At 43.3% G+C, this 72,089-nt stretch overlaps 3 protein-coding genes across 3 annotated transcripts; all 3 read left to right on the top strand.

The window, feature by feature from the left end:
- Positions 1-12,575: 12,575 nt before the first annotated feature.
- Positions 12,576-26,809, top strand: LOC121541719 (general transcription factor 3C polypeptide 5). The gene is made up of 11 exons (XM_041850969.2): positions 12,576-12,962; positions 13,355-13,553; positions 14,242-14,440; positions 15,048-15,243; positions 15,846-15,950; positions 16,453-16,567; positions 16,702-16,782; positions 20,136-20,221; positions 20,347-20,429; positions 24,291-24,433; positions 26,520-26,809. Exons 1-11 carry the CDS (start codon positions 12,726-12,728, stop codon positions 26,672-26,674), a joined length of 1,599 nt encoding a protein of 532 aa, XP_041706903.1. The 5' UTR covers positions 12,576-12,725; the 3' UTR covers positions 26,675-26,809.
- A 2,836-nt stretch (positions 26,810-29,645) lies between these two features.
- On the top strand, positions 29,646-48,987 carry LOC121542213 (general transcription factor 3C polypeptide 5-like). Its single transcript, XM_045208282.1, has 11 exons — positions 29,646-29,752; positions 30,258-30,378; positions 39,013-39,110; positions 39,397-39,592; positions 40,329-40,451; positions 41,859-41,875; positions 44,554-44,633; positions 44,768-44,848; positions 44,994-45,079; positions 45,204-45,274; positions 48,737-48,987. The coding sequence occupies exons 1-11, from the start codon at positions 29,646-29,648 to the stop codon at positions 48,894-48,896; spliced, it is 1,140 nt and encodes a 379-aa protein (XP_045064217.1). The 3' UTR covers positions 48,897-48,987.
- Positions 48,988-58,708: 9,721 nt separating this feature from the next.
- On the top strand, positions 58,709-68,719 carry LOC121541180 (bile salt-activated lipase-like). The gene is made up of 11 exons (XM_041850158.2): positions 58,709-58,992; positions 59,504-59,654; positions 59,855-59,974; positions 60,399-60,596; positions 61,693-61,823; positions 62,423-62,530; positions 62,628-62,742; positions 64,567-64,753; positions 66,171-66,371; positions 66,484-66,693; positions 68,444-68,719. Exons 1-11 carry the CDS (start codon positions 58,921-58,923, stop codon positions 68,616-68,618), a joined length of 1,668 nt encoding a protein of 555 aa, XP_041706092.2. The 5' UTR covers positions 58,709-58,920; the 3' UTR covers positions 68,619-68,719.
- The last annotated feature ends 3,370 nt before the right edge of the window (positions 68,720-72,089 follow it).

The raw sequence follows: 72,089 nt of genomic DNA, 5'->3' as shown, positions 1-72,089 counted from the left end.
AACATCTACATTTACATTACATTTTAGTCATTTAGCAGACGCTCTTATCCAGAGCGACTTACAGTTAGTGAATACATATATTTTTTAATACTGGCCCCCCGTGGGAATCAAACCCACAACCCTGGCGTTGCAAACGCCATGCTCTATAAACTGAGCTACATCCCTGCCGGCCATTCCCTCCCCTACCCTGGACGACGCTGGGCCAATTGTGCGCCGCCCCATGAGTCTCCCGGTCGCGGCCGGCTGCGACAGAGCCTGGATTTGAACCAGGATCTCTAGTGGCACAGTTAGCACTGCGATGCAGTGCCTTAGACCACTGCGCCACTCAGGAGTATAGAGAGCATCTCTAGAGAGACCTGAAAATAGTTGTGCAGCGACGCTCCCCATCCAACCTGACAGCGCTTGAGAGGATCTGCAGAGAAAAATGGGAGAAACTCCCCAAATACAAGTGTGCCAAGCTTGTAGCGTAATACCCAAAAAGACTCAAGGCTTTAATCGCTGACAAAGGTGATTCAACAAAGTACGGAGTAAGGGGTCTGAATACTTATGTAAATGTGATATTTACATCTATTATTTTTAATAAATTAGCAAACATTTCTAAAAACCTGTTCTTGCTTTGTGATTATGGGGTAATGTGTGTAGATTGATGAGAACCCCCCCCTCCCCCCATTTAATTGATTTTAGAGTAAGGCTGTAACCCAACAAAATGTGGAAAAAGTAATGGGGTCTGAATACATTCCGAAGGAATACACTTTTTGAAGTGACCAGGATCACACAATAAAGTCAGGGACTTATTTCCATTGTGGTCCCTATTTTTACATAAATACATATAATTACATAGATACAGACACATTACAGAGATAGAGACAAAAAAATGCTCAACCTCCAGATGAACATGAGCGGGGGAGGTTAAGTACAATTCTTATAAACTTACAAGCTGGTAGCTTATTCTTTAGGTTGTTTGGAGCTGCTGGTGAACCATTATGTGCAGGCATTATCAAAGTGACACTGGACTAGCGCACTTGCCAGAGTCTTTAGGGTGTTTATAGCTAGGTTTCCATCCAATTGGTGACAGACCTTCATGTGAATATTCTAAAATCTTCATAAAAACAATATGCCATTTTAGAGATTCCTTTAGGAAAATTGGGCACCGGACAATATGACAGGGAAGATTTTAATTATAGGCAACTTTTCTAAAACAATAATTGTCCACTTCACAGTTCAGCTTTCAGAGATTTGAGCACTAAATGTATCAGGGCATTGCATGCAATTCTACAGTAACCGAGTATTCCAGCCACTCTCTTTTAATGAACCAGTTGCTATTCAATTAACGTTCTTGGACAGAAAACCTGCGGCTACGGTAGGATTCTAGGCTAACCTGGGCTGGCTCCTCTGTTCCAAGATCATCAGGAACAGTCGGAGCTGAACCAATAGCCCCCGTAACATGGTGGCCTCCTCTCCTAACCTGCAGATCCGCCCTTTAACGGCCTCCTGCTGCCTCGTCGTCCACACCGTGTGCCCCCCCCCCCCAATTTTTTTTTATTGGGGTTGCCTCTCGGGTCTCCGTCGTCGGCACTGTTGGGGCCGTTTCTCCTCTCCTACCTGGGCATCCTCCTTCATCGCCCTCCGATAACGGACAGCCTCCTCCTCCGTAATTCTCCCCCACCCGAGGAGGACTTCTACTAACGTAACCTCCTGTTGAGTCCCAGGCGTTTGCTCCTTCTCGGCACGCTGCTTGGTCCTTGTTTGGTGGGATCTTCTGTCACGTTCGTTGAATGACGGGTCAGACCAAGGCGCAGCGTGATATGCGTACATGTTTATTAATGTAATAAACAACATGACAAAACAACAAAGGAAACGAAACGTGAAGTCCAAGGTAGTACAGAACAACAAACCTTACATGGAACAAGATCCCACCACAAGACAGTGCCAATAGGCTGCCTAAGTATGGTCCCCAATCAGAGACAACGAGCAACAGCTGCCTCTGATTGGGAACCACACCGGCCAACATAGAACTAGACATACCAGATCCTATACATAGAAAAGGCACAACAAGAAATATACACACCCTGACTCAACATATAAGCGTCCCCTGAGTCAGGGCGTGACATTTTTTAGTCTATCTGTTATTAGTGCATAAGCCTAAACTTTAGGGCTTAACTGTAAGTGCGCCAAATTGCCTGCACAGCCAATCACCAAATAATGCTTTTGGGAACGGGCAGAAAAAGTTAACATCAGTCCAGAGAGGCAAAAAGGACATTGTCGAAGTTTAATTCAGTAAGATAAAAGCTGCGAAAGGAGAGTTGAAAATAAAGAGAAGGGAGGGCCAGAAAAGTCATGTTTTGGGAAAGATTTGGTGAAGTGGTAAAAGAGGATGATTGCAGTGCAGGCGATGTTATGTGTGATGATTGTGAGGCTCTATACAAATTCGACATTCACAAGACGGGACTTCAAATAGGCCTATGGCATGTCAAGGGAACTGTAGCCTACTGTTTAGATGGGTTAAACAGAAATTGAAATCTGGACATTGACTAACCAGAATAACCTACTGTTTCTGGCAGTCTCCGAAGTATAATGACAAAAGAGAAGCTACACGTATCTAATTATAGACAAGTTGACTAACAAATAGCCTACCAAAATGTCGGAAATTATAAGTAGAAACATATCTAAATCAGGCAAAACATAATCCTGCACCCCATGTCAAAAAATCTTTCTGCAGTCTTTGACTGTAGCCTATAGTGCTTTTTCTATATTTGCGGGTTAGGGTTGGGTGCCTGCCTCAGATTTTCACTTTATCACACATAGTTGGGCGGTTGCGGATAGGTTATTAGCAATTGTGGGCGGGTGCAGGTGAACAAACAGCTGACCCGCGCACCATTAGTACTTACTGTGATATATGGTGTATATTCCTATCTTAAGATGAATGCAGTAACTGTAAGTCGCTTTGGATAACAGTGTCTGCTAAACGACTAAAATGTTAATATAATCATTCAAACTTTTTTGCTATTTTTATATAGGGAAATAAACTAACTGAGGGGGCACAAGTTTAAACTGAGGGGGCTAAGCCCCCTTTTGCCCCCTTGTGGATCGGGCAATGTTCTGTACAAAAACATTTTGGGAGATTGCAGATAGAAATGCCTTGAATAGAGCTGACATGATTCTTTAGAATCCAAGGCATGTTTGTTCTGCATAATACATTTCTAGCTGTCCTCCTGCTGGACGCGGCCCTGGTATCCGCTTGTCCCTACCTACAGTACCTGGGGCGGCATGTAGCCTCAAGGTAAGAGCATTGGGCCAGCAACTGAAAGGTTGCTGGTTCGAATACTGGAGCTGACAAGGTAAATCTGTTGCTGTACCCTTGAGCAAGGCACTTAACCCTACTTGCTCCAGGTGCTGTACAATGGTGACTCTGGCTGTGTCCCCACTCCCTGCAGGTTTCTCAGGGGGAGTTGGGATATGGAACACCTTTCCTTTCACACCGCCTGATATAGAGGTTTGGATGGCAGGGAACTTGGCCCCAGTGATGTACTGGGCTGTCTGCACCATGCGATTGAGGGTGGTGCTATTGCCATACCAAGCATTGATGCAGCCAGTCAAGATGCTCTCAATTGTACAGCTGTATAATTCTTAAGGATTTGAGGGCCCATGCCTAACCTTTTCAACCTCCTGAGGGGGAAGAGGCGCTGTCGTCCCTTCTTCACAACTGTGCGCTTGTGTGTGGACCATTTTAAGTTCTTATTGATTTGGACACTGAGGAACTTGAAGCTGTCGACCCGCTCTACTGCAGCCCTGTCGATGTGGATGGGGGAGTGCTCGCCCTCCCCCCTTTCCTGTAGTCCACAATCAGCTCCTTGGTCTTACTGACGTTGAGGGAGAGGTTGTTGTTCCGGCCCCACACTGCCAGGTCACTGCCCTCCTCCCTGTAGGCCGTCTCATCATCGCAGGTGATCAGGCCTACCACTGTTGTGTCTGCAGCAAACTTGATGATGGTGTTGGAGTCGTGCATGGCCACGCAGTCGTGGGTGAACAGGGAGTACAGGAGGGGAATAAGCACACACCCCTGTTGAGGTTCAGTGTAGCAGAGGTGATGTTGCCTACCCAGGAAGTCCACGATCCAGATGCAGAGGGAGGTGTCCCTCTGGAGTGCAATAAAGATTGCGTCGTATATGTTGGGGCGGTATGCAAATTGGATGTCTGGGATGATGGAGTTCATGTATGCCATAACCAGCCTCTCAAAGCACTTCATGATTTCAGATGTGAGTGCTACTTAAGTGATAATGCCAGAGAAGCCGGTGTTTGGAGGATATATTGGCATTCGTCGAGGGCCGGCAAACCGTGCCAATATACAGTATCCTCCAAACACCGGCTTCAAGGGCATCATCACTTTTATACAACGGGTTACCAACATATTCAAACAATGGTTGACATATTTTCATTAAAAACGTTATTTTGATTAATTACTGTTTCATCCTTCCACAAGATATAGTCCCGACACAAATCTAGAGTTGCTACCATTCTATCGGTTCGGTTGCCAGAGACGCGACCCAATCGTTCAGTCTTTTTGTTCTGTATTTATGTCGTTCGTTCTAAGTCGTTCGTTCTAAATGTTCCATTGCCATACTGGCTGGCAACGTTCTTATCCCTTGCTTGCTAGCTAACCATCTACGGCTAACTTACAGTCACGTTAAACAGTGCAGCCAGAATAACAACAAAGTAGCATCATTTGCATTTGTTTAAGCTGTTTTCTAGTGACATTTATTTGGATACATCCATAACAATGTGCTAATGAGGCGCGATTTCGCATGGCATGAAAAATGTGCTCTCTCGTCAGGACACTGTTGTTCTGAGGAGCTAGCCAACAACACAGCTAACACAATCACTTAAAACTGAAGCTGGAAAGACTGCAAACTAGCTGCACTTGACCTTTTTTAAATGGACATTTCTTTGTATATATCCATAAAAATGATGCCAGCTGATTCATGATTTCGACTGGCTGAGAAACGCTGCCTGCCTGTCTGTCTGTCTCGTTCCGACACGTTCATTACTATGGGACAGCTGGAGATCGAATTTGAATATTGAAACAATGTTGCAAATGTCAGAGACAGACAGCAAGATTTATACAAATCTCTGCTGTTGAAAACTAAATGTTAGTCTAAAAGAGATAATGTCTAGATGCTTTTTATAGTGGAGGTCAAGTTTATAAATTGCTTGGCTGGGCTGATGAGACAGTGGATTGCGCAGTCAGATGGAACAGAGTAAATAGACATTTTAACGTCATAGATTTAGCCGGTGGATTATCAACTGGGTTATTCTAGCCCTGAATGCTGATTGGCTGACAGCTGTGGTATATCAGACCGTATACCACGGGTATGACAAAACATTTATTTTTACTGCTCTAATTACGTTGGTAACCAGTTTATAATAGCAATAAGGCACCTCGGGGGTTTGTGGTATATTGCCAATATACCACGGCTAAGGGCTGTGTCCAGGCACTTCGCGTTGTGTCTTGCCTAAGAACAGCCCTTAGCCGTGGTACATTGGCCATATACCACACCCCCTCGGGCCTTATTGCTTAAATAGACACCAGCTGGAATGCGGTTTTAACCAATCAGCATTCAGGATTAGACCCACCAGTTGTATGAAGGGTGGTAGACATTGTGGCATGAAGCCTTAGAGTTCTTGGGAACAGGAATGATGGTGGTCATCTTAAAACGTGGGGATTACAAACTGCGACTAGGAGAGTTTGAAAATTACTGTGAATATACCTGCCAGCTGTTCTGCGCATGCTCTGAGTCCACTCCCTGGAATACCATTGGGCTCCGCGGCCTTGCGGATTTTGACCTGATTAATGACTTTACTCACATCGGCCTCTGAGAGCAAGATAACCCAATCTTCTGGGTTGGTGGCGGCCCTCACACCCGGCACAATGTTGTTATTGTCAAAGCGTTTGTCTGGTAGAGAGGCATCGTTGAGCAGATCACAGCTAGGTCTTCCTTTGTAATCCGTAATGGACTATAGCCCCTGCCACATGTGGCGGGCGTCGGAGCCTGTGTAATATGATTCCACCTTATTCTTATATTGTCCTTTTGCTCGTTTGATGACTCTGCAGAGGTCATAGCGGGACTTCTTGTACTTGTTTCTGTCCTCAGCCATAGCCTCAGGGTTGTCTGCGATAGCCCTGTGTGCGGTAGCCCTGTCCTTTAGTTTAGCACCAACCTCAGCGTTACTCCAGGGCTTTTGTTGGGGAAGCAGCGAACCTTCACTGTGTGGAAACGTTGCCGATGCATTTCCTAATGAAGCCAGTGACGGAGGTGGTTAGCTCGTCAATGTTATCAGCGGAGTCCCAAAACATATTCCAATCAGCATTGGCAAAGCAGTCCTGTAGCATAATCTCTGATTCTGGAGACCATTTCTCAACGGAGTGAATCACGGGTAATTCCTGTTTGAGTTTCTGCGTGTAAACAGGAAGCAGGAGAATGGAGTCACGGTCAGATTTGCCGAATGGAGGATAAGGGAGTGCCTTGTATGCGTTTCTGTGGGTAAATAAACTAGTTTTAGCACCCCTAGTGGCGCAGGAGAAGTGTTGTTAGAAGTGAGGTAGAACGGTTTTAAGTCTCCCCACGTTAAAGTCTCCGCCCACCAGAAACGCTGCCTCTGGGTGAGCGATTTCTTGTTTGCTTGTGGAGGAAGGTAGACAGCTGTGATAATTACGGATGAGAACTTTCTTTGTAGTTAAAAGGATCTGCAGCTGGGTCTCCCGAGTACCGCAGTGGTCTAAGGCACTGCATCACAGTGCTAGAGGCTTCATTACAGATTCGGGTTCGATCCCAGGCTGTGTCGCAGCCGCCCACGACCTGGAGACCCAGCTGCAGATCCTTTTAACTACAAAGAAAGTTCTCATCCGGGGAGGGTTTGGCCGGCCGGGATGTCCTTTTCCCATTGCACTCTAGTGACTCCTTGTGGCGGACCGGGTGCATGCATGCTGACTTCGGTCGCCAGCTGTACAGTGTTTCCTCTGACACGTTGGTGCGGCTGGCTTTCGGGTTAAGCGAGCAGTGTGTCAAGAAGCATTGTGGCTTGGCGGGGTCGTGTTTCGGAGGACGCATGGCTCTCGACCTTCCCCTCTCCCGAGTCCGTATGGGAGTTGCAGCGATGGGACAAGATTGTAACTACCAATTGGATATCACGAAATTGGGGAGAAAAAGGGGTAGAAAGTACCCCAAAAAAAGGGTCTGCAGCTTACCATGAGGTATTCTACATCAGGTGAGCAAAAGCTCGAGATTTCCTTCACATTGGAAGCAGCACATGAGTTCTTGTTTATGAAGAGACACACCCCTCCTCCTTTAGACTTGCCAGAGGCTGCTGTCCGATTGTGCTGCTGCATGGAGAATCCACTGAGTACTACGTACATAGCATCATCCAGCCACGTCTCTGTAAGACATATAATATTTAAGCTTTTCAAGTCTCTCTGGTAGGAGACTCTCAAACGAAGCTCATCCATTTTATTCTCGAGTGACTGGACATTTGCCAACGGAGAGGAGCGCCGGTCAGTTTTCTTTTCGCCTCAATTGCACCAGGACTCCAGCTCATCTATCGCGTCTATGCCTGCAGCGTTTTGGTAGCCCATGGAACAAAGGAATAGGGTACGGTATGAACAGGGGAACAGCTGAGTCGGAGTTGAAGTAATATTTGAAGTCGAAATCAAGGTTAGTAACTGTTGATCTGATGTCCAGAGGTGCTTGGCGGTCATGTGTGATAATAGGATAAACTTTCAGTACCAAAAAAGTTACGATAAACATGAAAAAAAGTCACTTAATAGCAAAGTTGGGTTGGAACTCGTAAGATATTGCCCTTCTCTGTCGGCACCATCTTCTGTCCAAGAAATCGTGCAGTATGACTAACAAAAACAATAAAACATCTAAATGTGTATCAAGTCTGTAGTGCATATATATTAAAAACATAATAAATCAAATCAAATCAAAATGTTAATTGTCACATACACGTGTTTAGCAGATGTTGTGGCGGGTGTAGCGAAATGCTTGTGCTTCTAGCTCCGACAGTGCAGTAATATCTAACAATTAATATCTAACAATTTCACAACATATACCCAATACACACAAATCTAAGCAAGGAATGGAATTAAGAATATATACATATATGGATGAGCAATGACAGAGCGGCATGGACTAAGATACAATCTTGTCCCTGATATCCTTGGAGAGTTTGGAATCTGATTGATTGATTGCTTCTGTGGACAGGTGTCTTTTATACAGGTAACAAACTGAGATTAGGAGCACTCCCTTTAAGAGTGTGCTCCTAATCTCAGCTCGTTACCTGTATAAAAGACACCTGGGAGCCAGAAATCTTTCTGATTGAGAGGGGGTCAAATACTTATTTCCCTCATTAAAATGCAAATCAATTTATAACATTTTTGACATGCGTTTTTCTGGATTTTGGTGTTGTTATTCTGTCTCTCACGGTTCAAATAAACCTACCATTAAAATTATAGACTGATCATGTCTTTGTCAGTGGGCAAAGGTACAAAATCAGCAGGGGATCAAATACTTTTTTCCCTCACTCAATGAGGGTGAGTAATGCAAGATATGTAAACATTATTAAAGTGACTAGTGTTCCATTTCTTAAAGTGGCCAGTGATTTCAATAGGCAGCAGCAGCCTTTAATGTGCTAGTGATGGCTATTTAACAGTCTGATGGCCTTGAGATAGAAGCTGTAATTCAGTCTCTCGGTCCCAGCTTTGATGCACCTGTATTGACCTCGCCTTCTGGATGATCGCGGGGTGAACAGGCGGTGGTTCGGGTGGTTGATGTCCTTGATGATCTTTTTTTGGTCTTCCTGTGACATCGGGTGCTTTAGGTGTCCTGGATGGCGGGTAGTTTGCCCCCGGTAATGCGTTCGGCAGACCGCACCACCCTCTGGAATGCCCTGTGGTTGCGGGCGGTGCAGTTGCCGTACAAGCCGGTGATACAGCCCAACAGGATGCTCTAAATTGTGCATCTGTAAAAGTTTTTTAGGGTTTTAGGTGCCAAGCCAAATTTCTTCAGCCTCCTGAGGTTGAAAAGGCTCTGTTGCGCCTTCTTCACCACACTGTCTGCATGGGGGGACCATTTTAGTTTGTCAGTGATGTTTACGCCAAGGAACTTGAAGCTTTCTACCTTCTCCACTGCAGTCCCGTCAATGTGGATAGGGGGGTGCACCCTCTGCTGTTTCCTGAAGTCCACGATCATCTCCTTTGTTTTGTTGACATTAAGTGAGAGGTTATTTTCCTGGCACCACACTCTCAGAGCCCTCACCTCCTCCCTGTATGTTGTCTCGTCATTGTTGGTAATCAAGCCTATCACTGTTGTGTCGTCTGCAAACTTGATGATTGAGTTGGAGGCATGCCTGGCCACGCAGTCATGGGCGAACAGGGAGTACAGGAGGGGGCTGAGCCCGCACCCTTGAGGGGCCCCAGTGTTGAGGATCAGCGATGTTGAGATGTTGTTTCCTACCTTCACTACCTGGGGGTGGTCCGTCAGGAAGTCCAGGACCCAGTTGCACAGGGCGGGGTTCAGACCCAGGGCCTCAAGCTTAATGATGAGCTTAGAGGGTACTATGGTGTTGAATGCTGAGCTATAGTCAATGAACAGCATTCTTACACAGGTATTTCTCTTGTCCAGATGGGATAGGGCAGTGTGCAGTGAGATGGCGATTGCTTCGTCTGTGGATCTATTGGGGCAGTAAGCAAATTGAAGTGTGTCTAGGGTGACAGGTAAGGTAGAGGTGATATGATCCTTGACTAGTCTCTCAAAGCACTTCATGATGACAGAGGTGAGTGCTACGGGGCGATAGTCATTTAGTTCAGTTACCATTGCTTTCTTGGGTACAGGAACAATGGTGGCTATCTTGACGTATGTGGGGACAGCAGACTGGGATAGGGAGAGATTGAATATGTCCGTAAACACACCAGCCAGCTGGTCTGCGCATGCTCTGAGGACGCGGCTAGGGATGTCGTCTGGGCCGGCAGCCTTGCGGGGGTTAACATGCTTAAACGTCTTACTCACATCGGCCACGGAGAAGGAGAGCCCACAGTCCTTGGTAGTGGGCCACGTCGTTGGCACTGTGTTATCCTCAAAGCGGGCGAAGAAGGTGTTTAGCTTGTCCGGAAGCAAGACGTCAGTGTCGGCGACGTGGCTGGTTTTCCTTTTGTAGTCCGTGATTGTTTGTAGACCCTGCCACATACATCTTGTGTCTGAGCCGTTGAATTGCGACTCAACTTTGTCTCTATACTGATGTTTTGCCTGTTTAATTGCCTTGCCGATTGAGTAGCTACACTGTTTGTATTCTGCTAAATTCCCAGTCACCTTGCCATGGTTAAATGTGGTGGTTTCGTGTGAATGCTGCCATCTATCCATGGTTTCTGGTTAGGGCAGGTTTTAATAGTCACAACTTTTTTTATTTTTTATTTAACCTTTATATAACTAGGCAAGTCAGTTAAGAACAAATTCTTATTTACAATGACGGCCTACATCTCCTATACACTTCCTGATAAACTCGCCTAAATTATTTTCTCAAGCTACCCGGAACATATCCCAGTCCGCGTGATCAAAACAATCTTGAAGCGTGGATTCTGATTGGTCAGACCAGCTTTGAATAGTCCTTAGCACGGGTACTTCCTGTTTGAGTTTCTGCCTATAGGAAGGGAGGAGCAAAATGGAGTCGTGGTCAGATTTGCCGAAAGGATGGTGGGGGAGGGCCTTATAACCATCCCGGAAGTTCAAATAGCAATGGTAGAGAATTTTTGCAGCCCGTGTACAACAGTCAATATGTTGATAGAACTTCAGTAGCCTAGTCCTCAAATTTGCCTTGTTAAAAATCCCTGGCTACAATAAATGCAGCCTCAGGATATGTGGTTTCCAGTTTGCATAAAGTCTAGTGAAGTTCTTTGAGGGCCGTCGTGGTATCGGCTTGAGGGGGGATATACACGGCCGTGACTATAACTGAATAAAATTATTATTATTATTTTCCCAGCTGTATGTAATGATACAAAACACTTTCTGTGCTAATAATGTAAAAAATAATAAATAAAAAAACAAAATACTGCAAAGTTTCCTAAGAGCTAGTCGCGAGCCCGCCATCTTCGTCGGCGCCAGGTTCAGGTTTAAAAGCATAATAACTCTTTATTAAGTGGAGGAATTGTCCTTTTGACTTGTAGCTAGTGTAACGCAATTAAGAACGTGCCATAAATTCACTCCACAGCTAGCTTGAAATGTCCAGGATGGAGCCATCCAGTCGGTAGCTATCAGGTGGTTCAACCGGTTGGAATATTGTCAAGTAGAGGCTCACTGGTTTGAGCCCAGTATGGGGCAGTCGGTTGGTGAAGGAAGCTAAGCTGTTAGCAGCACGAGAAAGACTACAAGGACACAGCCAACACTTAAACCAAAACCTAACCTTAACCTAATTTAAAAAATGGTGTGTCCTTTATAGCCTTTCCATTACAGCACACACTGACCCTCGTTATACTAGTCTGGCTCTCTACTACCCCCGTGTGGCTTGAAATTGCTTTAGACTTCAGATCTAGTTTGAGGGTCCATGTCATGCGGCATCCTTGCGACGTCCCTACCCCTGTTGAAATTTACAATTGTCAAGGGTCAAGATTAGGGTTAGGTTAGGTTATGGTTATGATTTAGGGTAGGGCTGTCCCAAGGATCACGGATAGCACTGAACGTAGTGAGAATTACTAGACCTGGATGAATATAGCCTATCGGTTTTATATGGGGAAAAAAAAACTTGGGGCTGACATCAAACATGCTTATTTGTTATTTATTTTTTTATTTAACAGTAACATGAAAAACACAAAAAACAGAACAGCCAGAGGGATTACAAAAATAAATGAGGAGAGAAAACTATATATAAAAAAAAACACAAATCCACATTACATCAAATCAAATACAGACATGTAATGAATACATTTTTTTGAGATTTTGTTTTGAATACGTTTTAATAGTGCTAAATAGTTTTCCAAATCTGATAAAAATAAATAAAAAAGGGGCTTTTTCGTCATACATTTCGATTAGTAAATGAAATATTTTCCTAATAAAATAAAGAGATTAACGACATACTGACGTTCAATTGTGGAATCAGTGTAGTAAAATAATATGTCAAACTTAGATATTTCAATGGTTGTATGCATTTTGTTGCCAAGATATAGTTGTACATCAGTCCAGAACACCTCACTATGTGAACAATTACAAAATAAGTGTTCAATAGATTCAGTTTCTAGTTCACAAAAACTGCATTCACTAGTAACATCAGGTATATATTTAGAAATGTAAATGTAATGTAAATCAGGCTATTACACGGGTAGAATCTATGGATAATCTTAAAGGAGATCTCCTTTACTTTATTGGTCACCATACATTTGTGTGGTGTGAGCAAGAGGCGCCAGTTTAGATCAAACGATAAAGCCCAATAAAATATAGCACAAACATGCTTCTTCCATAGCCTATATTTGTCTAGGTCTAATAATTCTCGCTAGCCGGCCGGAACTATGAACAAGTCCAATTGTTTCCACCCGGAGGGATTTATTGGTCGAAATATTTGAGCTGTTTACAAACCAGAAAACCACACACTTGTTATCTGTAAATTGTGTTGCTAATTAGCCAACGTAAGGGCATTCAAATAACACAATAAACTTAAACTTTGACAGTTATTTATCCAAAGGTGAGATGGCAGCATCGGGGCTGGACGATTTGAATTTTACAATGAAAGAGATAACCGGCACGCGCCAGTCAGTCTCGGGCAGCGCAAGTGACGAATCGTCCACTGCCAGTGTTGTGCCTGAGAGCTCGTCGATTCTTTCCATATCAGAAGAGAATAAACTCGTCTGTGTGGAATATCCAGGTATTATCTCCAATGTGGACAAGATGCTGGAAAGTATTGGGGGTATACAAGGAGTGTCCAAGGTGAGTAAGCAACTCAAGCTAGCTAGCCACACACGTCAATCAGCGCATGCGCGACTTGTCAGTCGCTAGTTAGCTACGTTACTCTGCTTGCAATGTTTATGCATGTATATAGCTAGCTACATTTACATCATTTAGCAGACGCTCTTATTCAGAACGACTTACAAATAGGTGCATTCAACTTATGATAGCCAGTGGGACAACCACCTAGATACATGTCTTAATGAGATAAATGTTATCATTCACACCATATTAGTTTACTGTAGGTAACAGGTGCTAGCTAGCTAGTTCAGCCATGCATACCTACTCACATGTTGTTGTTCCCGTAATCACCACCACTATTTGTATTGTTCATAATAATGATGATGAACTAAACAGGAAGTGTTTCTCCACAGACCTATGCTGACCCCAGCAGGCGGTTGGAGCTCCGCTTTCGTCCTCAGGACCCGTTCTGTCACCCTGTCTGTGGAAACCGTTTCCCCTCCACCAACCTGCTGCTGCGCATGAAAAGGAGGGTGCGCAAAGGCAACCCCAAGGAGGCCCAAATCAACATGGACATCCTGGGTGTCATCGGGACAACATACAAATTCCAAGGTTCAACTTCTTAAACGCCAAACACTTGAGTGTCTGTGACCCCTTTATATCGCTTTATGATTCCTTTCCATTGCCTCCCTACTCTGATCTGTGCTGTTATTACTCTTCATTGTGTATTTGTTGATGTAAGTTGGACACAGAGTGAATAGAACATTAAGAACACCTTCTCTTTCCATGACAGACTGACCAGGTGAATGCTATGATCCTTTATTGAGGCCATTTGTTAAATCCACTTCAGTGAGTGTAGATGAAGAGGAGGAGATGGGTTAAAGAAGGATTTCTAAGCCTTGAGACAATTGAGACATGGATTGTGTATGTGTGCCATTCAGAGGGTGAATGGGCAAGACAAAAGATCTAAGTGCCTTTGAACGGGGTATGGTAGTAGGTGCCAGGCGCACCGGTTTGTGTCAACAACTGCAACGCTGCTGGGTTTTTCATGCTCAACTGTTTCCCGTGTGTATCAAGAATGGTCGACCACACAAAGGACATCCAGCTTACTTGACACAACTGTAGGAAGCATTGGAGTCAACATGTGCCAGCATTCCTGTGGAATGCTTTCGACACCTTGTAGAGTCCATGCCCTGACGAATTGAGGCTGTTCTGAGGGCAAAAGTGGGGGGTGCAACTCAATATTAGGAAGGTGTTCTTAATGTTTTGTACACTCAGTGTATATTGTTAATTGTTGCAGGGATGGCAGACTTCCAGTATCTTGCGGTACATTCAGCAAAGGACGGCTCACATACATCCCTCTACGATAAGATCATCTTGCGTAAACCAGAGAATAATGAGTTCTTTGAGCAGCCTGTGCCCCTCTTCCTTCCTCCACCCATCTTCTCTCGCCTGGACAGTGCTGTGGACTATAACTACCGACCTGAAATCCAACACAAGTAAGCAGGGGCACTGGGGCAGGAGTGGGAGCAGCACATGTTCACCCTCATCAGAGGTAGTGTGTTCAGCTCAGAAATAAATATGCCAATGGAAGTCAACATGTAGTGTGTCAACAATAATGCGTAAGAATTCCCAACAACTTTACACAATGGTGTGTTCAACAACAGGAGCAAGACAAGAAGCCCCTTATTTAGTTATAAAGATGCAGGTGCTAATAGATGTGGCCATTGGCCAACCCATAGGGGTTATTAGCTAAACCATTGTGGTCTTGAGTGGCGCAGTGGTCTAAGGCACTGCATCGCAGTGCTAACTGTGCCACTAGAGATCCTGGTTCGAATCCAGGCTCTGTTGCAGCCGGCCGCGACCGGGAGACTCATGGGCGGCGCACAATTGGCCCAGCGTCGTCCAGGGTAGGGGAGGGAATGGCCGGCAGGGATGTAGCTCAGTTGATAGAGCATGGCGTTTGCAACGCCAGGGTTGTGGGTTCGATTCCCACGGGGGGCCAGTATAAAAAAATATGTATTCACTAACTGTAAGTCGCTCTGGATAAGAGCGTCTGCTAAATGACTAAAATGTAAATGTAAATGTCTTGTGTCTTCTGTGCAGAGAAGGCCATTGTCCCCCGACAGTCTCCAGGGATAATTTGATTGGTTTGAGTCGAGCCCGTCGGCCTCACAACGCCATCTTCCTCAACTTTTATGACCAGAACATCCCCACGGAGCCCCTGGAGGCTGCCAAGGTCAACTGGAAGAGAGTGTGTGTTCACCCCAGTGACATAAAGGCAGAGGAACAACTGAAGAAGGTCAGTATACTTTGCATTGGGCTTCTGAGGTTTATTCACAAGCCATTGTGAAGACTGCATTAAGTCAAACGCAGGGGGGGATGTCTTCACGTTTTAAACTCTTCTTGTATTATTGATCATCACAGATGTGTTAATCACATATACATAGGAACATAGCTTTTTTTCAGTTTGAGCCTTTTGGTTTTTATCGTAATGCTATTTCAAGACCGAAGCGTTTACTTAAGTGTTAGCCTATAGGCTAGTTTGTATTTGATATCTCTGATTTAGAGGGAATTACAATGGACACTCTCAGACCTTGATGACGTTACCCAGTTTTTTTGTTCTTGTTGGCCAACAGTTTACCCACCTTTTGCGGAAAAATACATTGAAAGTATAGGGAGCTTTACGTTTTTCACCGCGACCGGTGATCAGAGTTTACCCGCCTATTTTTTTTTTACCGCTACATCATTGACGTTACCTGCCCACCTATATTTTTTACATCACCATGTACAGAGGATGTTCCTATGGTATTTTTATATGGAAAATGTACACATGGGAAATGTTACGTCCATTGCTTTGATATCCCCTCTGTGTTATCTTTTCCCAAACCACATTGTGTGTAGATGTTTGAGAGCCGGCCCATCTGGTCCGGGTACGCGGTCAAGGCCAACCTGGACATCCACCCTGATAAACTGAAGCTGCTGCTCCCTATCGTGGCCTACTATATGGTGAGGAGACCTAGACCAGCCAATGGTTAAAGCGACAGGGAACACACCTCCAAAAATAGCTAATGTCTGCTTTCTAACTGTCACCATGGATACTACAGCCCAAGCTCAAGGTCACATACCTGTATACCATTCACCAGGATGCCAATTGTTTGGCAGTCTGCATATTCTCTGAGACCTAACTAATCTATATGGGGAGGAGTCCTAAACCAGTCGGGGGTCAATGAAGGGAAATAGGGCATCTCTCCATTCACATGCCATGTCTTATTCAATTCACTTGAATTTAAATTAACCTCTTGAGGGAAGTAGAAATGGATGGTGGTGAGAGAGAGAAAGAAGACGCAAACATGAACATCTATTTGATCAATATTTGATTAATAGAATATTAAATAAAAAGGTACAGTGTGAGTCCTCGCAATGAAATCATCGAGTGAGTCAACGGAACAACCCATTGTTCTTAAATGCCATACAAATTCCATCAAAACCTGATATGTGTGTCCTCTAGGTGACAGGCCCCTGGAGGAGCCTCTGGGTGAGATTTGGCTACGACCCCTGCAAGACACCAGAGGCCAAGAAATACCAGGTGCTGGACTTCAGGATCCGCTGCAGTACCAAGCACGGTGAGGAGTGGGGGCAGGGTGGAGGTTTAATTCAAACTAATCTGGAGGGACAATTTAATCCTACACCCTTTGTTAATCCAGTCATCATGCATTGTTTTATGAGACTGTGTTTTCCCCCCTGTGACTGTCTTTAGGATATACTATAAATGACATGCCAGTGAAGGCCAAGAGGAGCACGTTCAACTATACCCTGCCAATCACAGTTAACAAAGCAGGTGAGCAACTGGGCATATGTCTGGCGCCGGAGTGATGGCGCCGGAGAAGATGGCTGCCATTTTACAAATTGTACTATTATTTGTAATTTATTCTGTACATAATGTTTCTGCCAACATCTCTTATGACCAAAAAGAGCTTCTGGATATCAGGACAGCGAATACTCACCTTGTATTGGATAAAGATTTTTTCTTCAACGAGTCGGACGCGAAGGATATCCTACAGACACCCGGCAAGGCCCAAATCCCCGTAATTCGCATGAGAAAGAGACGGAGATATCGTGGACGTAGGTCATGGTGCCTTGTAAGGATCCAACGGCGAGCGAGTAAATTGCCTCTTCCATCAATCCTATTAGCCAATGTTCAATCATTTGAAAACAAATTGGATGACCTAAGATTAAGGTTATCCTACCAACGGGACATAAAAATCTGTAATATCTTATGTTTCACCGAGTCGTGGCTGAACGACGACATGGACAACATACAGCTGATGGGATATACGCTACATCGGCAGGATAGAACGGCTGACTCCGGTAAGACAAGGGGTGGCGGTCTGTGTATATTTGTAAACAACAGCTGGTGCATAAAATCTAATACTAAGGAAGTCTCAAGGTTTTGCTCGCATGAGGTAGAGTATCTCATGATAAGCTGTAGAACATACTATTTACCAAGATACTTTTCATCTATATTTTTCGTAGCTGTCTATCTACCAGCACAAACCGATGCTGGCATTAAGATTGCACTCAATGAGCTGTGTAAGTCCATAAGTAAACAGGAAAACACTCATCCAGAGGCAGCGCTCCTAGTGGCCTGGGACTTTAATGCAGTTAAACTTAAATCCGTTCTACCTAATTTCTACCAGCATGTTAAATGTGCAACCAGAGGAAAAAAAACTCTAGACCACCTTTACTCCACACACAGAGACGCATACAAAGCTCTCCCTCGCCCTCCATTTGGCAAATCTGACCATAACTCTATCCTCCTGAATCCAGTTTATAAGCAAAAACTAAAGCAGGAAGCACCAGTAACTCGGTTAATAAAAAAGTGGTCAGATGACGCAGATGCTAAGCTACATGACTGTTTTGCTAGCACAGACTGGAATATGTTCCGGGATTCTTCAGATAGCATTGAGGAGTACACCACATCAGTCACTGGCTTCATCAATAAGCGCATTGATGACGTCGTCCCCACAGTGACCGTACGTACCCCAACCGGAAGCCATGGATTACAGGCAACATCCGCACTGATCTAAAGGGAAGAGCTGCCGCTTTCAAGGAGCGGGACTCTAACCCGGACGCTTATAAGAAATCCTGCTATGCCCTCCGACGAACCATCAAACAGGCAAAGAGTCGATACAGGACTAAGATTGAATCGTACTACACCGGCTCTGACGCTCGTCGGATGTGGCAGTGCTTGAAAACTATTACAGACTTCAAAGGGAAGCACAGCCGCGAGCTGCCCAGTGACACAAGCCTACCAGACGAACTAAATCACTTCTATGCTCGCTTCGAGGCAAGCAACACTGAAGCATGCATGAGAGCACCAGCTGTTCCGGATGACTATGCGATCACGCTCTCCGTAGCCAATGTGAGTAAGACTTTTAAGCAGGTCAACATTCACAAGGCCGAAGGGCCAGATGGATTACCAGGACGTGTACTCTGAGCATGTGCTGACCAACTGGCAAGTGTCTTCACTGACATTTTCAACATGTCCCTGACTGAGTCTGTAATACCAACATGTTTCAAGCAGACCACCATAGTCCCTGTGCCCAAGGACACTAAGATAACCTGCCTAAAGCACTCACGTCTGTAGCTATGAAGTGCTTTGGAAGGCTGGTCATGGCTCACATCAACACCATTATCCCAGAAACCCTAGACCCACTCAATTTGCATACCGCCCCAACAGATCCACAGATTATGCAATTTCTGTTGCACTCCACACTGCCCTTTCCCACCTGGACAAGAGGAACACCTACGTGAGAATGCTATTAATTGACCACAGCTCAGCGTTCAACACCATAGTGCCCTCAAAGCTCATCACTAAGCTAAGGATCCTGGTACTAAACACCTCCCTCTGCAACTGGATCCTGGACTTCCTGTTGGGTCGCCCCCAGGTGGTAAGGGTAGGTAACAACACATCTGCCACACTGATCCTCAACACAGGGGCCCCTCAGGGGTGCGTTCTCAGTCCCCTCCTGTACTCTCTGTTCACCCATGATTGCATGGCCAGGCACGACTCCAACACCATCATTAAGTTTGTTGATGACACAACAGTGGTAGGCCTGATCACCGACAACGATGAGACAGCCTATAGGGAGGAGGTCAGAGACCTGGCCGTGTGGTGCCAGGATAACAACCTCTCCCTCAATGTGATCAAGACAAAGGAGATGATTGTGGACTACAGGAAAAAAAAAAAAAAGAGGACTGAGCATGCCCCCATTCTCATCGACGGGGCTGTAGTGGAGCAGGTTGAGAGCTTCAAGCTTGGTGTCCACATCACCAATGAACTGTCATGGTCCAAATACAAAGAGGGCCCAACAAAGCCTATTCCCCCTCAGGAGACTGAAAAGATTTGGCATGGGTCCTCAGATCCTCAAAAAGTTATACAGCTGCACCATCGAGAGCATCCTGACTGGTTGCATCACCGCCTGGTATGGCAACTGCTCGGCCTCCGACCGCAAGGCACTACAGAGGGCCCAGTACCTCACTGGGGCCAAGCTTCCTGCCATCCAGGACCTCTATACCAGGCGGTGTCAGAGGAAGGCCCTCAAAATTGTCAAAGACTCCAGCCACCCTAATCATAAACTGTTCTCTCTGGTACCGCATGGCAAGCGGTACCGGTGAGCCAAGTCTAGGTCGAAAAGGCTTCACAGCAGCTTCTACGCCCCAAGCCATAAGACTCCTGAACAGCTAATCATGGCTACCAGGACTATTTTCACTGCCTCTTTTACGCTGCTGCTACTCTGTTTATTATTTATGCATAGTCACTTTAACTCTACACACGTACATATTACCTCGATTACCTCGACTAGCCGGTGCCCCGCACATTGACTCTGCACCGGTACCCCCCCTGTATATAGTCTCCCTACTGTTATGTATATTTTACTGCTGCTCTTTAGTTATCTGCTTTTCTTTTTTACTTAACACTTTTTTTATTTAACTTTTTTATTTAAAGAAAAAAATCCATTGTTTGTTAAGGGCTTGTAAGTAAGCATTTCACTGTAATGTCTACACCTGTTGTATTCGGCACAGGTGGCAAATAAAATTTGATTTGATTTGTGTGTTACTGGGTCTGTGTTTGCCTGTGTGTGTGCATTAGTGATGATTTTCTCGCTAATGTTCCTCTTTATTGTTCAGTGCCCCAGGCTGCTAATGTGACAGATTTACCCCCTGAGGGCCCTGCCGGTGGACGTAGTGCTAATATAACCAGGTACCAGCTCAAGGTAAGAGACTAAAAACTTCACCACAATTTGCTCACTCTCTACATGTTATACTGTACTCACAAGAATATCACAGTAATAAGACCTCGCATGCTAACCCCCCTCTACCCTGTCTCCTGTTTGTCCAGGATTCCTCATACATATTCCGAGATGGGACCCTGCCCCCCCACAGGCAGATGTTCTACCAGCTCTGTGATCTGGACGTGGAGAGGTAAGATCCAACATTGTATACAGGCGATTCCATTAGAGATTGTCCCAAAAATATTGATAATGTTTTGTATCTTCCTGAAATAAAGTCCATAGAAAGGTTCTTTGGGGGAAGGATGTTTGGCATAACTTTGAAATCTGTATCCAAACTAATTATGTTTAACATTTTGGCCTTACCAGGTCTTCTTTAAGACATTACAACGGTGAGTCTGTAGATGCTACAAAGCCAGTGTTAGTGTCATTTGAACCGTAATGTGTGCTCTGAAATATGAGTAGTGCTGAGATTAAGAATACAATTTCTATACATTTATGGATCATAAAAAATATAAACGTACATTTCTTAAAAGTACCCTTTGTGATTTTCAGTATTTGGCATATTGTTTTAGACAATATACTCTACAACTACATCACATTTCCAGAGTGGGCTATCTGCTACTTTTTAAGTTATGATACATTTTATGAGCAACACCAACACATTGAATTTGAGAATGGATTCAAAGGAACTCCCTCTGCTGGTGACTTGCTGAATGTGCAATCCTAAATGAGGGCTGTGATTGGCCTATAATTTAAATAAATAAAATGGGTCAGATCACACAGTAAGGTTTCAAATGACACCAAGAATGGCTTTGTAGCATATAAACATAAATCCCACATTTTGTTGTTTAACAGCCTGAATTCAAAAGGAATTAAATTGATTATTTTTCTCACCCATCTACACACAATACCCCATAATGACAAAGTCCCCAAAATGTTCAGATTCTTTTAGCAAATTTATTGAAAATGAAATACAGAAATATTTCATTTACATACAGTGAGGGGAAAAAAGTATTTGATCCCCTGCTGATTTTGTACGTTTGCCCACTGACAAAGAAATGATCAGTCTATAATTTTAATGGTAGGTTTATTTGAACAGTGAGAGACAGAATAACAACAAAACAATCCAGAAAAACGCATGTTAAAAATGTTATAAATTGATTTGCATTTTAATGAGGGAAATAAGTATTTGACCCCCTCTCAATCAGAAAGATTTCTGGCTCCCAGGTGTTTTTTATACAGGTAACGAGCTGAGATTAGGAGCACACTCTTAAATGGAGTGCTCCTAATCTCAGCTTGTTACCTGTATAAAAGACACCTGTCCACAGAAGCAATCAATCAATCAGATTCCAAACTCTCCACCATGGCCAAGACCAAAGAGCTCTTCAAGGATGTCAGGGTCAAGATTGTAGACCTACACAAGGCTGGAATGGGCTACAAGGCTGGAATGGGCTACAAGACCATCGGCAAGCAGCTTGGTTAGAAGGTGACAGTTGGTGCGATTATTCGCAAATGGAAGAAACACAAAATAACTGTCAATCTCACTCAGCCTGGGGCTCCATGCAAGATCTCACCTCGTGGAGTTGCAATGATCATGAGAACGGTGAGGAATCAGCCCAGAACTACACGGGAGGATCTTGTCAATGATCTCAAGGCAGCTGGGACCAGAGTCACCAAGAAAACAATTGGTAACACACTACGCCGTGAAGGACTGAAATCCTGCAGCGCCCGCAAGGTCCCCCTGCTCAAGAAAGCACATATACAGGGCCGTCTGAAGTTTGCCAATGAACATCTGAATGATTCAGAGGAGAACTGGGTGAAAGTGTTGTGGTCAGATGAGACCAAAATCGAGCTCTTTGGCATCATCTCAACTCGCCGTGTTTGGAGGAGGATGAATGCTGCCTATGACCCCAAGAACACCATCCCCACTGTCAAACATGGAGGTGGAAACATTATGCTTTGGGGGTGTTTTTCTGCTAAGGGGACAGGACAACTTCACGCATCAAAGGGACGATGGACGGGGCCATGTACTGTCAAATCTTGGGTGAGAACCTCCTTCCCTCAGCCAGGGCATTGAAAATGGGTCGATGATGGGTATTCCAGTATGACAATGACCCAAAACACACGGCCAAGGCAACAAAGGAGTGGCTCAAGAAGAAGCACATTAAGGTCCTGGAGTGGCCTAGCCAGTCTCCAGACCTTAATCCCATAGAAAATCTGTGGAGGGAGCTGAAGGTTCGAGTTGCCAAACGTCAGCCTCTAAACCTTAATGACTTGGAGAAGATCTGCAAAGAGGAGTGGAACAAAATCCCTCCTGAGATGTGTGCAAACCTGGTGGCCATCTACAAGAAACGTCTGACCTCTGTGATTGCCAACAAGGGTTTTGCCACCAAGTACTAAGTCATGTTTTGCAGAGGGGTCAAATACATATTTCCCTCATTAAAATGCAAATCAATTTATAACATTTTTGACTTTTTTTGTTGTTATTCTGTCTCTCACTGTTCAAATAAACCTACCATTAAAATGTATAGACTGATCATGTTTTTGTCAGTGGGCAAACATACAAAATCAGCAGGGGATCAAATACTTTTTTCCCTCACTGTAAGTATTCACACCCCTTAGTCAATACTATAGAAGCGTCTTTGGCATTGATTACAGCTGTGAGTCTTTCTGGACAAGTCTCTAAGAGCTTTCCACACCAGGATTGTGCAACCATTATTATTTTCAAAATTCTTCAAGCTCTGTCAAATTTGGTTGTTGATCATTGCTAGACAACCATTTTCAGGTCTTGTCATAGATTTCAAGTAGATTTAAGTCAAAACTGTAACTCGCCCACAATGTTCACGTTGTTCTTGGTAAGCAACTCCAGTGTAGATTTGGCCTTGTGTTTTAGGTTATTGTCCTGTTAAAAGGTGAATTCATCTCCCAGTATCTGTTGGTTAAGCAGACTGAACCAGGTATTCCTCTAGGAATTTGCCTGAGCTTAGCGCCATTCTGTTTCTTTTTATCCTGAAAAACTCCCCAGTCCTTAACGATTGCAAGGATACCCATAACATGATGCAGCAGCCACTATGCTTGAAAATATGGAGAGTGGTACTCGGTAATGTATTAGATTTGTCCCAAACATAACACTTTATATTCAGGACAAAAAATGTATTGCTTTTGCAGTATTACTTTAGTGCCATGTTGCAAACACGATGCATGTTTAGATTTTTTTTTTCTGTACAGGCTTCCTTCTTTTCACTCTGTCAATTAGGTTAGTATTGTGGATTAACTACAGATCCATCTTCAGTTTTCTCCTATCACAGCCATTAAACTCTGTAACTGTTTAAAAGTCACCATTGGCCTTATGGTGAAATCCCTGAGAGGTTTCCTTCCTCTCTGGCAAATGAGTTAGGAAAAACGCCTGTATCCTTGTAGTGACTGGGTGTTTTGATACACCATCCAAATTTAAATGAATAACTTCACCATGCTCAAAAGGATATTCATTGTCTGCTTTTTTTTTTACGATCTACCAATAGGTGCCCTTCATTGTGAGGCTTTGGAAAACCTCCCTGATCTTTGAGGTTGAATCTGTGTTTGAAATTCATTGCTCGACTGAGGGACCTTACAGATAATTGTATGTGTGGGGTACAGAGATGAGGTAGTCATTAAAAAATCATGTTAAATGCTGTTATTGCACACAGCGTGAGTCCATGCAACTTATTATGTGACTTGCTAAGCATATTTTTACTCATGAACTTATTTAGGCTTGCCATAACAAAGGGGTTGAATACTTATTGACTCAAGACATTTCAGTTTGTCGTTTTTAATGAATTTGTAAACATTTTGAAAAACATTATTGTGCGTAGGCCAGTGACCAAAAAAAATCTCTATTTATCCATTTTAAATTCAGGCTGTAACACAACAAAATGTGGAAAATGTTAAGGGGTGTAAATACTTTCTGAAGACACTGTATCTTTGGGCCAATCTCGTTTGGAATTGCAGTGCAAAGATCTCTGCAAGTTGTTATCTGTTTGTGTCTAATGTTATGACCCTGCTCCTGGCTCAGCATAAGGAACGTGATCAGTCGGAACGACGGCCAGGAGAAGGAGTGTGACGAGAGGGACGGCTGGTGTTTGTCCCACACCTCTGATGACCTCCGAGATATCATGTCCTCCATGATCAAGCAGGTTATCCGTGCCAAGAGGCCAGGTGAGACCTCTCTCTAACACTGGCGCAGCACTCACCTATGATCGACCTGGCCTGGAGTCAAACCACGGAGTTTGACTTCATGGTGAATAGGTGGTGTTCAGTGTGTCTTGAAGTGCAGTTCTATTATAAGAGTTGAAAGGGGAACCCCCTGGTCGGGGATAAAACTGTTATAGTACACAACAAGTGATGACTACAGTCCTTCCCACATGTCAAGTTGCTGTTTATTAATGTTCAGATGTGGTGCTGGGAAAAATAGTTTTAATGCCTAATTTAGATATTTTTTGCATAGAATTTCCGACATTTGATATGCAATTTTGTTACTCAAGTTGTCTATATTGAAATAGATGCAACTTCTCTTCTATAATTTCTTGTTGCCCTAGACCAGGGTTTCCCAAACTCAGCCCCCCCCCGCCCTAGAAACCCTGTCCTAGACGTCTAAATAAAGCCTTGCTCACCCAAATAATGTAAAATCGATAGGATTCTTTTTAATTTCAGCTTCTCTCACGGAGCGAGGACGTTAAGTGATTGGGGAGAAAATGCAATAACTCGAAAACAGAGGAAAGATTTTCCGTTCAAAATGTCTATATGTCATCAGTTTGACCTGTTTTAAGGAAATGAAAGGCTGGGAAAACGATCCAACTTATTTCTGATAATATTACAGTTCTACTTGGATGCATATTTTATGTGGTTGGTTGGAAGGAATACTGGCAGCTTTTATATTGCTGAAAAAGTTAGCATTTGTACATAGACCCTAACCGCAAATTCACTTTATCTCAAGATGCTGAAAGAAATAAATCATGTTTCTACACTCCTGTTCCTGAGGCAAAATTAACATTTGGTGTATGATTTTACTGCAAGAAATTCTTAATTCTGCAGGAGTTAATATTATATTAGGCTACATGTGAGAGGTTATAGGCCTACAGTCAGTGTCCAGACTTTAGTTACTTTTCCATTTCACTCATCTGAACTTCAATGGTTCGCTGACCAGGGGGTTCGGCTGCACCTTCCGCACCCCTACTTCCGCTGTCCCTGATGTGAACTGGTGTGGTCCAAGATTAATCACACTGTAGGCCCAGTCACCATGATAATACTTTCCTCTAGCTCTGGACAAGAGATCGTCTTTCTGAGGTTTTGATTACTTCCCCACTGCCGGTGTGAAAGTGTAGGAACAATAAGGAGTGCATCTATGCTGAACAAAAATTTCAACGCAACAGGCAACAACTTCAAACAGTTTACTGAGTTACAGTTCATATAAGGAAATCAGTCAATTGAAATACATTAATTAGGCTGTAATATATGGATTTCACATGACTGGGAATACAGATATGCATCTGTTGGTCACAGATACCTTAAAAAAGAATTAGGGGCATGGATCAGAAAATGGGGCCCTGCATTATCATGCTGAAACATGAGGTGATAGCAGCTCTGTGCATTCAAATTGCCATCGCTAAAATGCAATTGTGTTCGTTGTCCATAGCTTATGCCTGCCCATACCATAACTTCACCGCCACCATGGGGCAATCTGTTCACAACGTTGACATCAGCCAGCTGCTCGCCCACATGACGCCATACATGTGGTTGTGAGGCCGGTTGGACGTAATGCCAAATTCTCTAAAACGATATTGGAGGCGACTTATGGTAGAAAAATTAACAGTACATTTTCTGCCAACAGCTCTGGTGGACATTCCTGCAGTCAGAATACCAATTGCACGCTCCCTCAACTTGAGACATCTGGCAGTGTGTTGTGTGTCAAAACGGCACATTTTGGAGGGGCCTTTTGTCCCCAGCACAAGGTGCACCTGTGTAATGATCATGCTGTTCAATCAGCTTCTTGATATGCCACACCTGTCAGGTGGATGGATTATCTTTGCAAAGGAGAAATGCTCACTAACAGGGATTTAAACACATTTTTGTTCAGTATAGTATGTTAATGACGTGCATCAATTTGTCCATTAAATAAGTGAGTTTATGTGAGTATACAGTGTATCTTTTGTTGTTGATGTAAGATTTACATCAATTATGGGGTCATTATGAATGTTTTAGTTTTTTCTATGTCCATCATACAGTATATCTGTGCTTTTTGCAGCTCCTTACTCTTCTGGGCCTGAGAGTTCTGTTACCAGGCGAAAGACCCCAGAGAGTGGAGAGGAGGATGATGAAGAGGAGGATGAGGAAGATGAGTTTCATCCCTCAGAGGGGAGTGACAATGAGATGCAGACAGAGATGCTGGATTATATGTGAGGATGGACACGATCCATCCCTGCCTTAACAAATGGACTGTGGAATTGTACAAACTTCCTTCATTCACTGTAAAAACGTACATTTTTGTGTATTTGCGAATTAGTGTGAATAAATGTGTTTAAGTTGAGGAGTGAACTTTTCCCCCTTTTTATTGTCCACAATGAAAAAATTCATTCAGGATAAGTATATCAGTTATCAATAAGCTATCAGTTGGTGAGGTTATCTGGCTGTGCACATAACCATAACCAATGGAAAAAGTGACAGGAAACACTTTCAACACACCTCTAAAAATAGCATATGTCTGCTAACTCTGTCACCATGCATACTACTGCCCACACCCAAGGTCACATACCTGTATACCATCCACCAGGATACCATTTGTTTTGCTGTCTGTGCATATTCTCTGACACCTAACTCATCTATAAATTGTATAGATTGCATTACATGAGCTGCAAAATATTTAGTAATGCGATGGGGTCTGATTTGTATTTATTATGGATTCCCATTAGCTGCTTCCAAGGCAGCAGCTACTCTTCCTAGGGTCTTGCAAAATTAAGGCAGTTATACCATTTTTAAAACATTACAATATATTCACATCAGATTTCACAACACATTAAGTGTGTGCCCTCAGGCCACTACTCTACTACCACATATCTATAACACAAATCCATGTGTGTATAGTGTGTATGTTATTGTGTGTTTGTATGCATGTCTATGTTTGTGTTGCTTCACGGTCCCCGCTGTTCCATAAGGTGTATTTTTATCTGTTTTTTACATTTAATTTTACTGCTGGCATGAGTTACTTGATGTGGAATAGAGTTCCATGTAGCCATTGCTCTATGTAGTACTGTGCGCCTCCCATAGTCTGTTCTGGACTTGGGGACTGTGAAGAGACCTCTGGTGGCATGTCTTGTGGGGTATGCCTGGGTGTCCGAGCTGTGTGCCAGTAGTTCACAGACAGCTCGGTGCATTCAACATGTCAATACCTCTCACAAATACAAGTAGTGATGAAGTCAATCTCTCCTCCACTTTGAGCCAGGAGAGATTGACATTATTAATGTTAGCTCTCTGTGTACATCCAAGGGCCAGCCGTGCTGCCCTGTTCTAAGCCAATTGCAATTTCCCTAAGTCCCTCTTTGTGGCACCTGACCACATGACTGAACAGTAGTCCAGGTGCGACAAATCTAGGGCCTGTAGGACCTGTCTTGTTGATAGTGCTGTTAAGAATGCAGAGCAGCGCTTTTCTCCTGTTATGATTGCAAGTAAAGATACTGTAGGTACGGATATGCCATTCGGCTTGGGTCCTCCATCCTCAGCATTAACTGGTTGGCAAATGCTAATGTAGAAAATACAATGTACTAATTCAAGTTTGATTGAACTTTACCGCCACACAGACACTCTCTCACCATAACAACGGACTGATCCGCAGGGCAGCCCACCTCTTCACTGGCCTGGACGTCCCCGATATCAACAGGTCAAGTCTAAACGTCCCTGTGTGAGTGGCTATGGGCTGATTGGTTACCTGGGAGGAAGAGGGCACTCTGTTCGGTGTTGGCCATGTGCATGGTGTAGCTTAAATGGGACAGCAGATTTTACAGAACAAACTGAGACTAGCTAACAAGTAGGAGTAGAATCTAATAATAAAGGATAGGGTTATCACTTCAGCCAGGTCCCTAACACAGTGAGCTTCAGAAGGGGTTGTTATCTGTTGAGCCTAATCTCTAGGGTGTCCAATCCAAAATTCATATTTTGACCAATGGGTAATATTTGTTAATGTTGTAGATACTCCTCTAAGAAAACCAATGGTCCAAACCTCATGTCTCTACCAATATCCGTTCAAAAGTCATTGACATTTTTTACCCTTGTATGATGGCCAAAATTAATCTAAATCAAAAGTCAAAAATAAGGAAAATGGCACAGCATCGCATCAGCTAAGCTGGATGCTGTGCAGGAACGAAGGCTACCTGACAGGCTCACTTTCCCGTTGAACTCGCCATCTTTCTTCTCAAATCCACAGGACATTAAACAATATAGAGGTAAGATAGATATTGATTTTGAGACATGACCTGTATTTTTTCATATTTTAGTGTACGCTTTTCATATTAATGCGAAATTGCTGTTCTTTTTTTTTGAAGATTTCTCACAAAAATAAGCATATCTCTGTGAAATGTCAACAGAGCACTGAGCGTACCAAAGCTTTTTATTTTCAAAGCCTTTTACATTCAGCTCGTGTCATGCTAATTTAGCTTTTTGCAACCCGCGGAAAAACTTTGAAGACTACCACTACAACAACTAAAATCCTCAAAAGTTTCTGCGAGAAAGCTGCACCGCGCTGCCAACAGAGCTCGGAGTTTGTTATCGGCTGTATAAGGTTACGAAATCTGACTTCATGGATATACTGTTAATGAAATGTTAGAGAAAGACGCCACTAAACAATTCAGAACATGAATTATCATATTTGTCTTCGTGAAATTTCATCAGAAATGTGTGTTTTCACCCTCTCTGGGCATAGTGGGTGGACACCCTAAAATATCTCTCTTTCTCTTTCTCACTGCAGGTCAGACGTGAAACTGCTCCTGGGTTCTTTGATTAAGAAGGGAGAGGCCGCTACCAACAACGCTTTTGCAGAGTACACGGCCGACTGGGGAGACAAGCCTAGCCAGAACACAATGAAGAAGACCGTTGTTATGATCGAAACTGACTACATCTTCCTAGTTCCTACCCAGGTTGCGTTCTACCTGCACGCCTCTAATGCCCAGTAAGTCTCCCTCATTGTTACTGTAGCACAGCCTTTCTCACCCAGTTTGTTTCCCATCCTAGCATTACATATCTGATATCTAATCATTCCTCCCCTCCTTGCCCTACCCCAGATCTGCACACACCTACTCCTACCTGTTTTCGGAAACCAGCCTCATGGCCGGGATAGTCCAACCTTATCCCAGCTGGATGGAGGCTGTCAATGCTGATGATGATGTATGTGTTCGGCAAGCCCTTCACCACGCCCCTGGCATACTGGCCCAGCCACCGCGACATCTCCAGATACTTTATTGCCTACTGGACCAACTTCGCCAGGACCGGGTAAAAAATTAGCTGCAATGCAATAATGTATCTCCCACACTGGGTGTGATTACTGTATAAAAGCCAATTTATGATTGATCTGTAAATATGGTTGGAGGTGCGTATGGAGGGTGTGACGCAATTGCGGTGTCTCCGGAGGCATGCAGAGGCCAAATTGAGCTCTGTACCGCATCGCTGGTGAGGAGGGCTCAGAATAGCTCCGCATTGACATTATTGGTTGACGGTATGTGAGGCTGAGAGGTCCTGTATAAACACAAACTCACTTCCTTGACAACTTCCTTCACAACAGCTCTACTTAACAGTTCTATGCTGCACCGCGAAGCGCAAGTATTATGAATGCCCTGACTTCTAAAGAGGCCGTATCACCGTAAATGCTGAACGGCCAATGAAGACGTCGTATTGACCATGCAGCGCCTTTCCGTGATGTTATCCTCACGAAAACTATAATAAATGGAATGTTCTCACCATTATACTTTTCTTACCATCAACCCCTTTCCCGCCACAGAGACCCCAACAAGGGGGAGTCTAAGGTGCCTGTGACCTGGCCTGCATACACCACCTCTGGGCAAAAATACCTGGAGATCAATGCTGACATGAACAGGAACTACGTCCATGAGAAGATGAGGGTGCGCTTTGTGAACTGGTGGTCTAACATCTTGCCCAGCCTGCCCTCCGTCTGTGGTAGCTCTCACTGAGCACAGACTCCCTGATGCATCATTTACAGCTACAGTTGAAGTCGGAAGTTTACGTACACCTTAGCCAAATACATTTAGACTCAGTTTTTCACAATTCCTGACATTTTAATCCTAGTAAAAATTCCCTGTCTTAGGTCAGTTAGGATCACCACTTTATTTTAAGAATGTGAAATGTCAGAATAATAGTAGAGAGAATGATTTATTTCAGCTTTTATATCTTTCATCACGTTCCCATTGGGTCAGAAGTTTACATACACTCAATTAGTATTTGGTAGCATTGCCTTTAAATTGTTTAACTTGTGTCAAACGTTTTGGGTAGCCTTCCACAAGCTTCCCACAATAAGTTGGGTGAATTTTGGCCCATTCCTCCTGACAGAGCTGGTGTAACTGAGTCAGGTTTGTAGGCGTCCTTGCTCGCACACGCTTTTTCAGTTCTGCCCACACATTTTCTGTAGGATTGAGGTCAGTGCTTTGTGATGGCCACTCCAATACCTTGACTTTGTTGTCCTTAAGCCATTTTGCCACAACTTTGGAAGTATGCTTGGGGTCATTGTCCATTTAGAAGACCCATTTGCGACCAAGCTTTAACTTCCTGACTGATGTCTTGAGATGTTGCTTCAATATATCCACATAATTTTCCTTCCTCATGATGCCATCTATTTTGTGAAGTGCACCAGTCCCTCCTGCAGCAAAGCACTCCCACAGCATGATGCTGCCACCCCTGTGCTTCACTGTTGGGATGGTGTTCTTCGGCTTGCAAGCAACCCCCTTTTTCCTCCAAACATAACGATGGTCATTATGGCCAAACAGCTCTATTTTTGTTTCATCAGACCAAAGGTCATTTCTCCAAAAAGTACAATCTTTGTCCCCATGTGCAGTTGCAAACCGTAGTCTGGCTTTTTTATGGCGGTTTTGGCGCATTGGCTTCTTCCTTGCTGAGCGGCCTTTCAGGATATGTCGATATAGGACTAGTTTTACTGTGGATATAGATACTTTTGTACCTGTTTCCTCCAGCATCTTCACAAGGTCCTTTGCTGTTGTTCTGGGATTGATTTGTACCTTTCGCACCAAAGTACATTCATCTCTAGGAGACAGAATGCGTCTCCTTCCTGAGCGGTATGACGGCTGCATGGGCCCATGGTGTTTATACTTGCGTACTATTGTTTGTATAGATGAAAGTGGTACCTTCTGGTGTTTGGAAATTGCTCCCAAGGATGAACCAGATCTGTTGAGGTCTACAATTTGTTTTCTGAGGTCTTGGCGGATTTCTTTTGATTTTCCCATGATGTCAAGCAAAAAGGCACTGAGTTTGAAGGTAGGTCTTGAAATACATCCACAGGTACACCTCCAATTGACTCAAATGATGTCAATTAGCCTATGAGAAGCTTCTAAAGCCATGACATAATTTTCTGGAATTTCCCAAGCTGTTTAAAGGCAACGTCAACTTAGTTTATGTAAACTTCTGACCCACTGGAATTGTGATACAGTGAATTATAAGTGAAATAATCAGTCTGTAAACAACTGTTGGAAGAATTACTTGTGTCATGCACAAGGTAGATGTCCTAACCGACTTGCCAAAACTATAGTTTGTTAACAAGAAATATGTGGAGTGGTTGAAAAACAAGTTTTAATGACTCCAACCTAAGTGTATGTAAACATCCGACTTCAACTGTATACAGATTGGTCTTATGTCACAAATGCAAGGCTACCAGTATCACCAGATGCATTTCTGATTGTAACCATTTTTTCTTCATTGACAAATTAAATGAATGCAATTAAGAAGCCTACCCTGTTTTCTGTTTGTAATAATGTCCATAGGGGTATACCACAAAGCAGGATCAATGAGTTAGCCAGCTAACTTTGATAGACAACCAGATTTTCTGGTTCAATAAGAAATCTAAACGTAGATATGTGTTTTTGGTGGTTGAGTCAATTAGACCACGCCCATTTCAAGCTTATCTTCCAAAAGAATAAAACGTATATTTAGGCACGTTAGCTGGCTAACTCATTGATCCTGCTTGGTATTATACCCCTCTGTCCACCAGTGAAAGGTATTGTTTGTATTTATCAAGAAATGATCTTATATGGACATTATGAACTCCTACCAATTAATATGCATTTTTATCAAAGCCTGATGGTGAAAGACACAGTATGTTGCGGTAGACCTATTCATCCAAGTTGTATCATCAGAATTTACATTGGAGTTGTTTTTCTCTGATTAGTTGCAATAGTTATTTTTGCCACCAGAGATCGCTGACGCTTTACTGAGGAAATCTACAGGTAACTGCCAAAATAAAGGATACTCTTGAGCAGGTGCTTCCAAACAGTTGTGGTTCCTGAGTAAATTAAGCAATTAACATCCCGTCATGCTTAGGGTCATGTGTAACAATGCCCAGTTGCCTTTTATTTTGGCTACCATGGCTAGAAGAGAGCTCAGTGACTTTGAACGAGTGGTCTCAATGGACCGTAGGAGGTTTAACGTGTGTGTGAGAGTTAATCACCAAATCTCAACCCAATTGAATACTTATGGAAGATTCTGGAGCGGCGCCTGAAACAGTTTTCCATCAACAAAATGCCAAATGAATGGTGTCGCATAAATCTCTGCCATTATTTTTGCAGTTACCTGTATTTCAATCAAGAGATTAGATGAGTAGCTCACAGTCACCAGCAGCAGGTTGACATTTTTTGGGATGAAAGATCAGGTAGAACCTGAGCCTAGAAACTGAGAAAAGCACCACCTATTGGACAGGAACTTTACCAGTGGCATCTTTATAGCCTACTTCAGACAACCACTCGCACGTCACAGTTCAGATCCATTTGTCAATAAGAAGCACCCACCAATGCTGGGTATAGAAAGGGGAGATGAAAGCAGAAAGTAAAAGCTGTAGTGTAAAGAAGATTGTGTTGCACTCATCCCAAGCTTGACTTCTCACCTGTTAGAGGCGTGGCCCATCTTCCAAGTGTAGCAGCTCATTTCCAAGGCACTCTGCCTCACGACCTACAGAACATGTACAGTGAGGGGAAAAAAGTATTTGATCCCCTGCTGATTTTGTACATTTGCCCACTGACAAAGAAATGATCCGTCTATCATTTTAATGGTAGGTTTATTTGAACAGTGAGAGACAGAATAACAACAAAAAAATCCAGAAAAACGCATGTCAAAAATGTTATAAATTGATTTGCATTTGAATGAGGGAAATAAGTATTTGACTCCCTCAATAAGAAAGATTTCTGGCTCCCAGGTGTCTTTTATACAGGTAACGAGCTGAGATTAGGAGCACACTCTTAAAGGGAGTGCTCCTAATCTCAGCTTTGTTACCTGTATAAAAGACACCTGTCCACAGAAGCAATCAATCAATCAGATTCCAAACTCTCCACCATGGCCAAGACCAAAGAGCTCTCCAAGGATGTCAGGGACAAGATTTTAGACCTACACAAGGCTGGAATGGGCTACAAGACCATCGCCAAGCAGCTTCGTGAGAAGGTGACAACAGTTGGTGCGATTATTTGCAAATGGAAGAAACACAAAATAACTGTCAATCTCCCTCGGCCTGGGGCTCCATGCAAGATCTCACCTCGTGGAGTTGCAATGATCATGAGAACGGTGAGGAATCAGCCCAGAACTACACAGGAGGATCTTGTCAATGATCTCAAGGCAGCTGGGACCATAGTCACCAAGAAAACAATTGGTAACACACTACGCCGTGAAGGACTGAAATCCTGCAGTGCCCGCAAGGTCCCCCTACTCAAGAAAGCACATATACAGGCCCGTCTGAAGTTTGCCAATGAACACCTGAATGATTCAGAGGAGAACTGGGTGAAAGTGTTGTGGTCAGATGAGACCAAAATCAAGCTCTTTGGCATCAACTCAACTTGCCGTGTTTGGAGGAGGAGGAATGCTGCCTATGACCCCAAGAACACAACCCCCACCGTCAAACATAGAGGTGGAAACATTATGCTTTGGGGGTGTTTTTCTTTGGGGGTGGACAGGACAACTTCACCGCATCAAAGGGACGATGGACGGGGCCATGTACCATCAAATCTTGGGTGAGAACCTCCTTCCCTCAGCCAGGGCATTGAAAATGGGTCGTGGATGGGTATTCCGGCATGACAATGACCCAAAACACACAGCCAAGGCAACAAAGGAGTGGCTCAAGAAGAAGCACATTAAGGTCCTGGAGTGGCCTAGCCAGTCTCCAGACCTTAATCCCATAGAATATCAGTGGAGGGAGCTGAAGGTTCGAGTTGCCAAACGTCAGCCTCTAAACCTTAATGACTTGGAGAAGATCTGCAAAGAGGAGTGGGACAAAATCCCTCCTGAGATGTGTGCAAACCTGGTGCCCAACTACAAGAAACGTCTGACCTCTTTGATTGCCAACAAGGGTTTTGCCACCAAGTACTAAGTCATGTTTTGCAGAGGGGTCAAATACTTATTTCCCTCATTAAAATGCAAATCAATTTATAACATTTTTGACATGTGTTTTTCTGAATTTCTTTGTTGTTATTCTGTCTCTCACTGTTCAAATAAACCTACCATTAAAATTATAGACTGATCATGTCTTTGTCAGTGGGCAAACATCCAAAATCAGCAGTGGATCAAATACTTTTTTCCCTCACTGTATGCCACACCTGACGACAAGCCTAGAAACTATTAAATCAGTAGCATTTTTTTACTGTGGTCAAGTGAGCCCACCAGGGACAGATATTTTTGAAATACCACACAAATGACTGAAATGAGTGGCTACTCTGACCCTGACAAACAGATCAATCTGGTCTTCAATTCAAACAAACACTAGCCAGGGCCAATGAAGCAAGACATATTGTACAATATTAGGAGGCTATTATATATATAAATATATATATATATATATATATATATAAACAGTACCAGTCAAAAGTTTGGACACACCTACTTATTCCAGGGTTCTTTATTTTTGAAATGTTCTACATTGCAGAATAATAGTGAAGACATCAAAATTATGAAATAACACGTGGAATCATGTAGTAACCAAAAAAGTGTTAAACAAATGAAAATATACAGTTGAAGTCGGACGTTTACATACACCTGACATTTTAATCCTAGTAAAAAATCCCTGTCTTAGGTCAGTTAGGATCACCACTTTATTTTAAGAATGTGAAATGTCAGAATAATAGTAGAGAGAATGATTTATTTCAGCTTTTATATCTTTCATCACGTTCCCAGTGGGTCAGAAGTTTACATACACTCAATTAGTATTTGGTAGCATTGCCTTTAAATTGTTTAACTTGTGTCAAACGTTTTGGGTAGCCTTCCACAAGCTTCCCACAATAAGTTGGGTGAATTTTGGCCCATTCCTCCTGACAGAGCTGGTGTAACTGAGTCAGGTCTGTAGGCGTCCTTGCTCGCACACGCTTTTTCAGTTCTGCCCACACATTTTCTGTAGGATTGAGGTCAGTGCTTTGTGATGGCCACTCCAATACCTTGACTTTGTTGTCCTTAAGCCATTTTGCCACAACTTTGGAAGTGTGCTTGGGATATTGTCCATTTGGAAGACCCATTTGCGACCAAGCTTTAACTTCCTGACTGATGTCTTGAGATGTTACTTCAATATATCCATATCATTTTCCTTCCTCATGATGCCATCTATTTTATGAAGTGCACCAGTCCCTCCTGCAGCAAAGCACCCCCACAGCATGATGCTGCCACCCCCGTTCTTCACGGTTGGGATGGTGTTCTTCGGCTTGCAAGTTCCCCCTATTTCCTCCAAACATAACGATGGTCATTATGGCCAAACAGTTCAAAAAGTACGATATTTGTTCCCATGTGCAGTTGCAAACCATAGTCTGGCTTTTTTATGGCGGTTTTGGAGCAGTGGCTTCTTCCTCGCTGAGCGGCCTTTCAGGTTATGTCGATATAGGACTCGTTTTACTGTGGATATAGATACTTTTGTACCTGTTTCCTCCAGCATCTTCACAAGTCCCTTTGCTGTTGTTCTGGGATTGATTTGCACTTTTCGCACCAAAGTACGTTCATCTCTAGGAGACAGAACGCGTCTCCTTCCTGAGCGGTATGACGGCTGCATGGGCCCATGGTGTTTATACTTGCGTACTATTGTTTGTACAGATGAACGTGGTACCTTCAGGCGTTTGGAAATTTTTCCCAAGGATGAACCAGACTTGTGGAGGTCTACAATTATTTTTCTGAGGTCTTGGCTGATTTCTTTTGATTTTACCATGATGTCAAGCAAAAAGGCACTGGGTTTGAAGGTAGGCCTTGAAATACATCCACAGGTACACCTCCAATTCACTCAAATGATGTCAATTAGCCTATCAGAAGCTTCTAAAGCCATGACATCATTTTCTGGAATTTCCTAAGCTGTTTAAAGGCACAGTCAACTTAATGTACAGTGGGGAGAACAAGTATTTGATACACTGCCGATTTTGCATGTTTTCCTACTTACAAAGCATGTAGAGGTCTGTAATTTTTGTCATAGGTACACTTCAACTGTGAGAGACGGAATCTAAAACAAAAATCCAGAAAATCACATTGTATGATTTTTAAGTAATTATTTTGCATTTCATTGCATGACATAAGTATTTGATCACCTACCAACCAGTAAGAATTCCGGCTCTCACAGACCTGTTAGTTTTTCTTTAAGAAGCCCTCCTGTTCTCCACTCATTACCTGTATTAACTGCACCTGTTTGAACTTGTTACCTGTATGAAAGACACCTGTCCACACACTCAATCAAACAGACTCCAACCTCTCCACAATGGACAAGACCAGAGAGCTGTGTAAGGACATCAGGGATAAAATTGTAGACCTGCACAAGGCTGGGATGGGCTACAGGACAATAGGCAAGCAGCTTGGTGAGAAGGCAACAACTGTTGGCGCAATTATTAGAAAATGGAAGAAGTTCAAGATGACGGTCAATCACCCTCGGTCTGGGGCTCCATGCAAGATCTCACCTTGTGGGGCATCAATGATCATGAGGAAGGTGAGTGATCAGCCCAGAACTACACGGCAGGACCTGGTCAATGACCTGAAGAGAGCTGGGACCACAGTCTCAAAGAAAACCATTAGTAAAACACTACACCATCATGGATTAAAATCCTGCAGCGCACGCAAGGTCCCCCTGCTCAAGCCAGCGCATGTCCAGCCCCGTCTGAAGTTAGCCCATGACCATCTTTTAATGACTCCAACCTAAGTGTATGTAAACGTCCGACTTCAACTGTATTTTATATTTGAGATTCTTCAAAGTAGCCACCCTTTGCCTTGATAACACTCTTGGCTTTCTCTCAACCAGCTTCATGAGGTAGTCACCTGGAATGCATTTCAATTAACAGGTGTGGTTTGTTAAAAGTTCATTTGTGAAATGTTTTTCCTTCTTAATGTGTTTGAGCCAATCAGTTGTGTTGTGTCAAGGTAGGGGTGTTATACAGAAGATAGCCCTATTTGGTAAAATACCAAGTCCATATTATGGCAAGAACAGCTCAAATAAGCAAAGAGAAACAACAGTCCATCATTACTTTAAGACATGAAGGTCAGTCAATCCAGAAAATGCCAAGAACTTTGAAAGTTTCTTTAAGTGCAGTCACAAAAACGCTATGATGAAACTGGCTCTCATGAGGACCGCCACAGGAAAGGAAGACCCAGAGTTACCTCTGCTGTAGAGGATAAGTTCATTAGAGTTAACTGCACCTCAGAAATTACAGCCCAAAGAAATGATTCACAGAGTTCAAGTAACAGACACATCTCAACATCAACTGTTCAGAGGAGACTGTGTGAATCAGGCCTTCATGGTCGAATTGCTGCAAAGAAACCCCTACTAAAGGACACCAATAAGAATAAAAAAATAACGACATTTTACTATCTCCACATTCTTTATTTTTATCTAGTTATTACTATTAAAGTGAACTTTAATGAGCCTTATCTAAGAAATGTCACTGTCCAAATGTCTGGTAGACATTTGTGAGATGTGTGGGAGAGGTAGATCACAAATCCATTGTCATTGCCATGGCAGACCATAATATGACCATATTGTACCAGCTCTAAAATGGGGAAAAACAATGTTTCTTCCTATTACAGTGAACTCTGAGGGAACATAATTCAAGAAAAAAATATTTGAAGCATTTTGTGACGTGTGCCACTAGCTAATCGATAATCCATTGTCATTACCATGGCAGACCATAAGATACCCATGTTATGCCAGCTCAAGGATGGGAAAAGGTTTTTTTCCCCCTATTAAAGTGAACTTTGAGGGAACATAATTCATAGCTAAAACAGTAAAAATGTATTTAAAAAATTTTTTACACTAGTCCATCAATAATCAATCATTACCATTGTTGACCATAAGATGCCCATGTTATGACAGCTGAACTTTGAAGGAACATAATTCATGTTTAAAACAGTAAATATGGACAGTAAACATTTTGTGACGTGTGCCACTACTATATCAATAATCCATTGTCTTTACCATGGCAGACCATAAGATGCCCATCTTATGCCTGCTCGTTAATGGGAAAAAGGCTTTTGAGCATCTTATGGTCCATCATGGTAATGACAATGGATTATTGATCTACTAGTTCTTTGAGCAGCCGGTGCCCCTCTTCCTTCCTCCACCCATCTTCTCTCGCCTGGACAGTGCTGTGGACTATAACTACCGACCTGAAATCCAACACAAGTAAGCAGGGGCACTGGGGCAGGAGTGGGAGCAGCACATTTTCACCCTCATCAGAGGTAGTGTGTTCAGCTCAGAAACAAATATTCCAATGGAAGTCAACATATAATGTGTCAGCAATAATGCGTAAGAATTCCCAACAACTTTACACAATGGTATGTTCAACAACAGGAGCAAGACAAGAAGCCCCTTATTTAGTTATAAAGATGCAGGTGCTAATAGATGTGGCCATTGGCCAACCCATAGGGGTTATTAGCTAAACCATTGTGGTCTTGTATCTTCTGTGCAGAGAAGGCTATTGTCCCCCGATAGACTCCAGGGATAATCGAAATGGTTTGAGTCGACCTCGTCGGCCTCACAACGCCATCTTCCTCAACTTTGACGACCAGAACATCCCCACGGAGCCCCTGGAGGCTGCCAAGGTCAACTGGAAGAGAGTGTGTGTTCACCCCAGTGACATAAAGGCAGAGGAACAAATGAGGTCAGTATACTTTGCATTGGGCTTCTGAGGTTGTTACTCTGTTATTTTATTCACAAGCCATTGTGAAGACTGCAGGAATTCACACAAAGCGGGGTGATGTTTTCACGTTTTTAAACTATTTTTACTATTGTTAATCACATATGCATAGGAACATAGCTTTTGTTTCAGTTTGAGCCTTTGTTTTTTTTTATCCTAATGCTATTTCAAGACCGAAACATTTACTTGAGTGTTAGCCTATAGGCTAGTTTGTATTTGATCCCTCTAATTTAGAGAGAATTACAATGGACACTCTCAGTCCTTGATGACGTTACCCAGTGCCTAGCAGTTTACAAACCTTTTGCGGAAAAATGCATTGAAAATATAGGGAGCGTTACCGACAATCAAAGTTTACCCACCTAATTATTTTACCACTACATCACTGACATTACCTGCCCACCTACCCTATATGTTTTATATCACCATGTACAGTGGATGTTCCTACGGTATTTGTTTGCCCATAGGAAAAATTTGTTGCTCAATTAGGTATTTTTCTGATCTCCTGAAATGTATTGGATTCTTTCTGTTTTGAATCATGTAGTCTGATTTCTCTCTCCTAAAGGCGCTTTGGGAGAAATACAAAGAAGTAAAAGAGAAGCTGTTGTTGAGACTTGTGATATGGAAAATGTACACATGGGAAATGTTACGTACATTGCTTTGATATCCCATCTGTGTTATCTTTTCCCAAACCACACTGTGTGTAGATGTTTGAGAGCCGGCCCATCTGGTCCGGGTACGCGGTCAAGGCCAACCTGGACATCCACCCTGATAAACTGAAGCTGCTGCTCCCTATCGTGGCCTACTATATGGTGAGGAGACCTAGACCAGTCAATGGAAAAAGCAACAGGAAACACCTCCAAAAATAGCGTATGTCTGCTTTCTAACTGTCACCATGGATACTACAGCCCAAGCTCAAGGTCACATACCTGTATACCATTCACCAGGATGCCAATTGTTTGGCAGTCTGCATATTCTCTGAGACCTAACTAATCTATATGGGGAGGAGTCCTAAACCAGTCCGGGGTCAATGAAGGGAAATAGGGCATCTCTCCATTTACATGCCATGTCTTATTCAATTCACTTGAATTTAAATTAACCTCTTGAGAGAAGTAGAAATGGATGTTGGTGAGAGAGAGAAAGAAGACGCAAACATGAACATCTATTTGATCGATATACATTACATGACCAAAGGTATGTGGACACCTGCTCATCGAACATCTCATTCCAAAATCATGGGCCCTCTCCTTTTCTCCCTATACACCAAGTCACTTGGCTCTGTCATATCCTCACATGGCCTTTCCTATCATTGCTACGCTGACGATACACAACTAATCTTCTCCTTTCCCCCTTCTGATAACCAGGTGGCGAATCGCATCTCTGCATGTCTGGCAGACATATCAGTATGGATGACGGATCACCACCTCAAGCTGAACCCTGGCAAGACGGAGCTGCTCTTCCTCCCGGGGAAGGACTGCCCGTTCCATGATCTCGCCATCACGGTAGACAACTCCGCTGTGTCCTCCTCCCAGAGTGCGAAGAGCCTAGGCGTGACCCTGGACAACACCCTGTCGTTCTCCGCCAACATCAAGGCGGTGACCCGCTCCTGCAGGTTCATGCTCTACAACATTCGGAGAGTGCGACCCTGCCTTACACAGGAAGCGGCGCAGGTCCTGGTCCAGGCACTTGTCATCTCCCGTCTGGACTACTGCAACTCGCTGTTGGCTGGGCTCCCTGCCTGTGCCATTAAACCCCTACAACTCATCCAGAATGCCGCAGCCCGTCTGGTGTTCAACCTTCCCAAGTTCTCTCACGTCACCCCCCTCCTCCGCACACTCCACTGGCTTCCAATTGAAGCTCGCATCCGCTACAAGACCATGGTGCTTGCCTTTGGAGCAGTGAGGGGAACGGCACCCCTGTACCTTCAGGCTCTGATCAGTCCCTACACCCAAACGAGGACATTGCGTTCATCCACCTCTGGCCTGCTGGCTCCCCTTCCTCTGCGGAAGCACAGCTCCCGCTCAGCCCAGTCAAAACTGTTCGCTGCTCTGGCACCCCAATGGTGGAACAAGCTCCCTCATGACGCCAGGACAGCGGAGTCACTCACCACCTTCCGGAGACATTTGAAACCCCACCTCTTTAAGGAATACCTGGGATAGGCTAAAGTATTCCCCCCCCCCCCCAAATTGTAAAGTGGTTACCCCACTGGCTATAGGGTGAACGCACCAATTTGTGAGTCGCTCTGGCTAAGAGCGTCTGCTAAATGACGTTAATGTGCCCTTGAGCAAGGCACTTAACCCTAATTGCTCCTGTAAGTCGCTCTGGTTAAGAGCGTCTGCTAAATGACTAAAATGTAAATGTAATATGGAGTTGGTCTCCCCTTTGCTGCTATAACAGCCTCCGCTCTTCTGGGAAGGCTTTCCACTAGATGTTTGAACATTGCTGCGGGGACTTGCTTCCATTCAGCCACAAGAGCATTAGTGAGGTTGGGCACTGATGTTGGGCGATTGGGCCTGGCTCGCAGTCGGCGTTCCAATTCATCCCAAAGATGTTCGATGGGGTTGAGGTCAGGGCTCTGTGCAGGCCAGTCAAGTTCGTCCACACCGATCTCGACAAACCATGTCTGTATGGACCTCGCATTGTTATGCTGAAACAGGAAGGGCCTTCCCCAAACTGTTGCCACAAAGTTGGAAACACAGAATCATCTAGAATGTCATTATCTGCTGTAACGTTAAGATTTCCCTTCACTGGAACTAAGGGGCCTAGCCCGAACCATGAAAAACAGCCCCAGACCATTATTCATCTTCCACCAAACCTTACAGTTGGCAATATGCATTCGGGCAGGTAGCGTTCTCCTGGCTTTGTGCATGGTGATCGTAGGCTTGTGTGCGGCTTCTTGGCCATGGAAACCCATTTCATGAAGCTCCCGACGAACAGTTCTTGTGCTGACGTTGCTTCCAGAGACAGTTTGGAACTCGGTAGTGAGTGTTGCAACCTAGGACAGACGATCTTGGCGGTCCCGTTCTGTGAGCTTGTGTGGCCTACCACTTGGCGGCTAAGCCATTGTTGCTCCTAGACATTTCCACTTCACAATAACAGCATTTATAGTTGACTGGGTCAGCTCTACCAGGGCAGACATTCGATTAACTGACTAGTTGGAAAGGTGGCATCCTATGATGGTGCAATGTTGAAAGTCACTGAGCTCTTAAATAAGACCATTCTAATGTCAATGTTTGTCTATGGAGATTGCATGGGTGTGTGCTCAATTTTATACACCTGTCAGCAATGGGTGTAGCTGACAGGTGTACACAGGATAACACAGTGCCACCGACCCGGCCCACTACCAAGGACTGTGGGCTCTCCTTCTCTGTGGCCGAAGTGAGTAAGACATTTAAGCATGTTAACCCCCGCAAGGCTGCCGGCCCAGACGGCATCCCTAGCCGCGTCCTCAGAGCATGCACACACCAGCTGGCTGGTGTGTTTACGGACATATTCAATCTCTCCCTATCCCAGTCTGCTGTCCCCACATGCTTCAAGATGGCCACCATTGTTCCTGTACCCAAGAAAGCAATGGTAACTGAACTAAATGACTATCGCCCCGTGAAGTGCTTTGAGAGACTAGTCAAGGATCATATCACCTCTACCTTACCTGTCACCCTAGACCCACTTCAATTTACTTACCGCCCCAATAGATCCACAGACGATGCAATCACCATCAAACTGCACACTGCCCTATCCCATCTGGACAAGAGGAATACCTATGTAAGAATGATCTTCATTGACTATAGCTCAGCATTCAACACCATAATACCCTCCAAGCTCATCATTAAGCTTGAGGCCCTGGGTCTGAACCCCGCCCTGTGCAACTGGGTCCTGGACTTCCTGACGGGCCGCCCCCAGGTGGTGAAGGTAGGAAACAACACTTCCACTTCGCTGATCCTCAACACTGGGGCCCCACAAGGGTGGGTGCTCAGCTCCCTCCTTTACTCCCTGTTCAGCCATGACTGCGTGGCCAAGCACGCCTCCAACTCAATCATCAAGTTTGCAGACGACACAACAGTAGTAGGCTTGATTACCAACAATGACGAGACAGCCTACAGGGAGGACGTGAGGGCTCTGGGAGTGTGGTGCCAGGAAAATAACCTCTCACTCAACGTCAACTAAACAAAGATGATCGTGGACTTCAGGAAACAGCAGAGGGTGCACCCCCCTATCCACATCGACGGGACCGCAGTGGAGAAGGTAGTAAGCTTCAGGTTCCTTGGCGTAAACATCACTGACAAACTGAAATGGTCCACCCACACAGACAGTGTGGTGAAGAAGGCGCAACATAGCATCTTCAACCTCAGGAGGCTGAAGAAATGTGGCTTGGCAACTAAAACCCTCACAAACTTTTACAATGCACAATTGAGAGCATCCTGTCGGGCTGTATCACCACCTGGTACAGCAACTGCACCGCCCGCAACCGTAGGGCTCTCCAGAGGGTGGTGCGGTCTGCCGAACGCATTACCGGGGGCAAACTACCTGCCCTCCAGGACACGTACATCACCCGATGTCACAGGAAGGCCAAAAAGATCATCAAGGACATCAACCACCCGAGCCACTGCCTGTTCACCCCGCTATCATCCAGAAGGCGAGGTCAGTACAGGTGCATCAAAGCTGGGACCAAGAGACTGAAAAACGTATTCTATCTCAAGGCCATCAGACTGTTAAATAGCCATCACTAGCACATTAGAGGCTGCTGCTGCCTATTGAAATCACTGGCCACTTTAAGAAATGGAACACTAGTCACTTTAATAATGTTTACATATCTTGCATTACTGATCTCATATGTATATACTGTCTTCTATAATATTCTACTGTATCTTAGTCCGTGCCGCTCTGTCATTGCTCGTCCATATATGTACTGTATATGCTATACAATTTCCATCGAAACTACGACCCCTGCAAGACACCAGAGGCCAAGAAATACCAGGTGCTGGACTTCAGGATCCGCTGCAGTACCAAGCACGGTGAGGAGTGGGGGCAGGGTGGAGGTTTGATTCAAACTAATCTGGAGGGACAATTTAATCCTACACCCTTTGTTAATCCAGTCATCATGCATTGTTTTATGAGACTGTGTTTTCCCCCCTGTGACTGTCTTTAGGATATACTATAAATGACATGCCAGTGAAGGCCAAGAGGAGCACGTTCAACTATACCCTGCTAATCACAGTTAACAAAGCAGGTGAGCAACTGGGCATAGGTCTGGGGTATGTGTGTGACTAGGTCTGGGGTATGTGTGTGACTAGGTCTGTGTGTGTGTGCGTGTGTGTTTGTGTGCATGTGTATTGGTGATGATTGTCTCGCTAATGTTCCTCTTTATTGATCAGTGCCCCAGGCTGCTAATGTGACATATTTAGCCCCTGAGGGCCCTGCTGGTGGACTTAGTGCTAATATAACCAGTTACCAGCTCAAGGTAAGAGACTATTGACTTCCCCACTACTTACTCACTCTCTACATGTTATACTGTACTTACAAGAATGACACAGTAATAAGACCTCACATGCAACCCCCCTCTACCCTGTCTCCTGTTTGTCCAGGAGTCATCGTACATATTCCGAGATGGGACCCACAGGCAGTTCTACCAGCTCTGTGATCGGGAATTGGAGAGGTAAGATCCAACGTAGTATATGGGCGATTCCATACGACATTGGCCCAAAGATATTCATAATGTTTTGGATCTTCCTGAAATAAAATCCATAGAAAGGTCCTTTGGTGGAAGGGTGTTCGGTATACCTTTTGAAATCTGTATCCAAAATAATTATTGAGAAATAAATAATTAAAGTTGGGACAATTTTAACATTTTGCACCCAGGTTGTTTGGCATAACTTTGAAATCTGTATCCAAAATAATTATGTTTAACATTTTGGCCTTACCAGGTCTTCTTTAAGACATTACAATGGTGAGTCTGTAGATGCTACAAAGCCAGTGTTAGTGTCATTTGAAACAGTATTGTGTGCTCTGAAATATGAGTAGTGCTGAGATTAAGAATACAATGTCTATACATTAATTTATGGATCATAAAAAATATAAACGTACATTTCTTAAAAGTACCCTTTGTGATTTTCAGTATTTGGCATATTGTTTTAGACAATATACTCTACAACTACATCACATTTCCAGAGTGGGCTATCTGCTACTTTTTAAGTTATGATACATTTTATGAGCAACACCAACACATTGAATGGGAAAATGGATTCAAATGAACTCCCTCTGCTGGTGACTCACTGAATGTGCGATCCTAAAGGAGGGCTGTGATTGGCCTATAATTTAAATAAATAAAATGGGTCAGATCACACAGTAAGGTTTCAAATGACACCAAGAATGGCTTTGTAGCATATAAAGCTTCTACAGACTCATTGTTGTAGTGTCTAAAAGAAGGCGTGTGTTAAGGCCAAAATGTGAAACATTGCCTAACTTTAATCAATTATTTCTCAGTAATGATTTTGGATACAGACTTCAAAGGTATGCCAAACATCCTTCCCCAAGGGACCTTTTTATGGATTTCATTTCAGAAAGATTCAAAACATCATAACTAGAGTGCCGTCAGAAAGTATTCATACCCCTTGACTTATTCCAGATTTTGTTTTATTACAGCCTGAATTCAAAAATAATTACATGTATTATATTTCTCACTATTTACATACAATACTCCATAATGACAAAGTCCCCAAAAAGTTTGTTGGATTTTTAGCAAATTTATTGAAAATTAAATGCAGAATTATCTCATTTACATTAGCATTCTCACCCCTGAGTCAATACTTTGTAAAGCATATTTGGCATTGATCACAGCTGTGTCTTTCTGGGCAAGTCTCTAAGTGCTTTCCACACCTGGATTGTGCAACATCTGCCCATTTATTATTTTCAAAATTCTTCAAGCTCTGTCAAATTGGTTGCTGATCATTGCTAGACAACAATTTTCAGGTCTTGTCATAGATTTTGAAGTAGATTTAAGTCAAAATTGTAACTCGGCCACACCATTCACATTCTTCTTGGTAAGCAACTCCAGTGTTTTTTTTTTTTTTTACCCATCTACCAATAGGTGCCCTTCTTTTGCGAGGCATTGGAAAACCTCCCTGGTCTCTGTGTTTGAAATTCACTGCTCGACTGAGGGACCTTACAGATAATTGTGTGTATTTGTATTTGTATTTATTATGGATCCCCATTAGCTGCTGCCAAGGCAGCAGCTACTCTTCCTGGGGTCCAGCAAAATTAAGGCAGTTATACATTTTTTAAAATGTTACAATACATTCACAACAAATTTCACAACATATTAAGTGTGTGCCCTCAGGTCCCTACCACATATCTAGAACACAAAATCCATGTGTACGTGTGTGTGTATAATGCGTATGTTATCATGTGTGTGTATGCATGTGCCTGTGTTTGTGTCTCTTCACGGTCCCTGCTGTTCCATAAGGTGTATTTTTATCTGTTTTTTTAAATCAAATTTTACTGCTTGCACGAGTTACTTGATGTGAAATAGAGTTCCATGTAGTCATGGCTCTGTGCACCTCCCATAGTCTGTTCTGGACTTGGGGACTGTGAAGAGACCTCTGGTGGCATGTCTTGTGGGGTATGCATGGGTGTCCGAGCTGTGTGCCAGTAGTTCAAACAGACAGCTTGGTGCAATCAACATGTCAATACCTCTCACAAATACAAGTAGTGATGAAGTCAATCTCTCCATTTTTATCCAGGAGAGATTGACATGCATTTGATTAATGTTAGCTCTCTGTGTATGTCCAAGGGCCAGCCGTGCTGCCCTGTTCTGAGCCAATTGTCCCTTTTGTGGCACCTGACCACACAACTGAACAGTAGTCCAGGTGCGACACAACTAGGGCCTGTAGGACCTGCCTTGTTGATAGTGCTGTTAAGAATGCAGAGAATCTCCTTATTATGGACAGACTTCTCCCCATCCTAGCTACTGTTGTGTCAATATGTTTGGACCATGACAGTTGGTTACTCCAAGCAGTTTAGTCTCCTCAACTTGCTCAACTTGCTCAATTTCCACATTATTCATTACAAGATTTAGTTGAGGTTTAGGGTTTAGTGAATGATTTCTCCCAAATACAATGCTTTTAGTTTTTGAAATATTTAGGACTAACTTTATTCCTTGCCACCCATTCTGAAACTAACTGCAACTCTTTGTTAAGTGTTGCAGTCATTCCAGTCGCTGTGGTAGCTGACGTGTATAGTATTGAGTCATCCGCATACATAGACACACTGGCTTTACTCAAAGCCAGTGGCATGTCGTTAGTAAAGATTGAAAAAAAGTAAGGTGCCTAGACTGCTGCCCTGGGGAATTAATGATTCTATGTGGATTTTGTTGGAGAGCCTTCCATTAAAGAACACCCTCTGTATTCTGTTAGACAGGTAGCTCTTTATTCACAATATAGCAGGGTGTGTAAAGCCATAATACATACGTTTTTCCAGCAACAGACTATGCTCGATAATGTCAAAAGCCGCACTGAAGTCTAACAAAATCGCTTTTTATCATCAATTTCTCTCAGCCAATCATCAGTCATTTGTGTAAGTGCTGAGCTTGTTGAATATCCTTCCCTATAAGTGTGCTGAAAGACTGTTGTCAATTTGTTTACTGTAAAATAGCATTGTATCTGGTATGTGTGGGTCACAGAGATGAGGCAGTCATAAATAAAATCATGTTAAACACTATTATTGCACAGAGAGTGAGTCCATGCAACTTATTATGTGACTAGCTAAGCACATTTTTACTCTTGAACTTCTTTAGGCTTGCCATAACAAAGGGGTTGAATACTTATTGACTCAAGACATTTCAGCTTTTCGTTTTTTAATGAATTAGAAAACAAATTGAAAAACATAATTCCACTTTGACATTATGGGGGATTGTGTGTAGGCCAGTGACAAAAACAAATCTCTATTTAATCCATTTTAAATTCAGGCTATAACACAACAAAATGTGGAAAATGTTAAGGGGTGTGAATACTTTCTGAAGACACTGTATCTTTGGGCCAATCTCGTTTGGAATTGCAGTGCAAAGATCTCTGCATGTTGTTATCTGTTTGTGTCTAATGTTATGACCCTGCTCCTGGCTCAGCATAAGGAACGTGATCAGTCGGAACGACGGCCAGGAGAAGGAGTGTGACGAGAGGGACGGCTGGTGTCTGTCCCACACCTCTGATGACCTCCGAGATATCATGTCCTCCATGATCAAGCAGGTTATCCGTGCCAAGAGGCCAGGTGAGACCTCTCTCTAACACTGGCGCAGCACTCACCTATGATCGACCTGGCCTGGAGTCAAACCACAGAGTTTGACTTCATGGTGAATAGGTGTTCAGTGTGTCTTGAAGTGCAGTTCTATTATAAGAGTTGAATGAGAACCCCCTGGTCGGGGATAAAACTGTTACAGTACACAACAAGTGATGACTACAGTCCTTCCCACATGTCAAGTTGCTGTTTATTAATGTTCAGATGTGGTGCTGGGAAAAATAGTTTTAATGCCTAATTTAGATATTTTTTTCATAGTTTTTCCGACATTTGATAGGCAATTTTGTTACTCAAGTTGTCTATATTTAAATAGATGCAACTTCTCTTCTATAATTTCTTGTTGCCCTAGACCAGGGTTTCCCAAACTCAGTCCCCCCCCCGCCCTAGAAACCCTGCCCTAGACGTCTAAATAAAGCCTTGCTCACCCAAATAATGTAAAATCGATAGGATTCTCTTTAATTTATTTTTCTCTCACGGAGCGAGGACGTTAAGTGATTGGGGAGAAAATGCAATAACTCTAAAACAGAGGAAAGATTTTCAGTTCAAAATGTACAATTTACATCAGTTTGACCGGTTTTAAGGAAATGAAAGTCTGGGAAAACGATCTAACTTGTTTCTGATAATATTAAAGTTCTACTTGGGTGCATATTTTATGTGGTTGGTTGGAATACTGTCAGCTTTTATATTGCTGAAAAATATAGCTATCAGTTGGTGAGTTTATCTGGCTGTGCACATAACCATAACCAATGGAAAAAGTGACAGGAAACACTTTCAACACACCTCCAAAAATAGTGTATGTCTACTATCTAACTCTGTCACCATGCATGCTACTGCCCACACCCAAGGTCACATACCTGTATACCATCCACCAGGATGCCATTTGTTTTGCTGCCTGTCTGCATATTCTCTGACACCTAACTAATCTATCAATTGCATAGATTGAGTTAAATGAGATGCAAAATATTTAGTAATGTGATGGGCTCTGATCGAACATCTTATAGACCACTTATAGTTCTACTTTATAATTATTGCCCCCACCTGGTATCCCAGGTCTACATCTGGCCCTGGTTAATGAAAAAATGACTTCAAGGTCCAGATTTGAACTTGAGGGTTATAGACACTAGTAGAAATGGTCATCTTGAATCAGTTGAAAATAAACATATCATATACCAGGGCCCAACATGGAAGCTACAATGACAACGTCCCTCCCATGTTTATGTTTCTCTGTTACCAACTGTCTGGGTAGAGCGGAAAATATCATATGCCTCCCAGTCAAAACAGTTGGCACATATACAGTGAGGGAAAAAAGTATTTGATCCCCTGCTGATTTTGTACGTTTGCCCACTGACAAAGAAATGATCAGTCTATAATTTTAATGGTAGGTTTATTTGAACAGTGAGAGACAGAATAACAAAACAAAAATCCAGAAAAGCGCATGTCAAAAATGTTATAAATTGATTTGCATTTTAATGAGGGAAATAAGTATTTGACCCCCTTTCAATCAGAAAGATTTCTGGCTCCCAGGTGTCTTTTATACAGGTAACAATCTGAGATTAGGAGCACACTCTTAAAGGGAGTGCTCCTAATGTCAGCTTGTTACCTGTATAAAAGACACCTGTCCACAGAAGAAATCAATCAATCAGATTCCAAACTCTCCACCATGGCCAAGACCAAAGAGCTCTCCAATGATGTCAGGGACAAGATTGTAGACCTACACAAGCCTGGAATGGGCTACAAGACCATCGCCAAGCAGCTTGGTGAGAAGGTGACAACAGTTGGTGCGATTATTCGCAAATGGAAGAAACACAAAATAACTGTCAATCTCCCTCGGCCTGGGGCTCCATGCAAGATCTCACCTCGTGGAGCTGCAATGATCATGAGAAGGGTGAGGAATCAGCCCAGAACTACACGGGAGGATCTTGTCAAGGATCTCAAGGCAGCTGGGACCATAGTCACCAAGAAAACAATTGGTAACACACTACGCCGTGAAGGACTGAAATCCTGCAGCGTCCGCAAGGTCCCCCTACTCAAGAAAGCACATATACATGCCCTTTGGCATCAACTCAACTCGCCGTGTTTGGAGGAGGAGGAATGCTGCCTATGACCCCAAGAACACCATCCCCACTGTCAAACATGGAGGTGGAAACATTATGCTTTGGGGATGTTTTTCTGCTAAGGGGACAGGACAACTTCACCGCATCAAAGGGACGATGGACAGGGCCATGTACCATCAAATCTTGGGTGAGAACCTCCTTCCCTCAGCCAGGGCATTGAAAATGGGTCGTGGATGGGTATTCCAGCATGACAATGACCCAAAACACACGGCCAAGGCAATAAAGGAGTGGCTCAAGAAGAGGCACATTAAGGTCCTGGAGTGGCCTAGTCAGTCTCCAGACCTTAATCCCATAGAAAAAATTTTTGTCCCATGGAATAAATGTTGTAGATCTTAATGTTTTTCCACAAAATCCTGGACTATCGGACCACCATTTTATTACGTTTGCAATCGCAACAAATAATCTGCTCAGACCCCAACCAAGGAGCATCAAAAGTCGTGCTATAAATTCTCAGACAACACAAAAATTCATTGATGCCCTTCCAGACTCCTTCTGCCTACCCAAGGACGTCAGAGGACAAAAATCAGTTAACCACTTAACTGAGGAACTCAATTTAACCTTGCACAATACCCTAGATGCAGTTGCACCCCTAAAAACGAAAGACATTTGTCATAAGAAACTAGCTCCCTGGTATACAGAAAATACCCGAGCTTTGAAGCAAGCTTCCAGGAAATTGGAACGGAAATGGCGCCACACCAAACTGGAAGTCTTCCGACTAGCTTGGAAAGACAGTACCGTGCAGTACCGAAGAGCCCTCACTGCTGCTCGATCATCCTACTTTTCCAAATTAATCGAGGAAAATAAGAACAATCCAAAATTTCTTTTTGATACTGTTGCAAAGCTAACTAAAAAGCAGCATTCCCCAAGAGAGGATGGTTTTCACTTCAGCAGTGATAAATTCATGAACTTCTTTGAGGAAAAGATCATGACCATTAGAAAGCAAATTACGGACTCCTCTTTGAATCTGCGTATTCCTCCAGGGCTTAGCTGTCCTGGATCTGCACAGCTCTGCGAGGGCCTGGGATCGGGAGAGACACTTAAGTGTTTTAGTACTATATCTCTTGACACAATGATGAAAATAATCATGGCCTCTAAACCTTCAAGCTGCATACTGGATCCTATTCCTACTAAACTGCTGAAGGAGCTGCTTCCTGTGCTTGGCCCTCCTATGTTGAACATAATAAACAGCTCTCTATCCACCGGATGTGTACCAAACTCACTAAAAGTGGCAGTGATAAAGCCTCTCTTGAAAAAAGCCAAACCTTGACCCGGAAAATATAAAAAACTATCGGCCTATATCGAATCTTCCATTCCTCTCAAAAATTTTAGAAAAAGCTGTTGCGCAGCAACTCACTGCCTTTCTGAAGACAAACAATGTATACGAAATGCTTCAGTCTGGTTTTAGACCCCATCATAGCACTGAGACTGCACTTGTGAAGGTGGTAAATGACCTTTTAATGGCGTCAGACCGAGGCTCTGCATCTGTCCTCGTGCTACTAGACCTTAGTGCTGCCTTTGACACCATCGATCACCACATTCTTTTGGAGAGACTGGAAACCCAAATTGGTCTACACGGACAAGTTCTGGCCTGGTTTAGATCCTACCTGTCGGAAAGATATCAGTTTGTCTCTGTGAATGGTCTGTCCTCCGACAAATCAACTGTACATTTCGGTGTTCCTCAAGGTTCCGTTTTAGGACCACTATTGTTTTCACTATATATTTTACCTCTTGGGGATGTTATTCGAAAACATAATGTTAACTTTCACTGCTATGCGGATGACACACAGCTGTACATTTCAATGAAGCATGGTGAAGCCCCAAAATTGCCCTCGCTAGAAGCCTGTGTTTCAGACATAAGGAAGTGGATGGCTGAAAACTTTTTACTTTTAAACTCGGACAAAACAGAGATGCTTGTTCTAGGTCCCAAAAAACAAAGAGATCTTCTGTTAAATCTGACAATTCATCTTGATGGTTGTAAAGTCGTCTCAAATAAAACTGTGAAGGACCTAGGCGTTACTCTTGACCCTGATCTCTCTTTTGACGAACATATCAAGACTGTTTCAAGGACAGCTTTTTTCCATCTACGTAACATTGCAAAAATCAGAAATTTTCTGTCCAAAAATGATGCAGAAAAATTAATCCATGCATTTGTTACTTCTAGGTTAGACTACTGCAATGCTCTATTTTCCGGCTACCCGGATAAAGCACTAAATAAACTTCAGTTAGTGCTAAATACGGCTGCTAGAATCCTGACTAGAACCAAGAAATTTGATCATATTACTCCAGTGCTAGCTTCCCTACACTGGCTTCCTGTTAAGGCAAGGGCTGATTTCAAGGTTTTACTGTTAACCTATAAAGCGTTACATGGGCTTGCTCCTACCTATCTTTCCGAGTTGGTCCTGCCGTACATACCAATACGTACGCTACGGTCACAAGACGCAGGCCTCCTAATTGTCCCTAGAATTTCTAAGCAAACAGCGGGAGGCAGGGCTTTCTCCTATAGATCTCCATTTTTATGGAACAGTCTGCCTACCCATGTGAGAGACGCAGACTCGGTCTCAACCTTTAAGTCTTTACTGAAGACTTATCTCTTCAGTAGGTCATATGATTGAGTGTAGTCTGGCCCAGGAGTGTGAAGGTGAACGGAAAGGCTGGAGCAACGAACAGCCCTTGCTGTCTCTGCCGGGCCGGTTCCCCTCTCCACTGGGGTTCTCTGCCTCTAACCCTGTTGCAGGGGCTGAGTCACTGGCCTGCTGGTGCTCTTTCATGCCGTCCCTGGGGGGTGCGTCACTTGAGTGGGTTGAGTTACTGACGTGATCTTCCTGTCTGGGTTGGCGCCCTCCCCCCTTGGTTTGTGCTGTGGTGGAGACCTCTGTGGGCTATACTCGGCCTTGTCTCAGGATTGTAAGTTGGTGGTTGGGGATATCCCTCTAGTGGTGCGGGGGCTGTGCTTTGGCGGAGTGGGTGGGGTTATATCCTTCCTGTTTGGCCCTGTCCGGGGGTTTCTTCGGATGGGGCCACAGTGTCTCCGGACCGCTCCTGTCTCAGCCTCCAGTATTTATGCTGCAGTAGTTTATGTGTCGGGGGCTGGGGTTAGTTGGTTATACCTGGAGTACTTCTCCTGTCTTATCCAGTGTCCTGTGTGAATTTAAGTATGCTCTCTCTAATTCTCTCGTTCTCTCTTTCTCTCTGAGAACCTGAGCCCTAGGACCATACGTCAGGACTACCGGGCATGATGACACCTTGCTGTCCCCAGTCCGCCTGGCCTTGCTGCTATTCCAGTTTCAACTGTTCTGCCTGCGGCTACGAAACCCCTACCTGTCCCAGACCTGCTGTTTTCAACTCTAAATGATCGGCTATGAAAAGCCAACTGAGAGACCTGAGCCCTAGGACCATACGTCGGGACTACCGGCCGTGGTGACTCCTTGCTGTCCCCAGTCCGCCTGGCCTTGCTGCTATTCCAGTTTAAACTGTTCTGCCTGCGGTTATGGAACCCCTACCTGTCCCAGACCTGCTGTTTTAAACTCTAATGATCGGCTATGAAAAGCCAACTGAGATTTATTCCTGATTATTATTTGACCATGCTTGTCACTTATGAACATTTTTGAACATCTTGGCATGGTTCTGTTATAATCTCCACCCGGCACAGCCAGAAGAGGACTGGCCACCCCTCATAGCCTGGTTCCTCTCTAGGTTTCTTCCTAGGTTTTGCCTTTCTAGGGAGTTTTTCCTAGCCACCGTGCTTCTACACCTGCATTACTAGCTGTTTGGGGTTTTAGGCTGGGTTTCTGTACAGCACTTCGAGATATTAGCTGATGTAAGAAGGGCTATATAAAATAAAATTGATTGATTGATTGAAAATCTGTGGAGGGAGCTAAAGGTTCGAGTTGCCAAACGTCAGCCTCGAAACCTTAATGACTTGGAGAAGATCTGCAAAGAGGAGTGGGACAAAATCCCTCCTGAGATGTGTGCAAACCTGTTGGCCAACTACAAGAAGCGTCTGACCTCTGTGATTGCCAACAAGTGTTTTGCCACCAAGTACTAAGTCATGTTTTGCAGAGGGGACAAATACTTATTTCCCTCATTAAAATGCAAATCAATTTATAACATTTTTGACATGCGTTTTTCTGTATTTTTTTGTTTGTTATTCTGTCTCTCACTATTCTAATAAACCTACCATTAAAATTATAGACTGATCATGTCTTTGTCAGTGGGCAAACGTACAAAATCTGCAGGGGATCAAATACTTTTTCCCCTCACTGTATTATGGCGAAATTTAGTGACTGTTTTGTTAGTTTTGATCTTCGGCAGGTTTGTTTTCGGCTGTTCGTGCACACAAAAAATTTTCTTGAGGCAAGTCGAAGTTTGGTAGCTGAAGTCTATGCCCCTTTGTTGGTGATTGATCAACAGTACTACTCCTAGTAAGAGCGGGAACTATGGACAGGATTCGTCAATGAAGTGTTTGTTGTAATTCAATGAGAAACTACTCGTTTTCATGCACATATTTTCACTTCAGAAATACTGCACCGAACATCTTAGTTAAATGTAAAATTGTGTGACTAAAACCTCCTTGGCAAAACTTCAACATTTATTACAGATGTCTTCATTTATCTTAGATTAATTCTGACTATTTTGAAGAAGTGTTACTGGCTAGGTTGTTGCTACTGTAATATTGCCGCTTTTTTCTAATTTTTCAAGTGTAGGTCTTTTAAGGGAATATGGAAGCACTAGTGCTGAGCGATTAACCGACATTTCAGGGGGGTTCTGTTTTTTAAACAACTAATTGACAGTCATTGGTTCAATTATTTGAATTCCATTTAGTTATTTTTTTTTCTGTGAGCTCAATGTGCAGTTTCTATAGAGATAAATCAGATCAAGCCCGACCTGTGCGATATAGTAGGGAATTGTAGTTTTCAACAGGACAATATTCTACATAGTTTGGCGCAAACAACGTGGTAATTAACTACAATGACCATAATTAATTGTGCGCTTACTTGTCAGGTCTGTGTGGGGGCAGACACGTAATTGCTTGTCAGACAACGTAATTACTTGTCAGGTCTGTGTGGGGGCAAACAGCAGTTGCTTCGTTATATCTCTACCTGAAAATACATGATCTAAGTGATTGATAGTTGTTATTCAGCCGTCATAAAAGTATGCCTTCTTTACTTTGAAGAAATACTAAAATAGTGATCTTGTCAGACAGCATAAGCAGCAAAAAAAATTTGCAGTGCGGGGAAAAGGTCCCAAATAACGTGCATAAACACAGTGAATATAATGTAGGCCTACCTGTTATTGTAACTTGGGTAGGGTGATGTTTTACCCCAAGTTACTCTACAATTGACCCCTGTTACATTTAGCCCCACTCTCCCCTATGCACTCTCAACCATGCTGCTGCTAAAAACTGTGCATACTTAGGAGTTGAGAAAGTATGAATGGAAAGCTGGGATCCCCCTCCTTTTAACAAATGCCATTAAAACTGCAGTTTAATCCCCCACGATTTCAAGAATTATTGTGCATTGACCACTTGTCAGAATGCATGTTTCCCACCCTATGACACTCATGAATGTGCCTCGAGAGGAATATTTATCTTGCATAGAACACACAACATCAAGCCGACTAGGTAAATACAATGAGCTCCAAAAGTATTGGGACAGTGACACCTTTTTTGTTGTTTTGGCTCTGTACTCCAGCACTTTGATATTTGTGCGTCTGCAACTTACTCTCTCATCGTTATTCACGATTAATTTAGGACTATCCATAATCATGGTAGCATCCCCACTAATGTAGAAGTGTTTAGAAATATATTATATTCTTATTTATAATAAAAGTGTCACCAAAATGACACAGTACATTATTTACCATTATTTTATTTTGGGCACAAAATAATCGTACAAATAAAAAACAGAAATACCTTATTTACGTAAGTATTCAGACCTTTTGCTATGAGTGTCACGGATACGGCCGAGGCTGCCCCTCCTCCTCGTTCGGGCAGGCTTCGGCGGTCGTCGTCACCGGAGTACTAGCTGCCACCGATCGATGTTTCTGTGTCTCACTAGTTCTGTCTGTATTGTTCACACCTGTTACTCATTAGGCTTATTAGTTTCCCTATATTACCTCTGTTTTCCCTTCTGGGTGTGTGCGTTATTGTTCTTTGTTACGTCGTCTGTTGAGCTGTTGTTTTTGCTCTTCCCTGCGTGGAGGGTTTGCTATATTTATTTGGAGTCGAGTAAAGCCATTTATTCTCAGTTCTGTGTCCTGCGCCTGATTCCGTTTCCCCACTGCACCCAGACGCTGACAATGAGACTCGAAATTGAGCTCAGGTGCGTCCTGTTTCCATTGATCCATCCATGAGATGTTTCTCAACTTGATTGGAGTCCACCTGTGGTAAATTAAATTGATTGGACATGATTTGGAAAGGTACACACCTGTCTATATAAGGTCCCACAGTTGACAGTGCATGTCAGGGCAAAAACCAAGCCATGATGTCGAAGGAATTGTCCGTAGAGCTCCGAAACAGGATTGTGTCGAGGCACAGATCTGGTGAAGGATACCAAGAAATTTCTGCAGCATTGAAGGTCCCCAAAAACACAGCGGCCTCCATCATTCTTAAATGGAAGAAGTTTGGAACCACCAAGACTCTTCCTAGAGGTGGCTGTCCGGCCAAACTGAGCAATCGGGGGAGAAGGGCCTTGGTCAGGGAGGTGACCAAGAACCCGATGGTCACTCTGACAGAGCTCCAGAGTTCCTCTGTGGAGATGGGAGAACCTTCCAGAAGGACAACCATGTCTGCAGCATTCCACCGATCAGGCCTTTATGGTAGAGTGGCCAGACAGAAGCCACTCCTCAGTAAAAGGCACATAACAGCCTGCTTGGAGTTTGCCAAAAGGCACCTAAAGACTCTCAGACCATTAGAAACAAGATTCTCTGGTCGGATGAAACCAATATTGAACTCTTTGGCCTGAATGCCAAGTGTCATGTCTGGAGGAAACCTGGCACCATATCTACGGCTATGGTGGTGGCAGCATCATGCTGTGGGGATTTTTTTCTGTGGCATGGACTGGGAGACTAGTCAGGGTATTGTGTGTAGATTGGTGAGAAAACCCCCCCACATTTAATCAATTTTAGAATAAGGCTGTAATGTAGCAAAATGAGGAAAAAGTAAAGGGGTCTGAATACTTTCCGAATGCACTGTAAGGGAATTTGTCCCAAAACTTTTGGTCCCCTAAAATGGGGGGACTTTGTACAAAACTTGCTGTAATTTCTAAATGGTTCACCCGCTATGCATGAAAATACCCTCAAATGAAACCTGACAGTCTGCACTTTAATCTCAGTCTGCACCTTTTTCATGTTCCATATTCTTTGGGCCATGGCGCAGCACCACATAAATGGCTGCAGTGGAAACACTGGGCAGCAGCTCTGTAGAGATGAGATGATGATTTGGAATGAAATAATAGTCATCAAATAAAACAAATGGAATATACACTACTGAAATATTTTATTAAATTAAAGTAATGTGAATAAATAATGGTTAATAAGTGAAAAGCAGTCACTACCATCATGGGACTTTTATTAATTGTTTTAATCTGGGTTACAGCATTGAACTCACATAATGTATAGCACATTTAATTAAAAAAAATATATAATTGAAATCGAAAACCGTGATAATTTTTTCAGAATCAAACCAAAACCAAACTCGAAAAGCGCTAATCGCTCAGCACTAGCGAGCACAGACATTCACTTTCGCCTCGCCGAGTTCTGCTAGGAGCAGTAAAAACTTAATCTGTGGGCACCTTTATGGACATTGAGAAACTCTGTCTGGAACAGAACAGGCTCCGTGATGGTATAATATGGGAGGGAGGGGTCTCCTCCTGTATAAAAGGTGTGCTAACGGTGTCTCTGGATGAGCATTATTAAGATGCTGGGGATTTTGGTTTCTTCTGCCCTGTTCCTGGGGTCCGCCTCTGCTGCCACTGTAAGTCCAATAATAATAATTTAAACTTTACTGTAATTAAAGAAATAATTAGCTTTTTTTAGTAAAACAAATTTCCAAATATGATATTTGTTAATGTAGCTGTTTTAATGTAGCTATAATGTTTTGTATTACTATCTGTGGTATTGATCACCTCGTTGAGGTGAAAAAGATACAATAGAAATGTAGTTTGACAAAATAAAGGCTACTAAGTATAAAATTGTTTATACTGAGAAAGTATACAACAGTAAAACACAAAGGCTTAAGAACGTATCCTGCGCTACATGTTAATCAGCAATAGGTTGACAAGTAGTGTGAATTCAACAGCTGAACACCTTTTTTGCAACAGTTCGTACTAATAAACAACGAAAAACAATGACACTACACTACATCCATAAAACAGCAACACTGAATAGATTTGTGCCTTTTACAAAAACAGTTTCACACTTTACACATGCACATATTACTTCATGTTTAATGAGTTGATATCTGCCCTTTGGGTGTGGATGTGTAGCTTGGAGTGGTGTACACTGAGGGAGGCATGGTGCAGGGGAAGAACATCAATTCTGATGGACTCTTCCGCACCATGGACGTCTTTAAAGGAATCCCCTTCGCTGACAAGCCCGGCAAGTTTGAGAAGCCCAAGCGTCACCCTGGATGGGATGGTGGGTACCAGAAAACGAAATGCCTTAGATGTCTATCCAATCAACAAGGAATATCATGTTAATTGTACATAACAATGTAGTAATACTGAAGCAGATTGTAAAATAAATATTGAACAGCCATGTATTGGACCATATCAGACCTTACTTTTACTAACACTCATCTCAGTTGACTGACTGCTTCTCCCTGTGTCTCCTTCCAGGTGTTCTCATGGCCACTAAGTTCAAACCGAGGTGTATGCAGCTGAACCTGCTCCAGTCTGACACCCGTGGCCAAGAGGACTGCCTCTACCTGAACATATGGGTCCCTCAGGGCAGCAGCGGTATGTATTATGTACAGATGTAGGATCTTAATTTGATCACCCAGTTGCAGTAGAACTAAAACTTGTAGTGCATTTGAGGATTAAAAAAGCTTCTGAAGTTTGTAATTTCCACTTTGAAATTTCAGACTTGATTTTCCCTTACGAAAATGGTATAAACCCACACGAAAATGTCCATTGACTATAATCCACATAATAATTCACATTTTCTGTTGCTGCAGAATTATTTTCCTACTGTAGCAAACTGGCTCAAATGTTGATCCTACACCTGTGCCTGTGTCTTTACCTGTCACTAGAGCAGGACATCAGCTAATAAGGCATCAGCCCCATACAGTATGAACTGCTGATGTGTAGTAATACTAATAATAATATGACTATATCGTGTAATTCTACAAATTTATTGAAATATCTCTCCATTTATTTCTAGTCTCGACTGATCTGCCAGTAATGGTGTGGATCTATGGAGGTGGTTTCCAGGTTGGAGGCTCTATGGGCGCTAACTTTCTGGATAACTATCTGTATGACGGGGAGGAGATCGCTAACAGAGGCAACGTAATTGTGGTGACCCTGGGTTACCGTGTGGGCACCCTGGGCTTCCTCAGCTCTGGAGATGCCAGCGGACCTGGTAGGTGTCAATCAAGGCTTTGCCTGGCCGGCTGGCTGGCTAGGTGGGTGGGTGGGTGGGAGGGTGGCCATGGCACAATCGGTGTCACATCAGTGACTAAATCCACTATTTGATAATACTGTTTAACCCTCCCGTTGTCCTAGGGTCAAAATGACCCGCCACTGTGTTGAACCAACTTTATTTAATTTTTATATTTTTGGGATAATTTGTGAGAAGGAGGCAGTGAGACTTTAAAGAAAGTATCACTGCCTCCTTCTCACAAATGATCCCCAAAATATAAAAATTATATAAAAATTAAATAAAGTTGGTTCAACACAGTGGCGGGTCATTTTGACCCTAGGACAACGGGAGGGTTAAGAATACTGTGTTTATGTAACTTTTAGTAATCAACTGGCTCTTTCAGAAACATTAGCCATTTTGTTGGAGCCAGATGTTAGTAGGTAGATAATCTCTCTTAACCCGGAAGTAAAATCTTGAGTAATTCGGTCAGCGTCGTGATTACATTAACTTTGTGTTTATACTGTATGTGTTAGAAATTGAGAGTTCCATCAAATACGAAGTCTTCGCCCTCGCAAATGGAAACTCTACCCATTTAGCAATGGTGTGGAGAGACATTTTTGCAGTTTTAATGCACATTTCCTGCAATTCTACACATTTAGCCAAAACTTACACCATGTTAATGATATCTGAGTGAGAGTGACAAACAAAATCAATGAGGGCACCCTGGAGATCAAGTCCCCTCGGCACATGGCCTGCAAGCCCAATCGGTATTCGGTAATGATTACTACAAGTTTAGATAGCTGGCTAGACTAACTTACCAATCAAAAACATTCTTAGCTGACATGGCTAATTGAGTGGCTGTAAGTGACTGACATAACAAGAGAAAAACTGCTGATGCACAACCACATTTTGCAATTGCACCTTGTGTATTCTACTATTCTAACTCTCAACAGTAAGTTGAGACCCCAGACTGAGTTCCATAAGCGACTGCTTATGTCGCTTATGCCTGGAGCCGGCCCTGACACGCAGAATCTGCCCACGGAAGATTAGTAGGTAGAGTACTGCTGCTGGCTCACAGAGCTGTCGTCCATGTCAGGTAACTATGGTTTGTGGGACCAGCATGCTGCCATTGCTTGGGTAAACAGGAACATCCGCGCCTTCGGAGGAGACCCCAACAACCTCACCGTCTTCGGGGAGTCTGCCGGCGCTGTTAGCTCCAGCCTCCAGGTGTGGGATTAAAAAAGGAGAGTAACAGTTTTAATACAGAGCTTTCAGGGAAAAGGTAGGCTTGTCAAAATACAAAAAAAAGTATAGTAGAATGATGTTTCTTCAGTCTCAATGTTATATACTCTTCATTAAAATGTCATGATTATTCAGTGTCTTCCTGTCATAAAGCATAAGTTTATTGTCACAGTGTCTAGTTTCTGTTAACTGTTGTGTCTATGAACTTAGTTGGTAGGGTGGTGATATATTTAATAATGAGAACAGTGAGATTTCTGCTTCTTTATTTGGGACCATGATGTCCTGTACATAGTCAGCTGTTTGTCACAAGTTCCTGAGACCTCTGAGAACTCTGTGTCCTGTGTCTAATAAAAAGGTTGATGTAAAACACTTGTACTTCAGACCTTTTTAATGTTTAACTTTTTAGATAGTTAGATATGTGTAAGCATTAAGCAGGGTTCTCCTGTTTTGATTGTCAGCAAAGATAGGTACAGATATGCCATTCTGCTTGGATGCTCTGTCCACAGTATTAACTGGTTAGCAAATGATAATGTAGTAAATGCAATGTACTAATTTGAGTTTGAATGTACTTTACCACCACACAGACACTTTCTCCCCATAACAAAGGGCTGATCCGCAGGGCAATCTCCCAGAGTGGTGTTGCTCTCTGCCCCTGGGCTATCAACAGGAACCCCCGTGCCTTTGCAGAGAAGGTATGTGTACGTCTGTAACAATGAGGTGGAATATGGACTGACAGAGAGGGATATTGGCTGTTAAAGGGATGTCGCATCCCCCTTTCTGTCTCTTTAGGTAGCTGAGAAGGTGGGCTGCCCCAAGGATGATCAGATGATGGCCTGCCTGAAGCTTATTGACGCTAAGGTTCTCACCCTGGCTGGTACCACGTCCCTGAGTGGTTCTCCCTCCAGTGAGTATTCACTGAGATTAATATACAGGGATGTGGCACACTGTGAGCAAGACGCTAAGGAGGATGTGATTTGCATGCATTGATGCCTGTAATGATAACTGTATAGATGAGCATTAGCCTGACACTCACATACAGTGGGGCAAAAAAGTATTTAGTCAGCCACCAATTGTGCAAGTTCTCCCACTTAAAAAGATGAGAGAGGCCTGTAATTTTCATCATAGGTACACGTCAACTATGACAGACAAATTGAGAAAAAAAAATCCAGAAAATCCCATTGTAGGATTTTTAATGAATTTATTTGCAAATTATGGTGGAAAATAAGTATTTGGTCACCTACAAACAAGCAAGATTTCTGGCTCTCACAGACCTGTAACTTCTTCTTTAAGAGGCTCCTCTGTCCTCCACTCGTTACCTGTATTAATGGCACCTGTTTGAACTTGTTATCAGTATAAAAGACACCTGTCCACAACCTCAAACAGTCACACTCCAAACTTCACAATGGCCAAGACCAAAGAGCTGTCAAAGGACACCAAAAACAAAATTGTAGACCTGCACCAGGCTGGGAAGACTGAATCTGCAACAGGTAAGCAGCTTGGTTTGAAGAAATCAACTGTGGGAGCAATTATTAGGAAATGGAAGACATACAAGACCACTGATAATCTCCCTCGATCTGGGGCTCCATGCAAGATCTCACCCCGTGGGGTCAAAATGATCACAAGAACGGTGAGCAAAAATCCCAGAACCACACGGGGGGGACCTAGTGAATGACCTGCTGAGAGCTGGGACCAAAGTAACAAAGCCAACCATCAGTAACACACTACGCCGCCAGGGACTCAAATCCTGCAGTGCGAGACGTGTCCCCCTGCTTAAGCCAGTACATGTCCAGGCCCGTCTGAAGTGCATTTGGATGATCCAGAAGAGGATTGGGAGAATGTCATATGGTCAGATGAAACCAAAATATAACTTTTTGGTAAAAACTCAACTCGTCATGTTTGGAGGACAAAGAATGCTGAGTTGCAGCCAAAGAACACCATACCTACTGTGAAGCATGGGGTTGGAAACATCATGCTTTGGGGCTGTTTTTCTGCAAAGGGACCAGGACGACTGATCCGTGTAAAGGAAAGAATGAATGGGGCCATGTATCGTGAGATTTTGAGTGAAACCCTCCTTCCATCAGCAAGGGCATTGAAGATGAAACGTGGCTGGGTCTTTCAGCATGACAATGATCCCAAACACACCGCCCGGGCAACGAAGGAGTGGCTTCGTAAGAAGCATTTCAAGGTCCTGGAGTGGCCTAGCCAGTCTCCAGATCTCAACCCCCATAGAAAATCTTTGGAGGGAGTTGAAAGTCTGTGTTGCCCAGCGACAGCCCCAAAACATCACTGCTCTAGAGGAGATCTGCATGGAGGAATGGGCCAAAATACCAGCAACAGTGTGTGAAAACCTTGTGAAGACTTACAGAAAACGTTTGACCTGTGTCATTGCCAACAAAGGGTATATAACAAAGTATTGAGAAACTTTTGTTATTGACCAAATACTTATTTTCCACCATCATATGCCAATAAATTCATTAAAAATCCTACAATGTGATTTTCTGGATTTTTTTTTCTAATTTTGTCTGTCATAGTTGACGTGTACCTGTGATGAAAATTACAGGCCTCTCTCATCTTTTTAAGTGGGAGAACTTGCACAATTGGTGGCTGACTAAATACTTTTTTTCCCCACTGTATCTCCTCAGCCCACCATTTTACACAGTAATTTGGTGATGGCCATGTCCTGCCAATAGCATCAAAAGGTATGTCTGTCTCTGCCTGCCTTCTCCAGCCCCCATGGTAGACAACCTGGTCCTCTCCCCTGTGATCGACGGGGACTTCCTGCCTGATCACCCAGGTAACCTGTTCCACAATGCCGCTGACATCGACTACCTCGCCGGGGTCAACAGCATGGATGCCCACCTCTTCGCTAGCCAGGACGTCCCCGAAATCAACAACCTAATTGCAAACGTCCCTGTGTGAGTGGCTATGGGCTGATTGGTTACCTGGGAGGAAGAGGGCACTCTGTTCGGTGTTGGCCATGTGCATGGTGTAGCTTAAATGGGACAGCAGATTTTACAGAACCAAGAGGGTTCTGTCTTCAGCCAGGTCCCTAACACAGTGAGCTTCAGAAGGGGTTGTTATATGTTGAGCCTAATCTCTAGGGTGTCCAATCACAAACGCATATTTTGACCAATGGGTAAAATTATATGTTAATTTTGTAGATACCCCTCTAAGAAAACCAATAATCCAAACCTCATGTTTCTACCATAATCTGTTAAAAAGTAATTGACATTTTTACCTTGTAGGATGGCCAAAATGAGGATGACTAAATCAATATAGGCCAGAGAAAAAAAGTGGTAAAAAATAAGGAATATTGCACAGCATCGCATCAGCTAGGCTGGTTGCTGTGCATGAATGAAGGCTACCTGACAGGCTCACTTTCCCGTTTAACATATCAATTTTCTTCACGAATCCGCAGGACATAAAACAATATAGAGGTACACTACATGACCAAAAGTATATGGACACCTACTTGTCGAACATCTCATTCCAAAATCATGAGCATTAATATGGAGTTGGTCGCCCCTTTGCTGCTATAACAGCCTCCAGTCAAGGCCAGTCAAGTTCTTCCACCGCAATCCCGACAAACCATTTCTGTATGGAACTCGCTTTGTGCACAGGGGTATTGTCATGCTGAAACAGGAAAGGGCCTTCCGCAAACTGTTGCCACAAAGTTGGAAGCACAGAATAATCTAGAATTTCATTATCTGCTGTAACGTTAAGATTTCCCTTCACTGGAACTAAGGGGCCTAGCCCGAACCATGAAAAACAGCCCCAGACCATTATTCCTCCTCCACCAAACTTTACAGTTGTCTTTACGCATTGGGGCAGGTAGCGTTCTCCTGGCATCCACCAAACCCAGATTCGCCAGATGGTGAAGCGTAATTCTTTACTCCAGAGAACGGATTTCCACTGCTCCAGAGTCCAATGGCGGCGAGCTTTACACTGCTCCAGCCGACGCTTGGCATTGCGTATGGTGATCTTAGGCTTGTGTGCGGCTGCTTGGCCATGGATACCCATTTCATGAAGCTCCCGACTGAGCCGTTGTTGCTCCTAGACGTTTCCACTTCACAATAACAGCACTTACAGTTGAACGGGGCAGCTCTAGCAGGGCAGAAATTTTCCGAACTGACTAGTTGGAAAGGTGGCATCCTATGACGGTGCCACAATGAAAGTCACTGAGCTCTTCAGTAAGGCCATTCTACTGCCAATGTTTGCATTGCAGTGTGCTCAATTTTATACACCTGTCAGCAACGGGTGTGGCTGAAATAGAAGGGGTGTCCACATACTTTTGTATATATAGTGCATCTCTCTTCCACTTTCTCACTGCAGGTCAGACGTGAAACTGCTCTTGGGTTCTTTGACTAAGAAGGGAGAGGCCGCTACCAACAACGCTTTTGCAGAGTACACGGCCGACTGGGGAGACAAGCCTAGCCAGAACACAATGAAGAAGACCGTTGTTATGATCGAAACTGACTACATCTTCCTAGTTCCTACCCAGGTTGCGCTCTACCTGCACGCCTCTAATGCCCAGTAAGTCTACCTCATTGTTACTGTAGCACAGCCCTTTTCACCCAGTTTGTTTCCCATCCTAGCATTACATATCTGATATCTAATCATTCCTCCCCTCCTTGCCCTATCCCAGATCTGCACACACCTACTCCTACCTGTTTTCGGTACCCAGCCGCATGGCCGGGATAGTCCAACCTTATCCCAGCTGGATGGAGGCTGACCATGCTGATGACCTGCAGTATGTGTTCGGCAAGCCCTTCACCACACCCCTGGCATACTGGCCCAGCCACCGCGACGTCTCCAGATACATTATTGCCTACTGGACCAACTTCGCCAGGACTGGGTAAAAAAGGGCTGCAATGCAATCATATATATACAGTGGAGGAAAAAAGTATTTAGTCAGCCACCAATTGTGCATGTTCTCCCACTTAAAAAGATGAGAGAGGCCTGTAATTTTCATCATAGGTACACGTCAACTATGACAGACAAATTGAGGAAAAAAAATCCAGAAAATCACATTGTAGGATTTTTAATGAATTTATTTGCAAATTATGGTGGAAAATAAGTATTTGGTCACCTACAAACAAGCAAGATTCTGGCTCTCACAGACCTGTAACTTCTTCTTTAAGAGGCTCCTCTGTCCTCCACTCGTTACCTGTATTAATGGCACCTGTTTGAACTTATCAGTATAAAAGACACCTGTCCACAACCTCAAACAGTCACACTCCAAACTCCACTATGGCCAAGACCAAAGAACTGTCAAAGGACACCAAAAACAAAATTGTAGACCTGCACCAGGCTGGGAAGACTGAATCTGCAATAGGTAAGCAGCTTGGTTTGAAGAAATCAACTGTGGAAGCAATTATTAGGAAATGGAAGACATACAAGACCACTGATAATCTCCCTCGATCTGGGGCTCCACGCAAGATCTCACCCCGTGGGGTCAAAATGATCACAAGAACGGTGAGCAAAAATCCCAGAACCACACGGGGGAACCTAGTGAATGACCTGCAGAGAGCTGGGACCAAAGTAACAAAGCCTACCATCAGTAACACATTACGCCGCCAGGGACTCAAATCCTGCAGTGCCAGACGTGTCCCCCTGCTTAAGCCAGTACATGTCCAGGCCCGTCTGAAGTTTGCTAGAGTGCATTTGGATGACCCAGAAGAGGATTGGGAGAATGTCATATGGTCAGATGAAACCAAAATAGAACTTTTTGGTAAAAACTCAACTCGTCGTGTTTGGAGGACAAAGAATGCTGAGTTGCATCCAAAGAACACCATACCTACTGTGAAGCTTGGGGGTGGAAACATCATGCTTTGGGGCTGTTTTTCTGCAAAGGGACCAGGACGACTGATCCGTGTAAAGGAAAGAATGAATGGGGCCATGTATCGTGAGATTTTGAGTGAAAACCGCCTTCCATCAGCAAGGGCATTGAAGATGAAACGTGGCTGGGTCTTTCAGCATGACAATGATCCCAAACACACCGCCCGGGCAACGAAGGAGTGGCTTCGTAAGAAGCATTTCAAGGTCCTGGAGTGGCCTAGCCAGTCTCCAGATCTCAACCCCATAGAAAATCTTTGGAGGGAGTTGAAAGTCTGTGTTGCCCAGCGATAGCCCCAAAACATCACTGCTCTAGAGGAGATCTGCATGGAGGAATGGGCCAAAATACCAGCAACAGTGTGTGAAAACCTTGTGAAGACTTACAGAAAACGTTTGACCTGTGTCATTGCCAACAAAGGGTATATAACAAAGTATTGAGAAACTTTTGTTATTGACCAAATACTTATTTTCCACCATAATTTGCAAATAAATTCATTACAAATCCTACAATGTGATTTTCAGGATTTTTTTCTTCTAATTTTGTCTGTCATAGTTGACGTGTACCTATGATGAAAATTACAGGCCTCTCTCATCTTTTTAAGTGGGAGAACATGCACAATTGGTGGCTGACTAAATACTTTTTTCCCCCACTGTATTTCCCCCATTGGGTGTGATTACTGTATAAGTGATGTTATCCTCACGAAAACTATAATAAATCTAATGTTCTGACCATTATGTTTTTCTTACCATCAACCCCTTTCCCGCCACAGAGACCCCAACAAGGGGGAGTCTAAGGTGCCTGTGACCTGGCCTGCATACACCACCTCTGGGCAAAAATACCTGGAGATCAATGCTGACATGAACAGGAACTACGTCCATGAGAAGATGAGGGTGCGCTTTGTGAACTGGTGGTCTAACATCTTGCCCAGCCTGCCCTCCGTCTGAGGTAGCTCTCACTGAGCACAGACTCCCTGATGCATCATTCATGGCTATACAGATTGGTCTTGTCATGTCACAAATATCAGTATCACAGATGCATTTCTGATTGTAACAATGTTTTCTTCATTGACAAATTAAATTAATGCAATTAAGTCTACCCTGTGTTCTGTTTTTAATACTGGCCAGAGGGGTATACCACAAAGCAGGATCAATGAGTTAGCCAGCTAACTTTGATAGACAACCAGATTTTCTGGTTCAATAAGAAATCTAAACGTAGATATGTGTTTTTGGTTTTTGAGTCAATTAGACCACGCCCATTTCAAGCTTATCTTCCAAAAGAATAAAACGTATATTTAGGCACGTTAGCTGGCTAACTCATTGATCCTGCTTGGTATTATACCCCTCTGTCCACCAGTGAAAGGCATTGTTTGTATTTATCCAGAAATGATCTTATGTGGACATTATGAACTCCTACCAATTAATATTCACATTTTTATCAAAGCCCAATGGTGAAAGAAACAGTATGTTGGGGTAGATTTATTCATCCAAGTTGTATCATCAGAATTTACATTGGAGTTGTTTTTCTCTGATTAGTTGCAATAGTTATTTTTGCCACCAAGGGGTGTCCACATACTTTTGTATATACAGTTGAAGTCGGAAGTTTACATACACCTTAACCAAATACATTTCAACTCAGTTTTTCACAATTCCTGACATTTAATCCTAGTAAAACTTCCCTGTTTTAGGTCAGTTAGGATCACCAATTTATTTTAAGATTGTGAAATGTCAGAATAATAGTAGAGATAATTATTTATATCAGCTTTTATTTCTTTCATCACATTCCCAGTGGGTCAGAAGTTTACATACACTCAATTAGTATTTGGTAGCATTGCCTTTAAATTGTTTAACTTGGGTCAAACGTTTCGGGTAGCCTTCCACAAGCTTCCCACAATACGTTGGGTGAATTTTGGCCTATTCCTCTTGACAGAGCTGGTGTAACTGAGTCAGGTTTGTAGGCCTCCTTGCTCGCACATGCTTTTTCAGTTCTGCCCATACATTTTCTATAGGATTGAGGTCAGGACTTTGTGATGACCACTCCAATACCTTGACTTTGTTGTCCTTAAGCCAATTTGCCACAACTTTGGAAGTATGCTTGGGGTCATTGTCCATTTGGAAGGCCCATTTGCGACCAAGCTTTAACTTCCTGACTGATGTCTTGAGATGTTGCTTCAATATATCCACATAATTTTCCTTCCTCATGATGCCATCTATTTTGTGAAGTGCACCACTCCCTCCTGCAGTAAAGCACCCCCACAGCATGATGCTGCCACCCCCGTGCTTCACGGTTGGGATGGTGTTCTTCGGCTTGCAAGCAACCCCCTATTTTCTTCAAACATAACAATTGTCATTATGCCAAACAGTTCTACTTCTGTTTCATCAGACCAGAGGACATTTCTCCAAAAAGTACGATCTTTGTCCCCATGTGCAGTTGCAAACCGTAGTCTGGCTTCTTTATGGCGGTTTTGGAGCAGTGGTTCTTCCTTGCTGAGCGGCCTTTCAAGTTATGTCGATATAGGACTCGTTTTACTGTGGATATAGATACTTTTGTACCTGTTTCCTCCAGCATCTTCACAGGGTCCTTTGCTGTTGATCTGGGATTGATTTGCACTTTTCGCAGCAAATACGTTCATCTCTAGGAGACAGAACGCGTCTCCTTCCTGAGTGGTATGACGGCTGCGTAGTCCCATGGTGTTTATACTTGCGTACTATTGTTTGTGCAGATGAACGTGGTACCTTCAGGCATTTGTAAATTTCTCCCAAGGATGAACCAGACTTGTGGGTGTCTACAATTATTTTTCTGAGGTCTTGGCTGATTTCTTTTGATTTTACCATGATGTCAAACAAAGAGGCACTGAGTTTGAAGTTAGGCCTTGAAATACATCCATAGATGTACACCTCCAATTGACTCAAATGATGTCAATTAGCTTATCAGAAGCTTCTAAAGCCATGACATCATTTTCTGGAATTTACCAAGCTGTTCAAAGGCACAGTCAACTTAGTTTATGTAAACTTCTGACCCACTGGAATTGTGATACAGTGAATTATAAGTGAAACAATCTGTCTGTAAACAATTGTTGGAAAAATTACTTGTGTCATGCACCAAGTAGATGTCCTAACCGACTTGCCAAAACTATAGTTTGTTAACAAGAAATGTGTGGAGTGGTTGAAAAACGAGTTTTAATGACCTAAGTGTATGTAAACTTCCAACTTTACATTTACATTTTACATTTTAGTCATTTAGGAGACGCTCTTATCCAGAACAACTTACAGTTAGTGAGTGCATACATATTTTTTTTCATACAGACTTCAACTGTATATAGTAAATACAGTAAATGAGATATTTCTGTATTTCATTTTCAATACATTTTGAAAGAAACATGTTTTCACTTGTCATTATGGGGTATTGTGTGATCTATTTCATCAATTTTGAATTCAGGCTGTAACGCAACAAACATGATTACTTTCTGAAGGCACTGTAGGCCAAGTAAAATATAGTTGTTTTACAATCTTTTTTATTTATTTAATGAAATACGAAAAAAAAAAAAAAAAAAAAAACCTATCAAGCTGTGTGTGTGTGTATGTGTGTGTGTGTGTGTGTGTGTGTGTGTGTGTGTGTGTGTGTGTGTGTGTGTGTGTGAGAGAGAGAAGGCCCGGCTCCAGGATGACATGCCTGAGGGGGCATTTTAAATCCATGGGGTGGGGGGACAACAACTAGTATTGCTTTAGAGCCCTAATAACACAAGGTAGATTGGTCCTACTACTGTTCTAATGTTTTTTTTCTATGTATCTGAAATGTAGCCGTGCACATCAACAACCATAGCTTTATATAATAACACAAGATATGCGCCCCACTACATCATGTGTATCAGAAATGCAGCGTTAGCTGCAGTAGGCCTACATATAATTTGCACCTACCAACACGCACAGATCAGCTCGACAGGATGAGCACCACTAGCTTATCAAAGATTCTTACAGGCTTCATAGCTTAAACATCTATAATTAAAACTATAGGCTACATTTCTGTCGAATTTGTGACACTATGCAATGAGCATAACCAAGCCGCTACTTCTCCAGGTGCGCAATATTTTCTGTGTTGGAGAGTTTCAGAAAGGCAAACTAAATCAAACTAAGTGCATATTCTATAGTCATAGCTGACGTGAAATGTCCTACATGGCAGTAGCTAATTTGAATCTGCTTCGAATAAGAGTAAATGCCCATTCTGAGAGCAACTCACACACGCTATAGCAAGAGAGCAGGGAGGGGGCGAAAAAGTAGGCTGTGTCATTTTCATCGTATTGACATCACTTTTACAGCAGCCTATCACACAATGACTGTGTAATGCAAATTAATGATAAGAGTGAAAGTTTGCCTACACACGGTATTGCTCCTACATAAAACATTTACAAAAATGTAGGC

This window comes from Coregonus clupeaformis, chromosome 27 (genome assembly GCF_020615455.1).
Source record: "Coregonus clupeaformis isolate EN_2021a chromosome 27, ASM2061545v1, whole genome shotgun sequence".
In the NCBI taxonomy this organism is placed as follows: Eukaryota; Metazoa; Chordata; class Actinopteri; order Salmoniformes; family Salmonidae; genus Coregonus; species Coregonus clupeaformis.
Note: the sequence above shows the minus strand (reverse complement) of the source record. Positions and strands in the feature narration are given on the sequence as shown.

Bases quoted from the DNA above. Each gene is read 5' to 3' on its own strand.
- LOC121541719 (XM_041850969.2), top strand. From the start codon at position 12,726: ATGGCAGCATCGGGGCTGGACGATTTGAATTTTACAATGAAAGAGATA. The intron at 15,244-15,845 runs GTCAGTATACTT...CATTGTGTGTAG, and splicing joins CAGAGGAACAACTGAAGAAG to ATGTTTGAGAGCCGGCCCAT. The intron at 24,434-26,519 runs GTGAGACCTCTC...TGCTTTTTGCAG, and splicing joins TATCCGTGCCAAGAGGCCAG to CTCCTTACTCTTCTGGGCCT.
- LOC121541180 (XM_041850158.2), top strand. From the start codon at position 58,921: ATGAGCATTATTAAGATGCTGGGGATTTTGGTTTCTTCTGCCCTGTTC. The intron at 58,993-59,503 runs GTAAGTCCAATA...GTGGATGTGTAG, and splicing joins GGTCCGCCTCTGCTGCCACT to CTTGGAGTGGTGTACACTGA. The intron at 61,824-62,422 runs GTGTGGGATTAA...ACCACCACACAG, and splicing joins CTGTTAGCTCCAGCCTCCAG to ACACTTTCTCCCCATAACAA.
- LOC121542213 (XM_045208282.1), top strand. From the start codon at position 29,646: ATGTATGTGTTCGGCAAGCCCTTCACCACGCCCCTGGCATACTGGCCC. The intron at 29,753-30,257 runs GTAAAAAATTAG...TTCCCGCCACAG, and splicing joins ACCAACTTCGCCAGGACCGG to AGACCCCAACAAGGGGGAGT. The intron at 45,275-48,736 runs GTAAGATCCAAC...CTCCTGGCTCAG, and splicing joins TGTGATCGGGAATTGGAGAG to CATAAGGAACGTGATCAGTC.